Source organism: Papaver somniferum, chromosome 1 (assembly GCF_003573695.1).
Source record: "Papaver somniferum cultivar HN1 chromosome 1, ASM357369v1, whole genome shotgun sequence".
Lineage (NCBI taxonomy): Eukaryota > Viridiplantae > Streptophyta > Magnoliopsida > Ranunculales > Papaveraceae > Papaver > Papaver somniferum.
The window spans coordinates 211,466,029-211,538,117 of NC_039358.1; the positions used below are offsets into that span (position 1 = coordinate 211,466,029).

General features: G+C 35.7%; 1 protein-coding gene and 1 pseudogene across 1 annotated transcript; both read left to right on the forward strand.

Annotated features, from left to right (window-relative positions):
- Nucleotides 1-46,642: 46,642 nt before the first annotated feature.
- On the forward strand, nt 46,643-52,679 carry LOC113359591 (serine carboxypeptidase-like 20). Its single transcript, XM_026603202.1, has 14 exons — nt 46,643-46,770; nt 48,923-49,068; nt 49,653-49,729; nt 49,839-49,961; nt 50,141-50,243; nt 50,326-50,363; nt 50,454-50,555; nt 50,684-50,764; nt 50,922-51,161; nt 51,406-51,468; nt 51,574-51,689; nt 51,843-51,956; nt 52,135-52,180; nt 52,357-52,679. Exons 1-14 carry the CDS (start codon nt 46,643-46,645, stop codon nt 52,438-52,440), a joined length of 1,461 nt encoding a protein of 486 aa, XP_026458987.1. The 3' UTR covers nt 52,441-52,679.
- A 14,832-nt stretch (nt 52,680-67,511) lies between these two features.
- The window catches only part of LOC113359599, a 5,375-nt pseudogene continuing 797 nt past the window's right edge, over nt 67,512-72,089 (forward strand).

The window sequence follows — 72,089 nt, forward strand, 5'->3', positions numbered from 1 at the left end:
AAAATGCATTTAATTCATAAAAAATCACCAACAACATCATTGGAGATGAAATGTTTTTTCCCCCTAAATTTAAGGAAAAATTGGAATGAAGATGTCTTGTTTGGGTTGCTACCTAGGAAACACACACAACCACCATTGAAGAAGCTCTAATACCCCATAAATAATACAGATCAAATTCAATATGCAATAAATAAATGTGGATTATAGTATACCACATTTAGTGTATACTACAATGACATAAGGCACGATCGATGCACATTGGAAGATGGAGCTACTACCCGTATATAAACATAAACATTAACAATACAGCTCAAGGTCTACTGTATATGCAATAAGGAGTTTTGTTATGGTGCACATTAGTGCATCATAATACAATGAGTGTATGATTTTAAACCGTCAAAGTTGACGTCCCTGTATGTGCATCTCAATAACGTATTAAAGATGGATAATTGTTGTGTACTTGAAAACATGATAGTTGGTATATCAAAATTATTTCTCAATCACAGGATGCGTGATCCTAGCTCATAGATAAAGATCTACACATGTAAATGGTACAACTCAAACCCACGCAATTTGTGGATTTTAATGTACGAAAATCATATTATGGAGAACTATCATAAGAACTACTTCTTGACGACACGAAGTGTTATATATATATTTAGGCCATTGGTTTAACTGCAAAGACGATACTGGTGGAATAAGGCACAACCGCAAGGTAGGTATTATAAATCCTCTGCTCTTGTTTTTGTCTTCCCAAAAACCTAGGTGGATTAGTATTTGAAAACCTATATATTTTCAATCTGGCAATGTTAATAAAATTAGCTTGGAGAATTGTGACTGAACCTCAAGCTAAATGGGCTCAAGTATTAAAAGTTAGATACCTCTCAGATAAGGATTTACTGACGGATTTTCTTCCCGCGGTACTTGGATTTGGAGAAGCATTCTTAAAGGTTTAAAAATTGTCAAGCAAAATTACATATGGAATGTTGGAGATGGCACTCCTATTTCTCCATGGAGACATCATTGGTTATTTATCGAAAACATAAATCCTTCCTCTCATGTAGATTCATCCTAGCAGCTCACTTTATCTTAATCTATCTATCAGAATGCTTAATGGGGCATTACAAATTTCAGAAATGTTTCTCTGCCGATCAAATACAACAAATCAATATTATTAGATTGTTTCCTAATACTTCTGATTCACTACATTGGTTTTTAAGAAGGTCAGGGCCGGGACTTCACAGTGGGATCAACTTATAAATTTCTTATTTGGTGGTACCTTTAATATGTTCCAGTCTCAAAAGTTTTTTTCTGAAACATTTTAGCTCAAGATTTGGCATATGATGATTCCTTATAAACTGGGGCTTTTCTTATGGAAACTAGTCCATAACATTTTAAGTGTTGAAAAGACGAGGGTCCCCAAATGTACCACAATATTTTAATTTCAACCTATAAGTCTGATACCAAATGTGATCGTCTGTGGAAAATAGTCGAGACAATACGACAACTTGATATTCACTTGACAATAATTACAGTAATAAAACCATTTGACTATAAGTCAAGTGATTATGATTAACGCACAATAGTATTATTTACTTGATTATTGTTAGAGCACTGCTCGGTCGAACTCGTAAGCGTTGCTATCTCAAACTTGTTTGTCAAGTTTAGTTGATCAAAACTACATAATTGATTTCTAGTCTACTTATAGTTATGTCTCGGATTAGGATATAATGTGTTGTCGAGATTTAGAATTCACGGCAGAAGAAGAAGATCTACTGAGGAGCTTGGAGGAACTTCATTAACAAAAGGTATGTGGAGACTGAAACTTATCTATCACTCAAAAGTCTATTATATTCTATCTTCTAATGAGACTAAGTCGTATATCTATATAGACTTTTACATTATACACATTTGATATTTCGAGCCAAGTTTATCTCGCTTATATATTTCTCGAAATACGTGTTCGAAGCTTTTTGCTTTAGCTATGTTCATCATATTCTTGACAAGTTTAGTTGGAAACAATTTATTTGCTGGAAACTAAATATTAAGTCAAAAGATGATCATGTGAAAATTACCTTGAATATCTTATATGATTTGTGTGAGACAGTCATTTGATTTTAGCTTGGGAAGTTTCGTATTGGTTATTCGATCACTTGAAAATTACTTGAAGCTAATGGTATGTGTAAGATTACCATTAACCTATTCTAAGGATGTTTCAAAGATTGAAATGAGAGTTTAGAACAATTACCCATGTATGGATACAACACGGTATGTATACCCAGTATGCGAAATGTATTTTGATGATTCAGGTCCAGAACTCTTGTTTGCGTGCCTAGTATGCGAGTGAATTTACCTGAGAAGGTCTGAAACTCTTGTTTCCATACCTAGTATGTGAATGGGTTTACCTAAGTTTGCGAATAGCTTGACTAGGCCAAGGTCTAGGAGTTGTTGTTCGATCGTGTACCAAGTTTGCGAACACAGTGGTGAAGTTCTAAAATCGGTAATGTATGATTATCATACTTATGAACTAAAACATTTATAATTTAAGGAATGCAATCTTTGCAAACCGTGGCTTAATGTTCATAAATTGATTCTTCTATAAGCACTTTGTATGATTACGAATTAAACCAATTTTGTTTCAATTTGTTTATGAATATTTCTACGAGATAGTGAACAATTGAACAACTCTATTTGAAACACAATTAGATTCATTTGATTATCTTTCATGATTGATTGATCATCATATTCGATCTAGAAGTGTTAGATGAATACGTCTAAGACAAAAGTGTTCATATGGCTAACTTCGGTTAGCTGTTATTGAGCAAACTCAATATGGACGTTTAGGTACGGTTACTCATATCTAAATATAAGTAGATTTCATTTGTGTGTAACAAGATAAGACCGTATGACGGTGGAGATTAATTGCTTAATTTCTAATCAAACTTAGCTTGAGTCTTAAATCAGGAGTTCATCTAACGGTGAATATTGAATGCTTTTTCACTAAGCTATCTTAGCTTTGATTATAACCAACCCTGGTTTGAAAGACTATATAAGGGAGAACTCTAGCAATTGGAAAACCTAATCTCGACACTTTCCTGTGTCCTAGTTGTAAACTAAAGTCGATTATCCTTTAACCTAGGTTTTTCCAAAATCATTATTAGGTTAACGACTTGAATACTTCATTTGGGATTCGTGAAGCCAGATACAACTATTTTCTCTGTAGTTGCATATTCTGATCTTACTTGTTCTATCGTATTGAGTTTTATCTTCTCTAAGATTTACTCGAGATTTATCTCCGATAGGTAAGATATAAAAAGTAATCACAAAGTTCTTCGTCTCAGACTCTTATGATTCCACAATAACTTTTCATGTTAATCAGTTGGGTTATTGTGAGGTGACTAATATTTCTAGGCTACTCCTTGGGATTATAAGACCAGATTATTAGTTGGTACCTGTTCACCTTGATTTTCGTATAAAAAGACGGAACAAAAACAGAGGACATATCTGTGGGAGACATATTTGTTTATAAGTCTTCGACTTTGGGTCGTAGAAACTCTTAGTTATGGGTGAGATTAGCTAAGGGAATCAAGTGCGCAGAATCCGGTGTGGTTCTGGAGGCGTAAGGAACGCGACTGTACCTTAATCGGTGTGAGACTTGGTTAGAGCTCAACTACATTCCAGTCCAAAGTTAACTTGTAGTAGGCTAGAGTCTGTAGCGGCTTAATACAGTCTGGTGTTCATATTTGGACTAGGTTCCGAGGATTTTCTGCATTTTCGGTTTCCTTGTTAACGAAATTTCTAGTGTCTTGTTATTTCTTTTATGCATTATATTTGTTTATATAATTGAAATATCACAGGTTGTGCGTAGTTCAATCAGTTGATAAATCCTACCTTAATTGTTGGATAAAACTTGATTGACACTTGGGCATTGATCTTTGGTACCGTCCAAGTTATTTCTCATATCAATCAGGCTCGTGGATTTCTATTTGTTTGATTTGCTTATTGTATTGAGAAAGAGATAAAAAATCTTTGATATAATTCTTGATTGAATCTCGCTTTTAAGTTGGTTTTATCGGAATTAAATTGGAGTTTAGTCCATACAACAAATTATTGGGTGTGGTTGTTATACCCCTGCTTTTTCAATTATTATAACAATTCTAATGCGGAAGTAAAGTAAATAACACACACAAGATTTTGTTAACGAGGAAACCGCAAATTCAGAAAACCCTCAGGACCTAGTCCAGTTTTGAATACTTTCAGAATTAAGCTGCTGTACATAGAATAAAATCCAACTTCGTATAGTTGAGACCAAGTAAACTACCCCTAGTTACTTAATTCCCTCAGTATCCCTGTGTCTTCGACCTTTTGATCTCGCACGTGAATCTAAAGATAAAAATCACTATCTCAAGTTGCTTTGCTCCTTTTGATCGTATTCCAAAAAGTAAATGAATTAAATATGTTTAGTAACCACTATATTCAATCTTTGGTAAAAGATATGTTGAGTCGTTGACAAAGGCTCTTATGTTTAATTTTATAATTACTCCTTTGTCTGGTTAGATCAATCCAATTCTTAATTACCGAAATAATGAATTTCCGGATTTTGCAATCAAATAATATAGAACTCGAGAGTAACTATAAAATGATGTCGATCTTACACAACTAGATAATCACAAGTTTATCAAAGATAAACAAGATCTAGTTGGATCCCATCCGATCAAGATGTATGCAAAAAATTCACAAGATATGAAAACTAATTAGATAAATCTTCTTCATTTGATTATTCTTAAGAGCCTTATATTCTGATATAAGGGTCACTCAAAATAGATCAAAGTATTGATGGGATCTTTAAAACTATTGTTAGATTTAAAGACATCTTATGATAATCCATTGTTAGCAGACTATGTTTCGTGTGTGATTGATCGCAAGAGGATTCAAGTTTGTGTTTTGCAGGTTATTAAGAAGGAAATTGAAGATTTGAAGACGATTTTTTTTTATTAATTTTCATATCTCGTGATTCGTGCACACATCTTGATCGGCTAGGATCCAACTAGATCTTGTTGATCTTTGATAGACCCGTGATTATCTAGATGTGTAAGATCGACATCACTTTATAGTTACTCTTTGAGTTCTATAATGTTTGATTGCAAATCCAGAAATTGATTATTTCGGTAATTAAATTTTGGATTGATCTAACCCGAAAAAGGAGTTTATTAGATTAAACAGAAGAACCTTTATCAAACAACTCAAACATTTATTTTACCAAAGATTGATTAGAGTGGTTACCAAACAGTTTCATTCATTTGTTGTTTGGAATACGATCAAAAGGAGTAAACAACATGAGATAGTGATTTCTATCTTGAGATTCACATGCATGACCAAAAGGTTGAAGACACGGGGATACTGAGGGAACTAAGTAACTATGAGTAGTTTACTTGGTCTCAACTATATGGAGTTGGTTTTTGTTCTATGTATAGCGGCTTAATTCCGAGAGTACTCAAAACTAGACTAGGTCCCGAGCTTTTTCTGCATTTGCGGTTTCCTCGTTAAAAAAAATCTTGTGAGTGTTATTTACTTTACTTCCGCATTATAATAGCTATTATAATTAAGTAAATAATACTATTGTGCATTGAACCTAATCAGTTGACTTGATCTTATAGTCAATCGGTTTTATTACCGTAACTATTGTCAAGTGAATATCAAGTTGTCGTATTGTCTTGACTATTGTCCATAGACGATCACACTTGGTATCAGACTTATTGGTTTATTTTAAAAGATTGTGGTTTTCAATTGGTATCAGAGCAAGCAAACACGAAAATATCTAACAATCTGTGTTTGGTGTGATCCAGCCTATGAGAATGAATTCGAATTCATATGAATCGTGTTCAGTTAATGCACCAACAAGATTTGACGGAAAAAACTATCCATGGTGGAAATCTGCTATGAAATCTTTTCTTCAATCATGTGATTTTTTACTTGGTTATTAGACGTTGATGGATATAATCGTTTGAGAATAAAAGGATTGGAAACTGAGTTTCAAAGCTAGCTAATTATACAAGTGAAGAAAAGATCCTTGCAAAACAAAATTGTTATTATCGAAGCTAATGATCTTTCCTCCTTATCAACAAGTAATCTTATAGGGAAACTAAAGATTTTTGATCAGGAGTGTTTGTCAAAAATAGAAAAAGACACAAGCACGGCTTTGAAAGTCATTGCAAGTCCGACAACTTCTAGTCCGAAAAACTCCAAAGATCATGTATAGCTCTAGATGATGAAAAAGAGGCTGAATTAAATCATCATTTGTCTCTTATTACTCAGCAATTCAAGAAATTGTTGAGAAATTGAAAGAGAATCACTTTGTATGAATTGGAAATCACTCTTCTATTTCTAAGACAAAATATACATGGGATGATGATGATAATATTCCTCAATGCTACAAATATCAAAGCTTTGATCACATCTCTCCTGACTGTTCTACTAAGGATATATATTCGATACAAAAGAAATGCATATGTTGCAACTCTTGACTATTCACCTGATGAGAATGACTAAGACTATAAGACATATAGTATTGCAACAATTCCATAGATCTACAATTCCAGTTCACTTCCAATTCTAGATATACAAGAAGAGTTCACTCCTAAGGTCTTTTCACAATAATTTCTTTGTCAATATGAAAAAATTTAGTCATTGGAATTCGAAATCAAAGGAATAAAATCATATCTTTATCAAATCTGATTAAGCTATATAAGTGACAAAGAAAAGCTAAACAAAAGTCTAGTGAAAACTGAACTCTTGCTGGTTTCTAAAAAAAGAGTGAGTATTTAAACTTATCAATGACATCAATTGCTGTCATGATGTAATCAGAAAATTAAAAGTTGAAAACTCAAAATTGAGGAATATCTCTGTCTTCCCTTGTAAATCAACTCAAGACCGAAAAGAGATCATCAAAAAGAAGGTTGGATAAATACATTAAAACTAAGGGCTGTAATCGGAATACATCTGCACCTTGTTTCCGATGAAAAGAATGGGAACATTATGAGAAACAATGTTCCAACAATGCACAAAGAGACGGACAGTGTCCTTCAAACATGACAAGGTCAAAGTCCAAACAAAAACTAAGATAATACGTCGACAGGGATGTCTGGATAATCTGATTTCAGGATACCAAGATCTTGTATCAAATTTGAGAAAGGAACTTGACAGTTCGGGAATAAAAATTCTCAAATTGATTGAATCTACAAAAATGTTGGGATTTCTAGAGGGAGAAATTACAACAATCGAAAATTAGAATTAGACGAATCCTTATTATAATAGTAAGGATGTTTGTGTAAATATTTTCGAAAAACATATCTTGTAAAAATATTATTGAATAAATTTTCGGTTAATGAAATTTCTTTTTCATTAATAAAAATAATATTCTCCTTCAAAGACTGTGAGAAAATTCCTATTATTTATAAAAGAATGAGATTAACATTTCATTTCATAAAGATCTGACAAAATGTCTACTTCTAGTTGCAACTCTCACAAAGTTGAAAAAATCTGGACACTCTTGTTTCCAAATAAGAAACTCCGTCTCGAATCATCAGATGGCGATTCAGATTCTACTTTGGAGCTTAATCATGATGTTCCTAGTGAAGAACTTGCATCTCTTAATGATAATCTTCTCAAAAATCTGTCACTAAAATTAGATCTAATTTTATGTGAAGTTCGAAACATGGAAAGAGACATACGAAAGGAAGTGAAGGAGGTCAATAACAATCTTATGAGTCTTGAATCAATATTTGTTGTCAATGAAGATGATTGGAATCCCTTAGGATTTACTGATCCCACCTCAAAGCAAATTGAGAAACTCTGAAAGGGTTCAATGAAATATTAAAAATAGACTAATCAAATTGTTGATTTAGTTCAATTTGTTGTGTAAGGTCTATTCGAATAAACTATCAATTATTATGAATGAATAAAGTTTATTTTATAATTTTTGTTTCATTATTTGATAGTTCTGATTGCATAATTAAGCTTGCTTTGAATGGTTATATTTTTATGCTATTGCTTTCGGTTTATGAGATGTTAGTTTCGGTTTTTGTTAAAACCTAATTTTCGATCTCATAGTTTGTGTAGCTTTTTGATTTAGCGGGATTAAGTTCGAGTCTTTTTAGGTAGGCTTTATCAAAGGATCATAAGGATATATGATTAAAACTCAGGTGTGAAAGCCACAATGATGTTAATATCAATTTATGTTTATATAAGTTGTGTTTAGCATAACATATGAGTATTGGGTTTAAACTTTTTCTATTGACGGGCAATGGTTAAAACCGATTCAACCTTTCTCTGGTAAATGTTGCTCTTGTTGTTGTTCTTTTGTTCTTACGAGGGGATGACAATAAGAAGGGGAATATTTCTTATTGAAATGGTGCTTAAATGATATATCTTTCTGGGGAGAAGAGGATTCGAAAATCGAGGTAGCAATTCTTAGTATATTGTTAGTTAATCGTTTTTCATGTTTAAGAAAAGCTTGATTTTATTGCATATATTTTGCTTTTATGTAGTGCCCCCAAAGCTAGCAGCTGACTAATCCAAGATATTAACTAAATAAAGAGGCAGTAAGGATCTAAATCATATACTTAAACATTCAATTAAGAAATCTGCTATCAAACTTAACCCAAAAGCTAGCCCCGCTCTGAAATGTATATATACAAGAAATACTCTCAAATGATACATATACAATAGTCATTTGGTTTACAAATAGAATAAACAACATAATAAACTTAACCGAAGTTAAACAACTAACGAATTCAACTCCTCGAAGCTTTCGCTGCGCAACTCTGATATGTCTCTGAAACTGAAAGTGGGAATGGGTGAGTACATCATCCCTAAAAGGGGTGCCCAGTGGAAATAACATTTAACTTTCAAGTAATCATTGGAAATGATTTGAAAACAATTCATGTTTTCCCTAAACACTATAAAACAAGCAATTTCACAGAGGTAAACAATCATGTATATGGAACTAACTCCTTCCAAACAATATATAATATGGTGACTCGTCCCGCACCTAGCTATTGCATAAAGTAGGTATAAATGAAGGAGCAGTATCCTATATACCACAGATGGAAATTCTCAGTTTCCAAACAATAAAATGGAACTTTTTATTTCCCAAATAATTCATGAAGACAAAAAAAACATTGCAATTCCTTTCCAAACCATGGAAAGATTAACATAAATCAACAGTACTTTCAGAACTTAAAGTAAAACAATGCATACACAATCAGACAATGCATGAATTTGTTAAACATAAACTTTGGTAAAAGAAAACAACAATAATCACTAAAGAGTTAAATATAAATTCCCACCTCTTTTGATGACAAGCCACGCCTACCTCGAGATCCACGATCCACTGGTTTATCCTTTGAATAGATCATTGTTAATATAGACTAATTGTTAATCACACAAGAACTCTAAGAATCTAACCAAAATGACTCACACAAGAATCATATAAGTCTATCTAATGGTTCTAATCCCATTTAAGCCTTTACACCTTTTGATTCTCTACCTTTAGCATAACTAAGGTTTACTAATTCAATTAGGTTGGTTCTATAGTCCATTAGCTAAGTCTTGTGAATATGTACAACTTTGTAGAAGAATCCAAAGGCTAATCCAGACCACAAAGGTCCAAATATCAAACAAAGAAACTAACTCTAAGCCTAAGTCCACGAGCCCTGACCATTGATCTAAGGCCCAGTCCAATCGGGTCAACTAACGGTCAACGTCCGATCTAACATGGTCAACTAACAGTCAACATCAAAGTCCTGGTCAAATGGTCAACCAAGTCAAACTGATTCAACTCAGTTTATCAGGGTCAACTCGAATCAGTCAGATTATTAACTGAGTCAGCTAAACAAAATTGAATCAGTCAGACAGGCCAAGGGTCCTTTTAACACATCTGCAACTCTAAGTCTCTAACTCTCTAACTCTACAACTCTATTCAAGTTCAACTTCAATCTATTCATTGCAATAATTTATTCATTCAAATTATAACTTAGAATTGATTTACAAAAAAATAACACAGCCTACCTGCAACACCAGGAGTTGCAAGCTTTCACTGCAGGCACTAACTACAGTCCTACAACTCCCATCATCCACCCTTCCTTACCTGCAATTTTTTTTCCATACACAACATTCATACTAACCTACTCTTCTATACAGACAAAAGATTCATAACCACCAATGTAGCTTCACTCTACAACTCCATGATAGACACATTTTTGTGTCTAATTTGTCTCGATTCTATAATTGATAGTGCTCATTTTTGTACTTATTACGGTGTTTTATGTGTGTGTAGGTATTTTTGGCAAATAATCATTTTTGGAAAAATCGGCTCGAAAAGTTGGTAAAAGCGCCCGGAGGACACATGCTATTCGGACTCTCACTAGGGATAAGGGGTACCCAAATTACTAAGGGGCAGCCTCAGGACACCCTCAAGGCAGCTTCTATTCGCACCCCTGCTATGGATAGGGGGCGCCTCTTCTTCACAATTCAAATGAAGCTTTTTGGCGGGAAGCTATTGCAGCAGCGAAGCAGATCTGGAGGTCGAATTTTGAGCGATTTATAAGGAGCTTCAATGGCTTATTTTCGTTGGACTGGACCTGTGATAGCATAACAGGGTCGCTGTGATTGATTGGACCCAACCAATTGGGATAGATAGGCCGGGAGAAGCGAACAGAGGAGGTGAAGTTTATCAGAGATGTTATCGTCTTTTGGGTGAGATTATGTCGGAGTTTGACGTGAAGATGGATTGGGATTATCTTGATTCATCGAAACAAGGTTGGTAATCCCTTTAGATTCGAAAATAGAGGAGGAAATTATCGAGTTGGCTAAAACATGGAGTTCCATGTATTCTCGGATATTTTGGTTTATGTATGGAAGTACCAGAGGATTTTACGTTATGAATTGAGTCCTTATTCAGTCTACAGGGAGTACTTGAGAGTTTGGAGAACCAAGTTGACGCGTAGATAATCTTGGAAGGGAAAGAAATCCCGAGACTTGAGGTGGAGAAAAAGATAAGAATAACCAAGGATTTCTTGAGATTCAATCGACCTGTGGTCTATAAAAGGAGTTCGGATAGGTCATAGAAGGGTTACACATACTTTGGGGGTAGTTTAGAGAACCACAGGAGACAAAAATCGGAGTTACAGACATTCGTTTCTGCTGGTGTAGAAGGAAGAATACGAAGAACATCAACCCACAAAAACTGTTGCAGAAAACTATCGTTGTTCTACAAAACTTCCGTTCTATCGTTCATGTAACAGTCTGCAACAATTATTACTGTTAGTATTTCTCTGTAACACTTTTTTCTGTGACAGTGCGTTTTGTAACAATTACAACTATTACAAACACGCTGCTTCATACCTTCTCTTCTATTTAATCAACTTTTGTGCAACAAACATGTATATTGAGCAAGTGATTAATATGAGGAGCTAAACCCCATTGCTGAGGCGATAGAGGAAGCTATTTTTCCAACAAGAAGTGGTTTATTCTATTTCATCTATTTATTACAATTATGATTATGATTACTTTCCTTGAGCTATAATTGAATATGATTTTTACTTGAGTGATTGTGATCTATTTTGATGAAGTATGCTTAGTTTATAGACTTTAGATGCTTCATACTTGATATTTACAATTATTGTTTTTGAAAATCTACTTGTTGCAATGTTTTAGAATTAAATTGAATGAGAAAATTGCATAAATATAAAAATTGGATTAAATCACTTTGAACTTGAAAAAATACTGGAATCTTAGCCACAGTTGTCTTTTAATATTGATATCAACTTTGTCAGTGTTTGCTATAATTATTAGTGAGTTTTCTATTTTAGTTTTAGAATTTAAGTCTATATTTTATCCTTTGCAAGTCTGAGAATCGAACCACTTTTACCACTATCTATAAACCACACCAATATTTGGCGCCGCCGACGCGGATTTGCTTTTAGGGTTTTAGACTTATTTTTCTTTTATTTTTTAGGTTTTTATTATTTTTGTTCTTTTCTACGTTTTTGGGTATTTATCTTTGTCTACAGGTTTTGGATCATAAAGAGAATTGAGCCAAGGAGTTTGGTGATTTCGTAAAGATTGGATCTTAAAGCATAAAGACTTGGAGCGGAAGATTAAAGCGAAAAGAATGGAAAAGAAGACAATTTCTTTTTAGTTATTTTATTTTTTTTAGGGTTTTGTTTATTTTTCTTTATTATTAAAAAAAAAGAAAAAAAAAAGAGAGAACTGTATTAGGGTTTGTTATTTTTGTAATTTTTCTTTTCTTTTTGGACACTTGGACATTAAACTTTGGACATTATTATTTTTAAACCCTAAGGAAGGGTTGGTTTAAATATAAACTATGTGCAGAGAAGGACGGTGATTACGATATCGCCTCGGCCCCTCGGGTTCGTACATGACATAGAAGTCGTGGCCCGAGTCGACTTCAGCGGTTCTTCGCCCGTCTGGTACGGGAGGTAAGTTTTTCGAAACACCCGCGAATCCCCTGTCAGCGGGTTTACTGTATTCCTTCGTTTGCATATATGCTGAGGACTTGAAAACGGCTGCTTTAATTTCCTAGTAAAGGGCAAGGACTGGCCATACAAGATAAGGGTTCGGATTTCATCACCGTTCTCTTCTTGCCCGCCTTAGGAAAACGAAACCAAACGCGAACCTAAGCCTAAACTTTTGACTAGAACGAGACCTATAGGGTAACGAGCTTAATATGAAAGTCGTTCGAAAATTGATAACTCTTTTGAGCATACTTCGAAGTTCATGATAGTTTATGTGAGTTGAATGCGTGACTGCGCCGCCTTGTAACCGGTGAGGCCTTGGGTATCAAAGCTCCACTGAGCTTCCCTCGCCTCGATTCAACGTACTTTGACTCGGATTGATTCCAGAGGGGTTTGCTCAGATTGTAACGAGTTCATTTTCGAAAGAATAGAAGCTGGTCGAGAAACAATCTAAGTGGAGCTATCATGCTTTTTGTTTGCTAGAAATTTAGGTTTGATTTGGTTGAGTCATCCTTGTTTTGTGATTGCATAGAATTCCCTTCCTTATTCTGTTGCATGCCTGAACGTAAAAGAGACGCCCTAGGTAGATTTGTTAAAGAGAAACCTAGTAGTTCTAAGCATCTCGATTACCTCAATTTAGAAAGTCCGATTCTTGAAAATTCCGTTTTTGAACGTCCATTTGAGGAGAAAATCCCTGATAGTCCAATAGCGCCAGAAATGGCAACATTGAAAGCTTTGTTGAACCCTACTAGTACTACTCGTCGCTCGTGTATCAGGTTACCTGAAACTGAAACAAATTATGAACTTAAGCCTGGAACCTTACAGTTGCTCCCAATCGTTTTAGGGAAAGAAAATGAAAACCCCTATTTCCATGTTAGGGACTTTGAGGAAATTTGTAGTACCCTAAAAATTAGAAACCTTGATGATGATGCTTTGAAACTCAGGTTATTCCCCTTTTCCTTAAAAGATAAAGCCAAGTCGTGGATATATAGTTTGGCTTCTGAATCAATTGAAACATATGAACAACTTACATCTGCCTTTTTGAACAAGTTTTTCCCTAGGCACAAAACATCGTCTATTAGGATGCAAATCTGCACGTTTTCGCAACAAGAGGAAGAGTCTTTGTATAGGTATTTTGAAAGGTTCAATGATTTATTATCCCAATGCCCTCATCATGGTTTAGAAAAGGTTAGGTTAGTTCAGATCCTTTATGAGGGTTTAGATTATCCCACTACAACTACAGTAGAGTCGATGTGCACAGGTGGGTTTGAAAACCAAACAGTTGATGATGCGATGACATATTTGCATGAAATCGCCGAAAAGACCCAACAATGGGAAAGCAATGGGGTACCCCAGAAAACAATTCTTCTAGGCAAAGGAAACGTTAATAGGGTAGAAGGAAGCTTTGAATCATATGCCAAAATTGCTGCTATAGCGAAAAGGTTAGAAGCTTTAGAAGTGGGTCACATTAGTGGTAGATTGGAGCCTTTTTGGGAAGGCCAGAATAATGAAGAGCAAGCCAATGCTCTCTATAATAACACTAGGTATGATAACCGTCAGAAGTTTGACCCATATTCAGAAACCTATAATCCTGGTTGGAGAAACCATCCGAACCTTTTATGGTCTAAGGGCTAGAGTCAAGGTCAGTTTAGTAATTCTAATGCTCCCCCAGGTTTTGGTTACACGAAGAATTCATCAGGCCCAGAAAACAAAACGACTAGCTTAGAGGAATCTATTAAGATGTTAGCAAAAACTCAGGATATGTTAGCACAGAGCCAAATTAGTTTTCAACAGGAAACCAAGCAGAACTTTCAAACTAATGCTCAGAGCCTTGCTAAGCTAGAACTTCAAGTCGTCCAAATAGCTAAGACCTTAAGTGAGAGAGATAACGGAAGGCTCCCTAGTCAGACTACCCCCAACCCTATAGGAGTTCATGAAGTAGGTGCAAAACCATCGAATCAATTGAATGCTATTAGAACCCTTAGGAGTGGTAGAGTAGTAGACAATCAGGTAAGCATGCCCGATAGTGAACATACTGTAGTTCACCCCATAAGATCTCATCCCTCGGCACCACTAACTGAGGGAACTGATAAAATTTCCGATGATGCCAATTCGGTTCCTGAGAGGTCTGATTCTGTGCCTAGAGCCCCATTTCCCCAGCTATTAGCACCAACAAAGAAGGAATCGAACTTTAATGACATATTGGAGGTTTTTAAGCAAGTTACCATAAACCTTCCTTTATTAGATGCAATTAGGCAAATTCCTGCTTATGCCAAGTTCCTTAAGGATATGTGTACGCGAAAGCAAAAACTTAGCGTCCATAAGAAAGCCTTTTTAGCTAGTCATGTAAGTTCAATCATTCAGAACACTACCACTCCAAAGTACAAAGACCCAGGTTCCCCAACCATTGCTTGTACAATAGGTAAACACCGGGTAGAAAAAGCTTTACTTGACTTAGGAGCCAGTGTGAACTTACTGCCGTACCATGTGTACTTACAGCTAGGACTTGGTGAAATGAAACCTACTCAGATAACACTGCAGTTAGCTGATAGGTGTCAAAATTCCTCGAGGTGTTATCGAGGATGTTCTTATTGAGGTCGACAAGTTTATTTATCCAGTGGATTTCGTGGTCCTAGATACCCAACCTGTCCCTGACCCAGAGAACCAGATACCTGTGATTTTAGGTCGCCCATTCTTAGCTACGTCTAATGCGATCATAAACTGTCGAAATGGTGTGATGAATTTATCCTTTGGTAATATGACTATCGAAATGAACATTTTTAATGTCAGTAAGCTACCTTATGAGCTAGATGACACATGTGTTGAAGAGGTGAATATGATAGAATCCTTAGTTCAGGAGTCATTACCAAACATCTTGTCTGAAGACCCATTAGAGAGTTGTCTATCCCATTTTGGTTTAGATTTTGACGATGATAGTACCATTGAACAAGTGAATGCTCTATTAGATTCTACCCCTGTGTTAGACACTGATAGATGGAAAGCTAGGTTCGAACCATTACCAGCTTCTGAGACTACCTCAGTTCCTTCCTTAGAAGAGCCCCCTAAGTTGGACCTCAAACCACTACCAGATAACCTGAAGTATGTGTTCTTAGGCCCATCTGAGACTTTACCTGTGATTATTGCTGCCGACTTGGATAGTGATCAGGAAAGTAGGCTAGTAAAAGTACTTCAAGATAATAAGGAAGCTTTAGGGTGGTCTATAGCAGACATTAAGGGTATAGTCCTACCGTTTGTATGCATCAGATTCATTTAGAGGAAGACTCCAAACCTTCTAGGGAGATGCAACGTCGACTGAACCCTAACATGAAAGAAGTAGTTCGAAAAGAGGTGCTTAAGTTGTTAGATGCGGTATTATCTACCCAATTTCAGACAGTAAGTGGGTCAGCCCCGTTCAGGTTGTTCCCAAGAAATCAGGTATCACTGTAGTCCAGAATGAGGATAATGAGTTAATCCCAAACCGAGTGACCACGGGATGGCGTGTCTGTATCGACTATAGGAAATTGAACAAGGTAACAAGGAAGGATCACTTTCCCATTCCTTTTATCGACCAAATGCTAGAGAGATTAGATGGATATAGTTTCTATTGCTTTTTAGATGGCTTTTCCGGATATAATTAGATCGTTATTGCCCCAAAAGACCAAAGAAAAACCACTTTTACCTGTCCCTTTGGTACCTTCGCGTATAGACGCATGCCTTTCGGGATGTGTAATACCCCTGCGACTTTTCAGCGTTGTATGATGAGCATACTTTCTGATATGGTAGAACGGTTTTTAGAAGTCTTTATGGATGATTTTTCAGTGTTTGGTTCATCTTTTGATGAGTGCTTGCATCATTTGACATTAGTGTTGACTAGGTGTAAGGAAAAGAATTTAGTGCTTAATTGGGAAAAATGCCATTTCATGGTTAAATCAGGAATTGTTTTAGGGCACATCATTTCTTCAAAGGGTATAGAGGTACACAAAGCCAAAGTTGACCTTATTAAGACTTTATAGGTCCCAAAAACCGTAAAATACATTAGGTCATTCCTAGGCATGCACGTTTTTACCGTCGATTCATTAAGGATTTTAGCTTGATTTCTAGTCCTCTTTGCAATTTGCTTGCAAAAGATGTTAAGTTTTTCTTTGATGATGCTTGTTTAGAGGCTTTTGAGAAGCTTAAAAATTTAGTCACTACCGTTCCCATAGTCCAGGCACCCAACTGGAACCTACCCTTTGAGATTATGTGTGATGCTTCAGATTATGCTATAGGCGTTGTGTTAGGTCAACGAGTAGAAAAATTACTTCATGTGATTTACTATGCTAGCAGAACTCTGAATGATGCCCAACTATACAACTACCGAGAAGGAACTGTTATCCATCGTGTTTGCCTTGGATAAGTTTAGATCCTACCTGTTAGGTTCTAAGATCGTAATCTATATTGATCATGCTGCTTTGAAATACCTTTTATATAAGAAGGATACCAAACCTAGATTGATTAGGTGGATCCTATTGTTACAAGAATTTTCTCCAGACATTAGAGACAAAAAGGGTGCTAAAAATGTAGTAGCATACCACTTATCCAGGTTAGTTGTTAGTTCCCCTAGTGATTCCCTTCCTATAAGGGATAACTTTCCTGATGAACAATTGTTCTCTGTTTCCCAATCACCTTGGTATGCAAATATAGTGAATTATCTTGTTACTGGCCGAACCCCTCAACATTGGGGTAAACAAGATCGTTCTAGGTTTTTAGCCGAGGTTAAGCATTTCTTTTGGGACGATCCTTATTTGTTTAAGTATTGTCCAGACCAGATGATTAGGAGATGTGTACCTGAGAGTGACCAATCCAGTATTCTCTCCTTTTGTCATGAACATGCTTGTGGGGGTCATTTTAGTGCTAAGAAGACTGCTGCAAAAATATTGCAGTGTGGATTTTACTGGCCTTCACTGTTTAAAGACTCCCATAGTCATTGTGTTTCTTGTGATCGTTGCCAGAGGTTAGGAACCATTTCCAGTATAAATATGATGCCATTGAACCCTATTTTAGTGATTGAGGTCTTTGATGTGTGGGGCATTGATTTTATGGGTTCATTTCCTAATTCTTTGGGTTATCTTTACATACTTGTCGCTGTAGACTATGTGTCTAAGTGGGTTGAGGCGGTTCCGTGTAAAACAAATGACCATAGGGTTGTAGTTCAGTTTTTGAAAGAGAATATACTTACACGTTTTGGTACACCGCGAGCTATAATTAGTGATGGAGGTTCACACTTTTGTAATAGACCGTTTGCTCTTTTAATGAAACAATATGGTATTACCCACAAAGTAGCTACCCCATATCACCCACAGACTAGTGGTCAGGTAGAGGTATCCTGATAGACGCATTTATGTGTCTATTTTGTTCTCAATATTTTTTATTGTTAGACTCGATTAAGTACTTATTGTGTTATTTTGTGTTTTTGTAGATGTTTTTAGAGAAATAAGCCTTTGCGGCGAAATGAGCTCGAGAAGTAGTGTTTTACACCCCAGGATAATGTACCGGAGGCACCTCAGAAATGCACCGGAAGCGTCCCAGAAATGTACCGGAGGAACCCAGAAAAATTACTATTTCCACCCCAATTGCTAAAGGGACACCCGTACAGGATTAGGGCAGGACACTTTTCTTCTCATAATTCAAATTCTGTTTTTGGCGGGAAAGTTTCTTCACACTCTGGTAGATTTTCCAATCAATTTTTGAAGGTGTTATACAGAGATTAAATGGCTGAAACTTTGTGGAAAGTTGTGATATGTCATATCATAGCTGTCATGGGTGTTTTGATCGATCAAATTTGCCTGGAAAACGTGTTTTAATCCACGAGTTGAAAACAAGGTGAAACACGCGTCAACGGGATTTGGCGAAGATTTTTAGCGTGTACTGAACGTGCTTAGCTGACTCAATCGATTATATGGAGCGTGAAGAAGGTTTATAAGGAAATAAATACAGTTGCATGCGTGTGGAAGATCAAAAAAGGAAAATTTTGGCCGTGGAGAATATTTTTAATAAATGAAGATTATTTGGGAGATATGAACGAATTAAATGAGGATTAAGAGTATTAATAGATGGATATTGGTAAAAGGGAGGGGTGTCGAGAGTTTGGGGTCGAGAGGAGGTCCAGAGAAGCAGAAATCAAGAGTTGATGAAACTCTGTTTCTGCTGCTGATGATGATGAAGAACACCAAGAACACGAAGAACGGACTTGCAAGGACAGTGGTTTATCAACAGTGTCTAAGACGCACATCTTTGGGTCGCAGTGCAGTCTAAAGAGCAACATCACTGGTGTTTAATCGTTCATTCTGTGACGCTTTTTGTGCGTCGCAGATTACAGTTTTACACCATTTTCTCCTTTTCTCTTCATTGTAAACACCATTTGAGCAATAAATAAATATTTTGAGCGTGTTTTTATCATGATGATCTAAACCCAACACTGGGACGACGGAGGAGGGTGAATTTTATACACAAGTAAATTTATTTTATTCTTTTTTTATGACTTTTGCATTAATTTAAAATTAAAATATGATTTGAATTAATTGGTTGTTATTTAATTTGATGATGTATGCTTAGCTTATATGTTTTGATACATCATGCTTAGGACTTACAATCGATGTTTTGAGAATCTATCGTGGCAAAATCAGAGTCTGTGTTAATTTTATTGAGTTTTAATTGTCAAAGAATATATGAATGAACCCTGTGTAGTGAATTCGGCCAAATCCTTAGTCCCAGTACCTCTCGCCCATTGTTAATATTTTTGTATATATATTTTTATCAAATCTAAAAAATTATCCTTCACAAGTCCGAGAGTTTGAACCTCATTACTACAATCACAACCCACGAAAAATAATTAATCATTTTGGCGCCGCTGCCGGGGAATTGTGTTTAGGTAGAATTTTTTTTTTTAGATTTATTTTTCTTTGTTCTTTTTTACGTTCTATGGATATTTGTCTATGTGATACAGGTTTGGAGGCTTGGATCGAAAAGAAAAAAGAAGAAGAAGTTGTCAAAGATTTTTGGCCAAAGCTTAAAGAACGGAAAGAAGACGAAGGACTTTTTTTTTTTATTATTAATTTTTTTAGATATTTTTTTTATTATTAATTTTTTTTAGAGACTGTAATTAAGGTTTTTATTTTTGTAATCTTTTATTTTTGGACATTTTTTTTCTTCCGGACATTGAACGTTGGACATTATTTTTAAAACCCTACGGAAGGGTTATAAATTAAAAAAAAATAATTAAGTACAAACTGCTTGCAGGGAAGGACGACGATTACAATATCGTCTCGGCCCCTCGGGTTCGTACATGACATAGGAGTCGTGGCCCGAGTCGACTTCAACAGTTCATCCCCCGTCTGGTACGGGAGGTAAGTCTATCGAAACACTCGCGAATCTCCTATAAGTGAGTTACTGTATTCCTAGTAAAGGGCAAGGCCTGGCCAATACAAGATAAGGGTTCGGATTTCATCACCGCTCCCTTCTTGCCCGCCTTAGGAAAACGAAACCTAACGCGAACCCAAGATTAAAATTTGGAATAGAACGAGACCGATAGGGTAACGAGCTTAATAGGAAACTCGTTCGAAAAATATTGGTTGCTCTTTAAGCACACTTCAAAGTTTGTGATGGTTTCCGTGAGTTGATGCGTGACTGCGTCGCCTTCTAATGCAGTGAGGCCTTGGGTATCAAAGCTCTACTAAGCTTCCTTCGCCTCTATTCAACTTACTTTGACTCAGATTGATTCCAGAGGGGTTTGCTCAAATTGCAACGAATTCCCTTTCGAAAGATAGAAGCTGGTCTAGAAACAATCTAAGTGGAGCCATCATGCTTTTTGTTTGCTAGATTTTATAGATTTGATTTGGTCGAGTCAGCCTTGTTTGTGATTGTGTAGAATTCCTATGTAGTTTGTGTTTCTTCGGTGATGAATCCTTTTCAGGAGACGCCACCTGAAATGACGTTACGAGAATATATGAGTAGAAATTCTCGTTATCAAGTGACATCTTCGAAAATGACTCTTGGTGAATATATGCAAGGGAAACGACATTGGGATGTTCCAACGGTTAGCGATGAATCACCTCTAACGATCTACGAGAAGTATTATAAAAATAGACCGCTTAGTTTGGAACAAAGATTGAGAATTATTAGATGTCAAAAATTATATTATGATGATGAAGATAGTGCTGATGAAGAATCGGAAATGTGTGGGAATAGTGATCAGGAATTTGTTACCCCAGTTGAGCCTTATAATGATTATATTATTTCTGGTTCAGATCCTAATAATTTTAAAAATTATTCACCTATTCAAAAGGACGAGGATTTGACTAGAGATACCCCCGTTTCAGACGATGTAGTATGTCCTGTTTACGAAACCAAGAAAGGTTTAGAGGAACCGGTTTATCCTGAGAATAATGTTTTAGAGTCATACGATTTAGAAACAATAGTCTTAGATGAACTCGTAGAAATGAGTGAGGATGCACCGCAAGATTACAACTTAGAAGAATCAATTGCCCATTTTCAAGAATCTGATGACCTACAAATTAGGGAAGTTGTGACTAGTCTATCTAGAGACACTGAAAACTCTAAGTTTGGGGGTGAGTATCATCCTCCATGTGCTTTAACTCTTAGTAAGGTCCCTCACTTGGGACTTGACATCAATGCCTCAACCATCTTACAAGATTATCTTCATACTCGTTTTCCAGAACCTAATGATATCCAACAAGAGTCTCAACTGTTAGAAACCCATCCTCTGGTTGATGTGGTTAACCCAGGAAATAATACCAAGATTGATTTTTTTTTTCCACCAAATAGTTTTCTTCCAAATGTGGGAACATATAGATTTCAAATGTGTCGAATATTAAGTTGTGAGACTAAACCTAAATGCCTTAGGAAATTAGAATCGACACATTTGATTAAGAATGACAACTACTCTCACTGTGGTCAATTATGTAAGTCAAACCTGATTGACTTATAGGATCCTCAGTTATTTAGGTTATTATTATTTTGTGATTCTAAGTTCTTATTTGACTTTTTCCAAACTCTAGGACCTAATAATTTGGATCCAACCTATGAGGAAATGCATCCGAGGAAAATATTTTATTTAGACCCTTTCATAGAACCTGAACCTGAAACACAATTAGATATTAATATCTTAATCAGGAAACTAGATAAGGGCATGCTATCCTTGTTCACTTTCTTGGGTTATTGTAGTTTCCTTTGGTCAGCTCTATTTCGTTTTGAAGACCCACAGTTATTTCGACTGTTACTTTATGGTTCGAGTTGACTAATCCTTTCCTAAGTCTGGCTGAAGACTTTAAACTTAGCACTTCTTGGGAAGTATCCCATGCTCATGCGACACGGTAATATCTTTCCTTAACTCTTTCGCTTCAAATGGTAACATTTTCTCCTTGTTCATGCTTTTAGTTTCATCTTTAAAACATTGAGGACAATGTTAGATTTAAGTTTGGGGGTATGGGAGAAACTTTTTAGTTGCACTTTTGAAACTTCTAGCGTCACATGGTATCCGGTTAGCTAAGTTTACATACTGTTTCTCACGGAAAAGATAGAAATTGGAATGATAGGGATAACAACTTATTGAGACATTAGAGATCTTTGAAATTCAGGAGAGAACTTGTTCCTTTTAGAGGGTAACCGTGATGGACGTAACCATCCATGATGGAAAGGCAAGTAGGTCAGGAAATGCCAGAAAGACAAAGCAACCGCACAATGTAATCATAGTTACTGGATTACGACTCTCTCTCAGTAGAAACTTATCATCATCAACAGACAGAGCGACATCAAAATCTATGAAGAAAGTTGAAGACGTTTAAGGTTTAGAAGCAACAATAGAAAAGAATAATTCAAAAATCAAAGTTGAAGACTTAGTTACAAGAAGTTATAAGAGCAAATGATATAAGTTGTTGGAATTCATGATACCAAGACATCACAAGTTGCGAAGATCCAAGTTCTAAAGTCCTTCTCTCATGGCCATGTAAATTTTTGTCTTGTAATATTTTTTTTGTTTTCAAAAAAAAAAATAAAAAAAAAATGAAAAAAAAGATGAAAAAAAGAAAGAAACATCATTACGTTCTTTTTGTTCAATAAGGTCATAGGGAAGAAGAAATTTATAAGTCAAGCAAGAAATCAAAGAGAATAGTTAATTGTCAAGGTTCTATGAGGTTCGAGAGTTTATCATCAACAGTTGAAGACCGAAGAAGGCGTTGTTTCTACTGAGCACTGCGAGAGAGTCGAAGAAAGATGCATTTTGGTTGCTTTGTTAGTATGCTTTCAATCTGGCACAAGATCTTTCTAGCACTGGTTTAACTCATCACACGTAATTAGTCCAGCTATGTAGCAAATGTCCCTCTCATTTTTATCTCTCTCCTAATCTTATCCAGCTGTAAAGCAGCGGATGCATCTTACAATGTTTATCTAGTTGTGTAGCGGATATATCTCTTTATCTAGCAGTCGTGTGGATGTGTCCCCCTTTTCTTCAGTTAGCTTTAGAGCTGACACCTTTAATTTCTCTGGCATTATAGTTACTTGGAGATAGGTTGAGAATATGTATGTACTCATAGCTCTTTGGATACTTGTGACCAATTAGGAGTAATGGTTTTGTGGGTACACCTCTGGTAAACCCTCCCGAGATTAACTCGGTTTTATTTTTTATTTTTGCTCGAGGACTAGCAAATAATAAGTTTGGGGGTATTTGATAGACGCATTTATGTGTCTATTTTGTTCTCAATATTCTGTATTGTTAGACTCGATTAAGTACTTATTGTGTTATTTTGTGTTTTTGTAGACGTTTTTAGAAAAATAAGCCTTTGCGGCGAAATGAGCTCGAAAAGTAGTGTTTTACACCCCAGGATAATGTACCGGAGGCACCTCAGAAATGCACCGGAAGCGTCCCAGAAATGTACCAGAGGAACCCAGAAAAATTACTATTTCCACCCCAATTGTTAAAGGGACACCCGTACAGGATTAGGGGGGGACACTTTTCTTCTCATAATTCAAATTCTGTTTTTGGCGGGAAAGTTTCTTCACACTCTGGTAGATTTTCCAATCAATTTTTGAAGGTGTTATACAGAGATTAAATGGCTGAAACTTTGTGGAAAGTTGTGATATGTCATATCATAGCTGTCATGGGTGTTTTGATTGATCAAATTTGGCTGGAAAACGTGTTTTAATCCACGAGTTGAAAATAAGGTGAAACACGCGTCAACGGGATTTGGAGATCAAAAAAGGAAAATTTTGGCCGTGGAAAATATTTTTATTAAATGAAGATTATTTGGGAGATATGAACGGATTAAATGAGGATGAAGAGTATAAATAGATGGATATTGGTACAAGGGAGGGGTGTCGAGATTTTGGGGTCGAGAGGAGGTCCAGAGAAGCAGAAATCAAGAATTGATGAAACTCTGTTTCTGCTGCTGTTGCTGATGAAGAACAGACTTGCAAGGACAGTGGTTTATCAACAGTGTCTATGACGCACATCCGTGGGTCGCAGTGCAGTCTAAAGAGCAGCAGCACTTGTGTTTTATCGTTCATTCTTGACGCTTTTTGTGCGTCGCAGATTACAGTTTTACACCATTTTCTCATTTTCTCTTCATTGTAAACACCATTTGAGCAATAAATAAATATTTTGAGCGTGTTTTTATCATGATGAGCTAAACCAAACACTGGGACGACGGAGGAGGGTGAATTTCATACACGAGTAAATTTATTTTATTCTTTTTTTTATGACTTTTGCATTAATTTAAAATTGAAATATGATTTGAATTAATTGGTTGTTATTTAATTTGATGATGTATGCTTAGCTTAGATGTTTTGATACATCATGCTTAGGACTTACAATCGATGTTTTGAGAATCTATCTTGGAAAAATCAGAGTCTGTGTTAATTTTATTGAGTTTTAATTGTCAAAGAATATATGAATGAACCCTGTGCAGTGAATTCGGCCAAATCCTTAGTCCCAGTACCTCTCGCCCTTTGTTAATATTTTTGTATATATATTTTTATCAAATCTAAAAAATTATCCTTCACAAGTCCGAGAGTTTGAACCTCATTACTACAATCACAACCCACGAAAAATCATTAATCATATCCAATAGGGAAATTAAGCGTATATTAGAGAAAAAAGTTAATTCCAATAGGAAAGACTGGTCGTCGAGGCTTACTGATGCCTTATGGGCTTACCGTACTGCGTTTAAGACACCCATTGGAATGTCCCCTTATCGTCTTTTATTTGGCAAGGCATGTCACCTGCCTGTTGAGTTAGAGCATAGAGCCTATTGGGCTCTTAAGAACTTAAACTTTTCACTTGACAAGGCAGGAGCTCACATAAAACTCCAGCTCAATGAGTTGGACGAGATTCGTAGAGATGCATACGATAGTGCTAAGGAGTATAAGAACAAAATGAAACTTGTGCATGATAAGAATATTTTACGCAAGTCATTTTATCCAGGTCAAAAAGTTCTTCTGTATGACATTCGTTTGCATCTATTCCCCGGGAAGTTGCGCTCTCGGTGGACCGGTCCTTTTGTGGTCCGTACTGTTTTTCCTCATGGCTCTATTGAGATTGAGACACCATACGGTAGTAGTTCTTGAAAGGTTAACGGTCCGCGATTGAAGCCCTTTTTAGAGCCTTTTCCTACATGTGATGGTGAGGAGGTCCCTCTGGAGGACCCTGTTTACCTTGATTGACCATCGAGGCGGTTTGTACGTTGTATACTATTTTTGTAGGTTTTTGGTTACACTTCACCCAGGTACTATCTATCTGACTCTTCTGTTTACAAATTCCTCATGTTATTTATACTTTGTTGTGCTTTCACTAGAAACATTGAGGACAATGTCAGATTTAGGTTTGGGGGTGGGGATGAAACATTTTGTTAATTTTTTCTTTTTAGTTGCAATAAATAAACTCCAGAGCCTAGAAATTTATGCCTATTGAGGATGGCACTAACCAATCTAAGTGGATGGGAACATTTTGGTTGTAGGAGTTGAGGAATCAATCTGATTAGATGGCAACATCTAGAAGAGTCTATTCATAAAAGCACAGAGCTCAGGTGTTAGAAATAACATGATAGTTTCACCATATCTCGTTGAGTCCTTTTCACTTCTATTTTTATTTATTTTGTTTTTAAACTATGTTACTCTAAGTGATTAGGTGGGGCTCACGATTCAAGTTGTTACCAATGCTAGGGTGAATTAGAGTGATTGAGATACCATGAAAAAAAAAAATTGAGACCAGACCATTTGACCAAAAGGAATAAATTCAATAAAGTCGACCACTGGTACCCTTGTATATGCCAGCTATGTTGACCTAGAGTTAGGATTATCAATCATTGGTTCCCTTCTATATGCCAGTTGTGTTGATATTAGTCAGACTAGTATCTCAGTCCATTAGGATAGGTTCATTTTTGGCGGAGGCCTTCAGACAGATATGAGGAACACCGTTCACTTAGTAAACATCAAAACCATCTACGTTTTTATATATCCATCTCTTAATCTATCCATGTGATTGGTTTGACTCCGAATATTGATGTCCATAGTGCAACTATCTGAGTAGAGCTCTGTCACTTTATATGAATTTTAGTATGCTTGAGCGCAAACTCGTGTACAACAATTGGAATTTCGCATCAGGGTATTTCTTCATGTAGTCAATAAGTATGCCAACCAAGGATATTCTTTTTAGTGCTTTCCAAGGTTCTGCGTAGATAGCTAGGGTCTGGAGTATAAAGGTTTTGTGGGTATACCTCTGGTAAGCCCTCCCGAGGCTATAACTCGGCCACTAGGGCCACCTAGGGGTTTAAAGGCTTATTGCATACGCTAAATGCAATCGACGATGCCTGCGTCAGTGAGTTAGGATTTTATTTTTCAATTTTATCTTTGCTCGAGGACTAGCAAATAATAAGTTTGGGGGTATTTGATAGAAACGTTTTTGTGTCTAATTTGTCTCGATTCTATAATTGATAGTGCTCATTTTTGTACTTATTACGGTGTTTTATGTGTGTGTAGGTATTTTTGGCCAATAATCATTTTTGGAAAAATCGGCTCGAAAAGTTGGTAAAAGCGCCCGGAGGACACATGCTATTCGGACTCTCACTATGGATAAGGGGTACCCAAATTACTAAGGGGCATCCTCAGGACACCCTCAAGGCAGCTTCTATTCGTACCCCTGCTCTGGATAGGGGGCGCCTCTTCTTCACAATTCAAATGAAGCTTTTTGGCGGGAAGTACCAGAGGATTTTACGTTATGAATTGAGTTGGCTAAAACAGGGAGTTCCGTGTATTCTCGGATATTTTGGTTTATGTATGGAAGTACCAGAGGATTTTACGTTATGGATTGAGTCCTTATTCAGTCTACAGGGAGTACTTGAGAGTTTGGAGAACCAAGTTGACGCGTAGATAAGCTTGGAAGGGAAAGAAATCCCGAGACTTGAGGTGGAGAAAAAGATAAGAATAACCGAAGATTTCTTGAGATTCAATTGACCTGTGGGCTATAAAAGGAGTTCGGATAGGTCATAGAAGGGTTACGCATACTTTGGGGGTAGTTTAGAGAACCACAGGAGACAAAAATCGGAGTTACAGACATTTGTATCTGCTGGTGTAGAAGGAAGAATACGAAGAACATCAACCCATAGACACTGTCGCAGAAAACTATCGTTGTTCTACAACACTTCCGTTCTATCGTTCATGTAACAGTCTGCAACAATTATTACTGTTAGTATTTCTCTGTAACACTGCTTTCTGTGATAGTGCGTTTTGTAACAATTACAACTGTTACAAACACGCTGCTTCATACCTTCTCTTCTATTTAATCAACTTTTGAGCAACAAACATGTATCTTGAGCAAGTGATTAATATGAGGAGCTAAACCCCATTGCTGAGGCGATAGAGGAAGCTATTTTTCCAACAAGAAGTGGTATATTCTATTTCATCTATTTATTGCAATTATAATTATTTGCCTTGAGCTATAATTGAATATGATTTTTACTTGAGTGATTGTGATCTATTTTGATGAAGTATGCTTAGTTTATAGACTTTTGATGCTTCATACTTGATATTTACAATTATTGCTTTTGAAAATCTACTTGCTGCAATGTTTTAGAATTAAATTGAATGAGAAAATTGCATAAATATAAAGATTTGATTAAATCACTTTGAACTTGAAAAAATAGTGGAATCTTATCCTCAGTTGTCTTTTAATATTGATATCAACTTTGTCAGTGTTTGCTATAATTATTAGTGAGTTTTCTATTTTAGTTTTAGAATTTAAGTCTATATTTTATCCTTCGCAAGTCTGAGAATCGAACCACTTTTACCACTATCTATAAACCACACCACTCCACCATCAACTACCAAATAAGTTCACATCCCAATCAACTCAAATATCTCAAATAGCTAGATAATACAATTACAGTTACAAAATCTATTTACCTTAATCGGAAATTGCAAGCGTTTGCTAAACCCTTTGCTATGACAGCATTACAACCAACTCGGCCTATACATCTTAGGAGCACAAACCAACTCCAAGAGTTCTACACACTTCACAGACTACTTCAACTGAGTTCAGCTCGACAATTCTTCCTGCAATTTACCAACATCTCTCAACACCAAAACCAGTTCAAACATACACAATCCAGTCCAACAGTACTACACTAACTTACCACCATTACCATTCTATTAAATCTTAGATCAACACAATCAATCCTAGAACCACTATGAGCTCTTCCCTGGATTGCACAATCAACCAAAATACAACAACATCATCACTACTTGTAACCCCCATTCATACATCATCCACTCAAACACCCAAACCATAACAACTCCAATTCTATCTTACTGAACTTCAATTCAACATACATACATCCCAATTCTCAACTCAACATACAAACACAAATATTCATACAATAAAACTGAACTGAGCTAAATCATCTCAGGAAATAATTACCTCAAATGTGTTACACAGGAAATTGGGTTCAATTTCTTCTTCACAATACTAACAACAATCCAATAATCTTCATCACCCGAACTGGTTCTTAGGAACAAACCCAACTTCCTGGTTCTTAATCAATTCAACCAACCTCTTCATCTGAGTTAACCTCAAAGCTCAAACCAACACCCATAATATCTTCATCACCTTCTCATAAATACAATCAAACCCTAACTATCAAATTCAGATTGTTTTTCAACTTAAAACTCTAATTAAATTCAAACCCATCTCATAAAAACATCTTAGAACATCAATTCCATCTTCTAATCATTCTCTGAGTTCTTCTTCCAAACCCTAATTCTTCAACTCATCACCGATTTGACTTCAAAACTTCAATCAAACCTCGACCCATGACTCTTCATCTAAACGTAACTCTAATTTCCTCCCTTAAATCTTCAGAACCTAAATCATCTCCATAAACCCTAATTTCACAATTTATTATCAAGACGACTTCAGAACTTCGATTCAACAACAACCCCTTCTTTCCTTCATCAATCATCAACACATCAAGCTTATCCGACTCCAAACAACTCAAAATCAGATGAACCCTAACTTCTGATTCAACACAAAAACCCTAGCTCTTCAGTCCTTCACTAAAATTCATAAATCAACAGCTAATTCTTCTCCCTTGTTTTAAATAAACAAAACCCATCATTAAATAAACGATTCTATCACCAACCTCACTTAATCTCCAAAGAACAACAAACCCTAATCTCGTTCTTCTCAAGTTATCTCGAAACTAAATCAATCTTCAATTGATCTTCTCCATAAATTACAATCACACCATCTTCATCATCTACTAGATAGCTTCAACAAATAATTCTCTCAAACAATCGCAGAAGAAGAGGAACAAGGGAATAAGAACAGAGAAGAGAAAAGAGGAGAAACAAAGAAGAAGAGGAAAGAAGAAGAAAAGAGAAAGTGAGTCTTCTCTCGACACGTTTTGGTGATAAGGCCAACGACCCATGATAAAGGCACCCAACCAAACGCTAAGGGCAGCCAGGTCGGTTAACTGCAAAATAACTGCTTTGCTCTTTAAACAAAACTGATAATATCTTCTTCGTCCGATATCCGAATGACACGTTCGAGTAGTCCATTCCGCATAACTTTTCGAGACCTATTCAATAGTACTAGTTTCGTATCTAAATCGGTTTTAGGTTAAATTCTATTAATTAATGTTCGTGTTAAACTAATCGAGTTAATATCGGCTAATCGTCTCTTGATCATCTCTAGATCGACTCTTGGCCGGTCTAATAGCGTTGACGAGCTTGAGGGTCTTTACATCCTCCCCACCCTATGCGTTTTCGTCCTTGAAAATCGAACCACCCTTCTGGTCTTCAGAAATTTCCCACCTTAAGACAAATCATATCTCTAGTCTAAGCGCAAACAACATATGACAAAGCACAAACCTATATGGGTTTCTACAGCTAAAATTTGTGGCTCTAGCTTCAATAGACTAATTTTTATTTCAATAAGATAATAGTTCTAATTATGAGAGAAGATACTCTATAATAAAGTTTCTACATAAAATTTGGGATCCAACAGTTCACTAATAGAAGCAAGTCTCCTTTCAATGCCTAGTGATACAAGAATGCAGTTGCCCCGTCTAGATTCGCGACGCCTGACAATGCCTACCTACGTAACAAGTATCACCCGAACACATCAGAATTACCAACCTCACTATTGAGCACCGAGGATTAACTAAGTATTAATTTATTAAGATTAGTTAGTTCTTAAATTTTATCGTAATTGGTGTAAGTCTTATAAATTTACTTCGTAAAATATATAAGGGATAATTGGTGTTTGGTACTCATATTTTGACCAACACTGAGCTTTGGTCTAACATTTGTCCAACGTTAGGGCTTGGTACCTGGACTGGATGTTGACTACAATTGACAAGGTAAAATGTTAAATTAACGTTTAGAAATTATTTAAAAGATAAAAAACATATACATAATTAAAATAAAATGAAATTAAAAGACAAAGTTACTGTTATAACCTTATACCTAAGTTTTACTTCATAATTTCATCTTCGAATCCTCTTCACACCACGACCACCACCATCACTTTCTCTGTATCTCTTTCCCGCATCATACATGCAACCACCATCACAACCAAAGTCTCATCCTTCCCTGTCTCTTTCTTCCGATAGTTAATTTATTGATGAACTAAAATATGTATCCGGATCTTTCAATCTTTAATCCTTTTCTTCTTTAGAATCGCCATACTCACTGATATCACCACAAACAAAACAACAACAATTTGGGATTTGGTTTAGTGAAATTTGGGTTTCGATTTAGCGATATTGGGGTTGATTTGATTTGAAAAATTCGGGGTTTGATTTGATTTGAAAAATTAGGGTTTAATTTGATTCTGAAATTAGGGATTCCATCTAGTGAAATTGGGAGTTTATTTGATTCAGAAATTGGGTGTCCATATAGCGAAATTGGGGGTTTGATTTAATCGGTAAATTTGGGTTTTTTATTTTATTCGGATATTCAGGTTTTGTTTGATTCACTAGGGTGTTTGTTGTTAAGAATTATTCGAGTAATCAGATTCCCTGTTAGCTTTGTTCAAGAAGAAGAAGGGGAAGCCTATATCTAGAAATTGAATGCTTGCTTGCTTGCTTGCTTACTTCTCTGGTTGTCAAGAAATGGGTTAGTATTGCGAATGGAATTTGAGCACGAACAAGGAAGAAAGTTGAGCTGCTGCTGAAGATGGGAGCTATTCCGATAACTTTTAAAGATCAAAGTGAAGAGACGTGTGAGGCTGTCTAGTCTAGTTTTACAATAATGGGATTATTTAGATTGATTGTCTTGCAGAGAAGTAGATTTGGAAAGCTTAAAAATCGTACATCTGCATCTCCACCGTCAAAACCTCATGCATCAAGTGTTTGTGAAGACCAGTTTTACATTTTCTCCGGTTCATGTATATAAGAGAGAAGAAAATGGAGAATCAGACATTGGAATTCCCTTGTATGCAAGCCCAATACTTTCCATACCAAGGAAGCTGGTAGCATCATTGATTCCATTGCTAACTTTAAGAAGCTCAGTGTCAGTGAGTCCCATGAATTGATCATCTACGACTTTTAGAGGCAGTTTTGGTTTTGCCTTTTTTTCTCCAATGAGTTACAAACTCAGTCAAAGTTGAAAATAAAACAACTGATGGCTTTGAGGGATAATGATTTCCTCTGTTTTTGCTCTAATGGGATTGACATATTCGGTAACTTCAGCTCAGGTATACCACCACGAAGCTTTTAGATTTTTGTAAATATTAACAAAACTGAAAGGTATTATAGTAATCTGTTTAATAATTAATTTTTATATTAATTTTTACTAAACATAAGTTAGGACTTAACCTACTCAACGCGGGTCAACGTCTGGTCCAAGTACCAAAGCATAACATTGGACAAATGTTACATCAAAGCCTAGTATTGGTCTAAACCTGAGTACCAAACTCCAATTATCCCAATATATAAATAGTTCATAACATTTTAAACAATTTAATGATCCAAATTTATTTTATTTTATTTCTATTTATCATTATTATTATTCAGTTATTTTATCAATATAAGTAATCCTTAAGTTGTATTGTTAATAAAAACTACATTTTGCTATTACTATCCTATAAAGTAATTAGTATTATACAATATCATTATTGCTTATCTTATCAAAAATTATTGTCTTGATTTTATTATCATTTTCATTATTCTTAAGTTAATTAATTCAATTGATACACTAAGCCTTATCTTCTAAATATAACTTTTCATTTACGTAAAGATTCATATAATAGATTCTATTTATTCAGATTGAATATGTATATCTTGTTAAATATTGGCGTTTGTAATTTTATATCTGAGCCTGCATCAAATTTAGCCACATGTCTTAGATTCGGTATTAATAATAAGTATCTTATTCTAGGCAAATTTATTGTCCTTTAATCTAATATTGTTCTGAGCATTCAAGTACATAAATATCACTTTTGTGTATAATTTAGTGTTTTAGTGAATCATTACTGACTAAAGATAATCAGAGTATGAAATCGTTAACAATTTTAGTCTTTATTTATGCATTATATGACCTCAGGTTTTTAATCCTGCCTAATATGTCTTATATTAACTATTTGGCTTAAACAAAAACTACAATTCTAATTGTTATTAGTTAACCTTGCAAAATTTAACCGTAGATAACACTATAATTTCCATAGCTATCTAATCCTAATCATTATTTTATCGTTATATATTGGTTAATGAGATTTAATTTAAGTTATGCTCAACATAAATCTAATTTAAATTCTAACAGTTTAGTTCGTCATACTAATTTTCCATTTCAAAAGATGACTGAATCTAATTACGAAGAAGGATCCTATTAATATATAAATTTATTTTCTTTTAATTCTTTTTGTTTATATTACACTAAACATCCGAATACTATTATTACTACTTCACGTATATTTGTTTCATTTTAAAGATTTACTGGATTATTTGTTTGCCCAAAGATAATTCTGGTACAAAATTTCTAACAAGTGTCTTTTTATCTTAATATTATATCCTCGCTTCCTTAAGTCTAATGCCTAATATGTATTATATCAACTATCTAATTTAGATGCAAAATATATATCTCTAATTTGTAATTAGTTTAATTTATTAAACTTAATCGTATATAAGCGCTATCAAATTCCCATAACTATTTACTCATAATTATCATCTTTTTATCGTTATATCTCTTCAATGAGATTTTAGTTAAGTTAAGTTCAATATAATACTAATTGATAAAAATGCTATTCATTACTTTATTAAAATTATTATTATTATCATCATCTATAATACTATTTTGATATTCTTATTATGACATTGATGGTTTAACTATTATTTTAACTACTCTTACAAATATTATTAAATCCCAAAAATATTATTAATATTTATATAACATTAAATTGTTGACTCTACGTATAAGACAATGTGCTCAATAAATTTCTATGTGACTTTCAAGATCTATAAATAATACTAATCTCATTGTTTTTAGTATTGAACTGTCTATGTGTTCATACTTTTTAGATTATTTATTCTCAAATCTTTATAAGCTAAAGTTATTGGTGTAACCTACAATTTTTACTTCATTACATAAACAAACAATCAATCAATCAAACAATTTTTTTTAATTATTGATAGCTTTTAGTGTAATTAAGATTTATCTTACAAACCCAACTCAGTTCTAAACTAATCTAGTTCTGTAACTAGCACTGGCCATTTCTATCTTTTCCCATAAAAGATCTAATTGTGAGCTCTAATACCAACACTGTAGCGCCCCCAAAGCTAGCAGCTGACTAATCCAAGATATTAACTAAATAAAGAGGCACAAAGGATCTAAATCATATACTTAAGCATTCAATTAAGAACTCTGCTACAAAACTTAACCCAAAAGCTAGCCCCGCTCTGAAATGTATATATACAAGAAATACTCTCAAATGATACATATACAATAGTCATTTGGTTTACAAATAGAATAAAAATCATGATAAATATAGCCAAAGTTAACCAACTAACGAACTCACCTCCTCGAAGCTTCCGCTGCGCAACTCTGATCTGTCTCTGAAACTGAAAGTGGGTATGGGTGAGCACATCTCCCTAAAAGGGGTGCCCAGTGGAAATAATATTTAACTTTCAAGTAATCATTGAAATGATTTGAAAACAATTCAAGTTTTCCCTAAACACTATAACACAAGCAATTTCACAGAGGTAAACAATCATGTATATGGAACTAACTCCTTCCAAATAATATGGTGACTCGTCCCGCACCTAGATAATAATATGGTGACTCGTCCCGCACCTAGCTATTGCATAAAATAGGTATAAATGAAGGAGAAGTATCTTATATACCACAGATGGAAATTCTCAGTTTCCAAACAATCAAATGGAAATTTTTATTTCCCAAACAATTCATGAAGACAAACAAAGCATTGCAATCCTTTCCAAACCATGGAAAGATTAACAGAAATCACAAATACTTTCGGAACTTAAAATAAAACAATGCATGGAATACACAATCAGACAATGCATGAATTTGTTAAACATAAACTTTGGTAAAATAAAACAACAATAATCACTAAAGAGTTAAATATAAATTCTCACCTCTTTTGATGACAAGCCACGCCTACCTCGAGATCCACGATCCACTGGTTCATCCTTTGAATCAATCATTGTTAATATAGACTAACTGTTAATCACACAAGAATTCTAAGAATCTAACCAAAATGACTCACACAAGAATCATATAAGTCTATCTAATGGTTCAAAGCCCATTTATGCCTTTACACCTTTTGATTCTCTATTTTTAGCATAACTAAGGTTTACTAATTCAATTAGGTTGGTTCTATAGTCCATTAGCTAAGTCTTATGAATATCTACAACTTTGTAGAAGAAGCCAAAGGCTAATTCAGACCACAAAGGTCCAAATATCAAACAAAGAAACTAACTCTAAGCCTAAGTCCACGAGCCCGGCCCATTGATCTAAGGCCCAGTCCAATCGGGTCAACTAACGGTCAACGTCTGATCTAACATGGTTAACTAACAATCAACGTCAAAGTCCTGGTCAAATGGTCAACTGAGTCAAATTGATTCAACTCAGTTTAACAGGGTCAACTCGACTCAGTCAGATTAACTGAGTCAGCTAAACAAAGTTGAATCAGACTGAATAAGCTCAGTCAGACAGGCCAAGGGTCCTTCTAACACATCTGCAACTCTAACTCTCTAACTCTACAACTCTATTCAAGTTCAACTTCAATCTATTCATTGCAATAATTTATTCATTCAAATTATAACTTAAAATTGATTTACAAAAAAATAACACAGCCTACCTGCAACACCAGGAGTTGCAAGCTTTCACTGCAAGCACTAACTACAGTCCTACAACTCTCATCATCCACCCTTCCTTACCTGCAATTTTTGTTCCATACACAACATTCATACTAACTAACCTACTCTGCTATACAGACAAAAGATTCATAACCACCAATGTAGCTTCACTCTACATCTCCACCATCAACTACCAAATCAGTTCACATCCCAATCAACTCAAATATCTCAAATAACTAGATAATACAATTACAGTTACAAAATCTATTTACCTTAATCGGCAATTGCAAGCTTTTTCTAAACCCTTTGCTATGACAGCATTACAACCAACTCGGCCTATACATCTTAAGAGCACACACCAACTCCAAGAGTTCTACACACTTCACATACTACTTCAACTGAGTTCAGCTCGACAATTCTTCCTGCAATTTACCAACATCTCTCAACACCAATACCAGTTCAAACATAGACAATCCAGTCCAACAATACTACACTAACTTACCACCATTACCATTCTTTTAAATCTTAGCTCAACACAATCAATCCTAGAACCACTATGAGATCTTCCCTGGATTGCACAATCAACCAAAATACAACAACACCATCACTACTTGTAACCCCCATTCATACATCATCTACTCAAACACCCAAACCATAACAACTACAATTCTATCTTACTGAACTTCAATTAAACATACATACATCCCAATTCTCAACTCAACATACAAACACAAATATTCATACAATAAAACTGAACTGAGCTAAATCATCTCAGGAAATAATTACCTCAAATGTGTTACTCAGACAATTGGGTTCAACTTCTTCTTCACTTGACTCTGTTCATCCACCCGTCTCAAGACTAACAACAATCCAATAATCTTCATCGCCCGAACTGGTTCTTAGGAACAAACCCAATTCCCTGGTTCTTAATGAATTCAACCTACCTCTTCATATGAGTTAACCTCAAAGCTCAAATCAACACCCATAACAACTTCATCACCATCTCATAAATACAATCAAACCCTAACTATCAAATTCAAATTGTTTTTCAACTTAAAACTATAATTCAATTCAAACCCATCTCATAACAACATCTTAGAACATCAATTCCATCTTCTAATCATTCTCTGAGTTCTTCTTCCAAACCCTAATTCTTCAACTCATCACCGATTTGACTTCAAAACTTCAATCAAACCTCGACCCATGACTCTTCATCTAAACGTAACTCTAATTTCCTCCCTTAAATCTTCAGAACCTAAATCATCTCCATAAACCCTAATTTCACAATTTATTATCAAGACGACTTCAGAACTTCGATTCAACAACAACCCCTTCTTTCCTTCATCAATCATCAACACATCAAGCTTATGCGACTCCAAACAACTCAAAATCAGATGAACCCTAACTTCTGATTCAACACAAAAACCCTAGCTCTTCAGTCCTTCACTAAAATTCATAAATCAACAGCTAATTCTTCTCCCTTGTTTTAAACAAACAAAACCCATCATTAAATAAACGATTCTATCATCAAACTCACTTAATCTCCAAATAACGACAAACCATAATCTCGTTCTTCTCAGGTTATCTCGAAACTAAATCAATCTTCAATTGATCTTCTCCATAGATTACAATCACACCATCTTCATCATCTACTAGATAGCTTCAACAAATGATTCTCTCAAACAATCGCAGAAGAAGAAGAACAGAGAAGAGAAAAGAGGAGAAACAGAGAAGAAGAGGAAAGAAGAAGAAAAGATAAAGTGAGTCTTCTCTCGACCCTAGTTAGCAATTCGCCGAATAATTCGTGAATTATTCGTAAACGTACCGAACGCCGTTTTATTCGCGTATGACTGCATTCCCGACCCTAATACGCGGATTTTCTGGGCTTTCCGAAATATTCGCGTATTATTCGGATTCGCGAATAATCCGGTTTATTAGTTCGGTTGGCTTAGTGTATATTAAGCTCGACCAGGACCTACTTAAGTCGCCGATTTACCTAGTTTGGGTGAGTTCACAGAAATGTTAGGAAAAAATGAACGCTAAGAGTTTCGAATCTGTGACTTGTCCATGACCTGAGCTGCCTAGTGAACCACTAAGCCACATTGTTGTTGCTGTTAACCCTTAACATATTATAAATATAGTACATTTTTAATGCAAATTGCAATAGTCAAACATAATCTGTACTAAAAATGTCTTAACGTACTAATTAATGTATGCCGAATTTTGTGCAACCAATTCATATCTCTAAAACGATTTATACACGTACGTATGACGTTCCGAACTATCGCCGAATCGCGAACCGTTGACCGAATAGTGAACCGAATTTACAATCCGTAAAAACGAATAATACACATATGTATGCAGTCCCGAACGTTTCCCGTAACCCGAATTGCTAACTAGGCTCTCGACACGTTTTAGTGATAAGGCCAACGACCCATGATAAAGGCACCCACCCAAACGCTAAGGGAAGCCAGGTCGGTTAACTGCAAAATAACTGCTTTGCTCTTTAAACAAAACTGGTAATATCTTCTTCGTCCGATATCCGAATGACACGTTCGAGTAGTCCATTCCGCATAACTTTTTGAGGCCTATTCAATGGTACTAGTTTCGTATCTAAATCGTTTTTAGGTTAATTTCTATTAATTAACGATCGTGTTAAACTAATCGAGTTAATATCGGCTAATCGTCTCTTGATCATCTCTAGATCGACTTTTGACCGGTCTAATAGCGTTGACGAGCTTGAGGGTCTTTACATTTTGCTTAGAAAATTTCGGTACAATTGATATTTTCCATTATGTTGTATGGATTGATTATTGTGATTCAATTGTTTCCGGTTTAAAAAAACTATGTCAGTTCTATTGACTTATTGATTTGGTATCTTATTTATTATTTGGTATCAATTGTTTTTTCTTAACTAAATTCGGTCCAATTGTTGTGTTTCCATTAGATTATCTTTGTTTCAATTCCTTCTGGTTGAGAATAACTATGACAACTCAACGATTTGATTTATATATATTGTTTTTGCTTAACAAAAATACGGATCATTTGTTTAGCCCATTTTGATTCTGGATGAGAAAAACTAAGTTAATTCTGATCTTAATTAGTTTAGGCTTATCAAATTTAGGATTCGGTTATTCAAGTCCAATCAAAGTTCTTGACAAGAAAAACTAGTTAACTAACGTAGTGTTGTCTTGTCTAAAGGAAGGCTTAATTTATTTTATGAATAATTAGAGCCTGATAGGATAAATTGAGTTAACTCTGATCTCTATTTATGTCTTATAGAAATATAAGCAATTGTATATACATAATTGGTTCAGTTAAAAACCAAGTTATCTTAGTTGATTTATCGGACTAAGTGAAAATTGCTTCGGGAAATTGTTTCCTTGATAACATACTAAAACAAGATTACTTTTGTAGTTTCGGTTTTAGTAATGGTTATCTAAAATGGTATGTGAAACCTTCATGCTTAAATCTCATAGGTTTTACAAGTCTTATGGATTTGTAAGATCCTTTCAGTTTTCTTTTTTGTTTTTTCGTTTCATTGTCGTTTTTGTGACAAAAGGGGGAGAAGTATATAGAGTAAACAAGTGATTTATAATCACTAGGAAATGATATAAGTGCTTAAAACGTTATATATAACGAAAGAGTAAATCATAGACTTAGGAGGAGAAACATATCATCTTGTTGTGTAGTATTTCATACTACAAAAGGGGAATAACAGAAATGTTCGGATTGAATATTTACCTAGATTTCTTTTAAGGGGAGTAAAGCTTTTTTTACTCAAATGTCAACAAGGATACTTATTTTTTGAATATATGCAGAATATTGTGATATTGAAACTTGGAATCAAGCGTATGAAGAATGAGTTATTTTGTTATTTGTTTATGTCTATATGTAATAGAGTTCTGTCACTAAAATTGACAAAGGAGAAGATTGTTAAAGCGTAGCTCAGTTGAACCCACTAACTGTTGGTATGTCAAGTTTAATTATCATATTTTAATATCAAAACTCATTTAGAATCATTTGATTAATTACCAGAGTCAACTTCGTATATGTTACATTAAAAACTCTGTAATGAGATAGATTACACTAGAAACTCTGTAATGAGATATGAAATTAAGTGAAAAAATACTTCTTATTTGGAATAAAATTTTTCACAATCTCCATGGACGTAGTAATACATGGTAGAGCAAAATCACCATCTACATTTACATGAGCTTTCTTTAAATCTACTTGACCAAATTCAAAGTCCAGCAGGTGTAGATTGTTTGTTCTTCTTCTATAAATCTAGGATGCTGTTGCGATAAGAGCATCTCCAATGCAAGGGGTAGAGGTCTTAAATTAATATGACACATAGGATTTAATATCTTTTTCACCAAAGTTTCATCTCCAATGCAAAGGTGAGGGTGATAGAAAAGATGACATGGCTAAAATTGGGGTAAAGGAGAAAGTCTAAATAAGACTTTCTTCATGACCTTGGGTCATGAGTCCACATCATCTTTTGTGTCTAAATTTAAATAGAAAGTACTCCCTCCGTTACTTTTCAATAGACCAGTTTCTTTTTTTGAGAAAATTAAGGAAATTAAGAGAACTAATTATTTAAAGTGGTCCTCTAGACACTTGTCAATAAAAGAAGTGAAATGGTCCCCATGACACTTCTCAGCCAAAGAAATAAGTGAAATGGTCCACATAACACTTGTCATCAAAAGAAGTTAAAAGAAAAGTGGTCCCAAAAAATTAAAGTAACATTTGTGTTGGCGGAGAAGAGAATATTGAGGATATGCTATGGTTATACGCTTTCCTTTTGTGTTAAGAGTGTGCACCCTGTCATATATTGTTGGTGATATTCTTGCTCTGAATACGTCTTTTGTTTATGGCAAGAATATATCCTCAAGCTCCTATTTAGTGCCGGAGATTCCATTGTATTTTGTATCACTGTAATACAATTGTCTCTCTTCTCCTGTGGATGTAAGATATGAGCTGAACCACGTAATTCCTGTGTTCTCCGCTGTGTGTTTATATTGTCATCTTCCGCCTTATGGCATCTGAGCAGGTTATTGCGATCTCTGGTCAGTGATTTCTGAAACTTGTTATTGCTGGATTCTTTTTTTTCTGTCATTGTTCTTCTATTTTGTTGATCTGAATCAATATATCCTGTTTGATAATGTCGGAGTATGATTCGAATACAAACATAAAGCTATCTCATGTCCCTCTTAATGGTACCAACTATGTAGCATGGGCAAGAGCTGTGACTTTATCTCTTGGTGGAAAATCAAAACTTGGTTACATTAACGGCAAAATTAGTCGGCCAAGTGATGATAAGAAATTAGAAGAATGGATTTATCAAGATCATCTTGTTATGACTTGGCTTCTCAATTCCATGGAACCAACTATTTCTAATGTTTTTAATTTCTCTGAGTCTTCAAAGGACATGTGGGATTCTATAGCCGAGTTATATGGTAATCAAAATAATGCCGCAAGGATATTCCCGCTGCAACATGAAATTGCAGCAGCAACTCAAGGAGATAAACCCTTTATTGAGCATTATGGGAACTTGAAACGAATGTGGGATGAACTAGCTATTTATCGACCACATACTATAGATCCAAAAGTACTTCTTAAGCGCTGAAGAAGATAAAATTTTCTCATTACTTCACAGCTTAAAGCCTGAATATGAAGCTCTTAAGAGTCATTTATTGATGAACTCGACCGTTCCTTCACTTTATAGCATTTGTGCAACTATTCAGCGTGAAGAAACTCGAAAAGAAGTCATGGACTCCAAAATTGCTCCTGTCAGAGAGGAATCCAGTGCTCTTGCTGTTGAAAGAGGGAAGTCATATGGTAATCGCAATAAGGGTCAAGGGAAACGAGAAATCTACCGCTTTGATCATTGCAATAAAACTGGGCATACAAAGGATCGTTGTTGGCAACTTCACCCGCACTTAAAACCCATGTTTGACAGCAATAAAAAGAAAGAACAAAAGGAGCAAGCCGCTGTAGCTGATACTTCTATCACTTTAATTCAGTTAAACCACATTCTTCAACAATATAGTAAGTCAACAAAGAAGTCATCTGAAGACCCTTCTACTAATGCTTCAGGTATTCTCCAAGCCTATCTTACTTCGAATCATAAAATGAATAGCTGGATTGTTGATTATGGAGCCACTGATCATATGGCAAACAATCCAGATTCATTCCAATCTTTTAATTCTAATTGTGAAAAGAAAACGGTTTCTGTTGCTGATGGAAAATCTGTACCGATTTTAGGAAGTGGTAAAATTAATATTTTCCCAAACTCTTCAAGTGATGATGCTTTAGTTGTTCCATCATTCCCTGTTCAACTGTTATCGGTTGGGATAATTACAAATTCATTGAATTGTAATGTTTTATTTACTCCTACGTCCGTCATATTTCAGGATCGAACGACGAAGAAATTGATTGGTGAAGGAATATATTCGCATGGGCTCTATCTATTTAATCCCTGCAATTTTGTTAACAAAGCTTTGCATAATACCAGCTCATTGGACAATCAGATTCTACATTATCGTTTGAGGCATCCGTCTTCTCGTATTTTGTCGAGTCTTTTTCCATCTTTGTCAGGTGTATCAACTGTTTGTGATGCTTGTCAATATGCTAAACAAGCTCGCTTACCATTTCCTAAATCAACATCTGTTTCTAGTGAGCCATTTGCTTTAGTTCATTCGGATTTATGGGGTGCTGCACCTATTGATTCCTATGATGGATACAAGTATTTCTTAGTATTAATTGATGATTTTTCTCGAGCAACTTGGTTATACTTATTTAAATCAAAAACTGAAGTGTATTCTGCTTTTATGGAGTTTCATGCTATGGTGGTTACTCAATTTTGTGCTAAAGTTAAGGTGTTTAGATCGGATAACGGTACAGAATTTGTCGAAGGTTCACTTCCTATTTTTCTTAAAAATCAAGGGATTATCCATCAGTCTAGTTGTGTGGGAACGCCCCAACAAAATGGGGTAGCCGAAAGGAAACTTAGACACATTCTTGAAACAGCCAGGGCCATTATGCTTCATATGAATGTACCAAAAAAATAATGGTCTCATGGGGTTTTAACGGCTACCTATCTAATTAATCGACTACCTAGTCGTATTATTGAATTCAAGTCTCCACTAGAAGACTTAAAGGGTCACAAGCCTGTTACATCTCATCTGCGGGTCTTTGGTTGTGTTTGTTACGTGCATCTCCAAGCAATTCACCGTGATAAGCTAGACCCCCGAGCAACGCGTTGTGTATTTTTTGGTTATTCATCAACCAATAAAGGATATATATGCTACAATGTTACTTCTCGAAAGTTGGTTGTCTCTCGTGATGTTAGGTTTGTTGAAACAGAATCATTCTTCCGTCCAATACTTGATTCCGAGAATCGCTCTCAGGGGGAGTATTTAGGTGATTTAACACCTGTTAGTGTTTTACCACTTTCAACTGGTTGTGCTCCGCAAACAAGTGAACCAACCGTATCTTCAAATAATGAGGATACATTTCCAGTTGGTAGTAACATAATCTCTCCCTTAGTATCTGAACCCGAAGAGGTGTATAATGGTGACACAATTCTTTCTGAGATATCATCTACAGAACCATCGGCGCCAGTTCCTCCTGTTTTACGACGTTCAGGAAGAGACAGTCACCCACCAGAAAAGCTAAAAGATTATCTCACATATCACACAGTTTCCTACCCTATAGAAGATTATATGACATATGATAATGTCACTCAACCTCATCTTTCATTCTTGAGTTCATTATCAAATGAACATGAACCCACAAATTTCAGAGAGGCTAACTCAAAACCAATTTGGAGGAAATCCATGAAAGAACAATTACAAGCTCTTGATGACAATGATACGTATGATATTGTCAAATTGCCGGTAGGATAGAAAACAGTTGGATGTCGTTGGATATACAAGATCAAGTATAAGAGCGACGGAACCATTGAACGGTACAAATCTAGATTGGTGGATAAGGGATTTACTCAGACCTATGGAGTTGACTACACGGAAACGTTTGCACCTGTAGCAAAAATGAATATATTTCGAGTACTTCTATCTTTGGCAGTCAATCAAGGATGGAATTTTTTTCAAATGGATGTAAAAGATGTGTTTTTACATGGAGATTTAGAGGAAGAAGTGTATATGAGTATACCCCCTGGTCACCCTCAAGAGACTCGGTATGGATATGCTTGTAAACTTAAAAAGGCAATCTACGGTCTTAAACAGTCGCCACGAGCTTGGTATGCGAAGTTGAGTGGTGTTCTCAAGACTAGTGGGTTTAAAACAAGTACTGCAGACCCATCCCTCTTTACTAAAAAAGGAATGGCAGGTACCATTATTGTGTTGGTTTATGTTGACGACATTGTTATTACTGGATATGATCAACAAGGAGTCCTGAAGTTAAAGGCATTCTTACATAAAAAGTTTGCCATTAAAGACTTGGGTATATTGAAGTATTTTCTTGGCATAGAGGTGGCTTATTCAAATAAGGGTATATTTCTTAACCAAAGGAAATATGTTATAGACATGCTACAGGAGAGTGGAAAGATGGGAATAAAACCATCTGACACACCTATTGATAGTGGCAGCAAACTTTGTGATGATGGAGAGCTAGTGTCAGATATTGGTTTGTTTCAGAGACTGGTAGCTAAGCTAATCTATTTGACCATCACCCGCCCAGATATCTCGTATGTAGTGAGTTTGGTCAGCCGATACATGCATGCTCCTAAATTCAGTCATATGCATGCAGTCGATCGAATTATCCAATATCTGAAAGGTTCTCCAGGGAGAGGTATTTGGATGCGAAAAAATGGCCACAGTTTTGTAACGGCTAGTTGCATAACTGCGTATACTGATGCTGATTATGCTGGTTGTCCAGTAGAAAGGAAATCTACAACAGGCTTTTGTACCTTTGTTGGAGGAAAACTAGTTACATGGAAGAGCAAGAAACAGAATGTTGTCTCCAGATCAAGTGCCGAGGCAGAATATCGAGCAATGGCATCAACTACTTGTGAGATTATTTGGCTCCATTCCCTTTTAAGAGATTTAGGATTTGGTTCTTCTCAACCAGCAAAATTGTTTTGCGATAATCAAGCGGCAATTCATATAGCATCAAATCCGTTATTCCATGAAAGGACCAAGCACATTGCAGTATATTGTCATTTTATACGTGAGAAATTGAGCGCCAAAATCATTTGCACTCCCTTTGTTCGCAGTGAGCAACAGTTAGCTGACATCTTCACGAAAGGATTACCAACTGCGAAGTTTCGTGAAATATTGGGCAAGTAGGGTTCAATTGATATTTTCGCACCAACTTGAGGGGGAGTGTTGGCGGAGAAGAGAATATTGAGGATATGCTATGGTTATACGCTTTCCTTTTGTGTTAAGAGTGTGCACTCTGTCATATACTGTTGGTGATATTCTTGCTCTGAATACGTCTTTTGTTTATGGCAAGAATATATCCTCAAGCTCCTATTTAGTTCCGGAGCTTCCATTGTATTTTGTATCACTGTAATACAATTGTCTCTCTTCTCATGTGGATGTAAGCTATGAGCTGAACCACGTAATTCCTGTGTTCTCCGCTGTGTGTTTATATTGTCATCTTCCGCCTTAATTTGACTTTCCCAATTAGGAAACTGACCTATTTTTTTGAAATATTTATTTATAGAAACTGGTCTATTAAAAAGTAACGGAGGGAATATTAAATAAGACCTTGGGCATTGGAGATGAAATTTAGGCATAAAGTGTTACCTTTGTTTATTCTTGTCATATAGTAAGTGACCCACAACCCAAAGATATAAATAAGACATCCACATAAAATGACCTTGACCTCTAGTATTGGAGATGCTCTAATGGTCGACCATCCACCATAATCACGCAGACGTGACTGAAGAGTGGAGTCCAAATATAAACCTAGGTAGGCCCACCGCAATGTCCGCCACCACGCGACATCAGTACCGGCAAAAATCTATGTGGTTTTCTTTTCACACCAACATTTGGGACAGTAGGTGCGCCTCAATTTATCCTGTTCGCGCATCAAAACTAAACAACATATTAATAATGACATCATCGAATGTTGCAATGCTGCTGATGCTATCATCCACTCAACTGATCGCCAAATACCACTATTAACATCAATGCCCACTGATCCGCTCTTGTCCCTAATCGGCTCCAAGAAAAACAGAGTCCTGCAGGCTCTATAATTAACATGAGTAAATGTGTAGCATTTGCATGCTTTATCCAAATTAAACTAATAAACTTAAAAAATATTTAAGAAACATAATGAGTTTGTTAGCGACACACTACGAGTCAGTTTCCTGTTTATTTCCGTTATTGGAAACGACTAGAGGAAGATTAATTTGATTAGCCATACATTTGGCGTATATCTAAACTCCTAGGTATAAAAATAACACAAAATTGGTTAAAAGGACCAAAATCAATAATTCCTGGGTGAAAAGAACATTTAGATTTTGATACTGTTTAAATGGACAAAAATGTAAAAATAGCAAGGATGTAAACAGTTTCATCCTACCCATTTTCAAATTTTTTTAAATTTTTTTAATTTTCATCAGGATGCATCGAGTTTCATCCTTGCTATTTTTTAAGTTTAAGTCAGGATGAATCCAATTTCATCCTTACTATCTTTTTGGTGTCCATTTCACCCATAATAATTTTTACTCGTCCATTTGAATCATATTTTAAAAATATTTGGACAAATGACTTATTTTCCGTAAAAATAAAGAACCATTTTAGAATGGCGAGCTCCACAAGGAAGTAACATGTAAATGCCATTTAGTAAAACTGGCTCCATTAGTGATCTCGAATAAATAAAATACAAAAAAGAAAAAGAATTTTGTCGGTGGTTGCGGCAGGGTGAGTGGCACTGTGTGGACGGTTCGATTATTAAGACACTCAAGTCTCCATAATAGTCAAAAGTCTTTCGCTCAACAAAAACCTTAATATGTTCCTAGTTCTTTCGTAGGTTGTTTACGAAAATCTAATCAGTTTTTAATTGCACCCCAATAATTCCTTAGTGGCGTTCCTAGTTTCTTCGTAGGTTGTTTACGGAAAAGCTAATTTATTTTTAATTGCACCAAATCTTCTTTTTTTTTGAGTAAAGCGCATGCTTGATTACTTTCCAGTGTATATAAATAAGTATATCAAATTAGTGATAGTTACGAGAGTCTTATACAGCAGTGTCTTCTTAACATTCTAGTGGTTAGCAATGGAGAAGGTCTTGATCTTTATTGTGTTATTGAGTTTGTTGACATTCATAGATGGAGCTCCTAAACATGCTTTGATCACAAAACTTCCGGGTTTTGATGGAAGTTTTCCATCTAAACACTACTCTGGGTAAGTCATAAGTGAATAATCTTTCGATCAAGGGAGATCTATAATTATATTATTTGATTAATTATTTTGCCAGCAATAGGTTTAGTATTATGTATGACATTTTAGAAGTTTAAAAGCATATTTTTAGAGGTTTTAAGTCGAGGAATGATTTAGGTTCGGTAAAGCACCGACGGACCTATATGGCTAAACTCAGCTTTAATCCGGGTTAGTCCCTATGTCCACAGGCTTATTTTTCAACTTACTCCACATAAATGGGTTTGATTTAAAATCTTAGCCCAGATAAGGATTTTGTATTTAGCTCATATAAAGAGCTTTATATTTGCTTAAAGGCGAATTTTGAATAATATTTCATCTGTTTCAAAATAATAGGTTGGTTTCATGTGTAAAATCAGCCTATTATTTTGAAACGGAGGCAGTAGTATGTATTAATCATTGATATAAAGTTATGCTTCAAAAACAAAATCATTTATATATAGTAGGTGCATTAGCAGGGATTCAACAAGATCTCGATAACTTATGTCTTTAAATTTTAGATTATCTCGTTGAAGATTAACTAATTTCTATTATCTTATGATGTTCGTATTTATTTATTTATAATCGATAATAATTAGCGAGGAGTTTTGGATTCTGGTTATTGGTATTATCATCCAATGTCTTTTTTAATGTACACTGGTCTTTTGTTTTTTGTTTCTAACTTAGACAGGTTACTCGTTTAGTTTATGTCCCGCTGAATTTTTATGATGATGGGAGATTTATGGAAAACAACATATATGTATTTAGTTAATTACTTTAAAATTATACTTCATTCTTTCCTAAAAAAATCGGTCTTTTCGGTCGTTACACAGTTTCTTAAGCAAATAAAGAGAGAAAGAATTTTTTTAAGTATTTGTTCCAAATATATTGATATTAGATAATAACAAAATAGTAAAGTTTAGAAAAAACGTATCTCTCATACTATGACATGTATGCTTGTAAACTTTATATTGTTGGAAATCATTTTGAAGCACCTGTGCAACGAGTATCAACATAGGTATCAAACTGTACAAATTCCTAGACTAGGATTTAATAACACTAATAATCAAAAGATTAATTTAGAAACGTATCCTTGTTTGATGTTAAGTATCATTTTAAAGGAAAACATCCATTTTGGGGGGCTAGTAGAAAAATAAATGCTTTTTGGATTTATTTTACGACGTCACTGCAGCACACTGGTAAAGTCTTTGAGTTCACTGATTTGAGTTCAAAACTTGTCAGCAACAATTTCTTTACCAATAAAAAAAAAGAAGTATATGTAGCTGCTTAAAGATATTTTACGACGTCACTGTAGTACAATGGTAAATATTCTTAGGTTATATTACTAGTGAACCGAGTTTAAAACTTGTCACCACCAACTTTTTTACCAATCAAAAAGAAAAGTAAGGATAGTTATCTAAAGATATTAGATAGTTTAGCTAGATATTAGGATTTTGGCTCTTTTCACTACTGAGTATGTTAGTTCACCACATACGGACTTTGTCGACAAGCCCGAGTGTATCAAAAATTCAAGAAAATTTTAAGATTTATTTGGGAGTTATAACTTATATGTTTTATATAAACGGCTCTTTAACAATTTTGAAAAATCTAATTCATATTTATGCCACGTAGGATTTTAGAACCGTGGATAAATTTTATCTTTAATAATATGTTCCTATAAATAAATGACATGGCAAATAGTCATAGACCTCACTGTCAACGATGGGCCTTCGTCAGAGTTGTAATTCTTATAAACAAAGGTCTAAATAGGACCGATACATAGGATTTGTAGCGCACACTACGGATGCTGTTCTAAATAGCTCCCAGGAGACTTATTTTGATTTTATCGATTCTTTATTTATATCCATAACTGGTTTATACTGATGTTTAAATACTAGTTTCTTATTTATAGTCGGGTATTCCTAAGGAATCATAATATATCCTTTTTAGATTTTAGGATATCTCATTAAAGATTAACTAATGTCTATAACCTTATGTTTTTGTTTTTATCAATTTTATCAATTACTTGATCGATTAATATTCCTTTGTTGTTTTACAATTTTGTAAACGCTTTCGCGCTACATCCTGTCTTCTTTATTTTTGAAACTCTGTAATCTTTACCGTAATTTTGGTGTTTCAGATATGTGAATATAGATGAGAAAAGCGGGAAGAATCTATTCTATTATTTTGTAGTTTCAGAACGAAAACCATCCGAAGATCCGATTGTTCTTTGGCTTAATGGTGGACCTGGTTGTTCTAGTTTTGACGGATTTATTTACGAGCATGGTATTGAGTTTGTTTACGTTAATTATTCATTCAATATGGGTTCTGCTGTTAATGTTAATTTTTAATTTAATTTGTAAATTCTAGTAAGTATATATATGCTACATGTGCTGGTTGCATTTTGTATTGGTTTAACAAAACAAATTTTGAAAGAAAAAAGAGTTATTTTGCTTAATTAACGATGAAAGTTTAATATTTCAAACTGCGAATATTAAAGTTTACGAAAATTCGATTTGTATCGAAAGATGTTAATATTTTAAGTTTTTCGGTAATTTTTTTTTTTAATGAAATGATGACGTTTTAATCAATGTACAAAGACTTGGTACCTTTTTACCCTTGAAAACGTAGTGTGAGTCTATGATGTTGGAGGTTGTTAGGTAATTTCAGGAATTACAATAAATTTCGTGACCACCCACAGATCCCCCTTCTGTTTACCAGAGCTAGATGTACACGCATTAACCTAAGTCCTTGTATAGCCATGTTTTCTGAAAACCTTATATACATCTAGCTTTTATGAGGGAGAATTGGTCAATATTAGACGAATCACATCGCACCAACTCATCTGAATTTCTACTGCATTATTGCAGGTCCATTCAATTATCAAACGGCAAAGACTCATGGAGGTCTCCCAAAACTACAACTTAATCCATACAGTTGGTCTAAGGTATTAGAATCTGTGGAACTTCAATAGTCAACACTACCGAAATTATCAAATTATGTTGGAAAAGTTAGTTTTGTAGTCAGTTCATATTTTGGGACGTTTTGCATATCAGGTTTCAAATATACTCTATTTGGATGCTCCATCCGGTGTTGGAATGTCCTACTCTGACAACAAGAGCGACTACAAAACTGGCGACAGAAAGACTGCTACTGATTCACACGCATTTCTGCTCAAGGTATACTTCGTTAATTAATCTGGCAAGAACATCTGCATATCTTGGACATATGGTTCACTTCTTTGTCTTTTATATTTTTCCCGGAAAAGAACATATGAAGTTAATGTAGCCATAATGCTCAGGTGCTCAGGTAACACAGTTTAATTGTTTTTCGTGATTTGCTTTTGTACAAATAAAAGTGGTTCGAGCTATATCCGGAATTCCTCTTGAACCCATTTTACATCAGTGGGGAGTCCTATGCTGGGGTGTATCTCCCTACTCTTGCTTACGAAATTGTCAAAGGTTATTATTTCTTTCTTTCCTCACTGAGTTTGCGAATACTAAAATAAGATATTATGGCGACTAAAGGTATGAATTTTCACAGGACTTGATGCTGGTACAAAGCCTGTCCTTAACTTCAAGGTTTGAATTTCTTAAAGGCTGTGGAAAACTCAATTTCTGGAACTTGTAATTTTTATCTAAATTGAAATTAGAAAATCTCATTTGCTGCAGGGTTACATGGTGGGAAATGGTGTTACTGACGAAGTATTTGATGGAAATGCTCTTGTGCCTTTTGCCCATGGAATGGCTCTTATCTCGGATAATCTATTTGAGGTGAGACGGAGCACTGACATTTATCCTGCAATAATTCACAAAATAGTCATAATAAGTCTCTTTTCTTATATGAGTTTGATTTTTTAGTGAGGCGTTCATAAATAAAATAACTGCTTCACATATTGCAGGATGTTACTACTGCCTGTAATGGAAGTTTCTGGAATTCAACAAACAACAAATGTTCAGAATTGCTTGGTAAAGTTTATCAAGTAAGTTTGTTTTCTAATCAAGTTTTCAACTTCGAATTTTAGTTCAGAATGGTTGCCAAAAATGTCAGATAAAAGTAACCACTAACCAGAACCCAATGTTGCTCAATTTAGTTATTTCAAGGTTACTAATTTCTATGGTTTGGTGGTTTACATTCAGGATGTTGCTGATCTAAACATATACGACATTCTGGAGCCATGCTTTCACAGTACAAAAGCAAGAGAAACTGATACAAGCCACCCGACGCCACCATCAAGTTTCAAGAATTTAGGTGCAACGAAAAGACCTCTTGCTGTAAGGAAAAGGATATTCGGTCGTGCTTGGCCTTATAGAGCTCCTGTTAAAGAAGGACTTGTTCCAACTTGGCCACAAATCCTCCACGGAAGTGTTGGATGCTTTGTAAGTTCTCAGAAATGAATGATTTTGCCTACCTATTTTTCGTATTTACAGCTTTCGTTTGATGTTTATGGAAGAAAAAGGCTTCGCTAAACAGAGAACTAATAGCAAAAACCTCACTCACTTGACAAGAAATCACTTTCATTTGATGAACTACTGGAACTGCCATTAAGATAGGTTTAGATTTTCATTTTACGGTTTTGCTTACTATGCCAGACTCTGTTGTTCATATGTTTGAATTTTTTAGGATGATGAAGTCGCACCTTTATGGTTAAACAACAAAGCAGTAAAGAAAGCAATTCATGCCAAGGTGCAACGGAACTCATTCATCTCAAACCGTACTAAAGTTGCATTTCTTTATTTTACTGAAAATTCGATATTCATTTTAATCTAACGTTTCTAATGCTAATACTAGGAAAACCTTAATTGGGAGTTATGCACTGACAATATCGAGTATTATCACGACTTAGGAAGCATGATCCCGTATCACAAATACCTTACTGCCCGTGGATACCGTGCACTTATATCCAGGTACTTTCGCCCAACTGTCAAAAAGGTTCATTCTTGAGCTAAAATGATCTTATCTGCGTTCATACATGAGTACTAAATTAGAGGGCACGCTTCATCACTTGCCCTCATGGTTCATAACTTTTAAAGAATATTTCCATGAATTTCGAAATGCAGCGGTGATCATGATATGTGCGTCCCATTCACCGGGAGTGAAGCATGGACTAGGTCACTTGGATATAAAATCATCGATGAGTGGAGGCCTTGGATTTTCGACGATCAAGTTGCTGGGTATGTTAATATCAGTTCCAGTTCTAGCTTCTATTACCTAGCAATCGTACTTCTTGAAGTTTAATTTAATAAACAAGCAATAAATGAATAAAATTTCAGAACTCAAATTGATTATTTGACATGCAAAATGAACTCTTCTTTCTCACAAGGTCTGACCGTTTTCATTTTCCTGTTTCAGGTACACTCAAGGCTACGACCACAATCTCACCTTTCTCACTGTGAAGGTAAGAGAATAAGAAACTCTATTTGCTGTGGTTCTTCCTATTGTGAAGACCAAGAATTATATATAGCCGAAGATATTAAGAACAGAACACGCAGAACTGAGATAATCCCAACTCATTTTAAAAGAATATTTTTTGTTGGTTTTAGGTTCTGTAAAAATTTCTGTTCTTGTGTGCAGGGATCTGGACATACTATCCCTGAATACAAACCCAAAGAGGCGCTGGCATTTTTCACAAGATGGTTGGACGGAGAAAAAATTTGAGAGGAACATTAACGGATTGTTGCCGGATCTACAGCCATGTAGATGTATCCAGACTTTTCTATCTAGCCTATGTAAAAGAACTGTGCACTCGCACAAGAAAATGTTAAGTTATTTTGTTATTTTAGACAATTGCATTTTAATTTCCTAAGGCAGGTTTGGATGCCAAAACTTCTTCCTATATGTAAGACTTACACCCCATCCTCTGGTGATGGTGGCACTGATATACCAGTGCTCAAATATAATATGCTAATCGCAGACACTGGTATTAAATCTTTCACACCGAGTAGCTAGTTTCTTTAATTAAAACTTTGTTTCAAGAAAAAAACATCAATATCCCCCTGCGCATTTATGGGAATTCAGACAATAGGCAAAATGGTTGTTTTTTTTCCTACTTTATCGCTAACACACTGCCTTTTCACTTTCTGACTATTTCAAGTAACGAAAAATCATATCCAAAATCAAGGTCAAATTTTTGAACGCAATCTCTAAACACATTTGTTAACAACGGGGTCTAACAACCACCCCCAATATTTCGTTTCGGTAATCTGTATGGACTAACTCCAATATAATCCAAGAGAATCAACTAGTCAGTCAGACTTAATTAAAGAAAATATATCCAACAGTTATATCTCAATTTCTCAAATCAATCTGCAAACGAACAGATAGAAATCTGTGAGCCGGATTAACAAGAGAAATAACTTGGATGGTACCAAAGACCAACATCCAAGTGTCAATCAATTTATATCAACAACCAAAGATTGGATTATCTAGTTGATTGAACTACGCACAACCTGTGATATTTCAATTATATAGAAAATATAATGCGGAAAAGAAATAACACAGACACCAGAAATTTTGTTAACGAGGAAACCGCAAATGCAGAAAAACCCCGGGACCTAGTCCAGATTTGAACACCACACTGTATTAAGCCGCTACAGACTCTAGCCTACTACAAGTTAACTTCGGACTGGAATGTAGTTGAGCCCTAACCAATCTCACACTGATTAAGGTACAGTCGCGTTCCTTATGCCTCTGAATCCCAGCGGGACTCTAGGCACTTGATTCCCTTAGCTGATCTCGCCCACAACTAAGAGGTGTTACGACCCAAAGTCGAAGACTTGATAAACAAATTTGTCACACACAGAAAAGTCTATTGAATAGATAAATCTATCTCCCACAGATATACCTACATGTTTTTGTTCCGTCTTTTGATAAATCAAGGTGAACAAGAACCAATTGATAACCGAACTTATATTCCCGAAGAACAGCCTAGTAATATCAATCACCTCACAATAATCTTAATCGTATGGTAGCGAAACAAGATATCGTGGAATCACAAAGAATGAGATGAAGATGTTTGTGACTACTGATGTAGTTTTTAAGTGGTAGTAAAGTTCGTTCAACTCGGATTATGTAGACTCGATTTTAGACTCCAATTAAAATAGAAAACTTAAAAAGAAATTGTATTCAAGTTTATAAAAAGCACTGAGACTTTGGATTCCACCAATCTCCAATTTTTATGTGATTCAATCTAGTTAATATTTATGCAACTCTTTACGTTTAAAGTGATTCTAATATTTTCTCCTAGACAAGTAGATTCTCAAAATAATAGTTGTAAATCGAAATCATGGACCATCAAAATATTTAACCTAAGCATGACCCATCAATTGAGAACACAACCACTTAATCAGAATCATATATTCGATTTCAGTTCAGTAAAAATAATCATAATAGAATTACGAAAATTAAATTAAATAGAATTTGCCACATAATAATTGGAAAAATGGCTTCCTCCGTCGCCTCAGCAATGGGGTTTAGCTCCTCATATTAATCACTTGATACAAATATTTGTTTATGGTTCAAAAGTTGATTAAAAGATGAAAAACTATAACTCTGAATGTTTGCAACGGTGTATTGGAGTCGCAAAACGAATGACTGACTGTTACAAAGAAGTTATTGTAACAGAGTTACAAATTTGAGACGATGTTCTTATTTGCAACGGATGTTCTTCAGCAGCAGCAGCAGCAGAAATACGGGTTTCCTGCAACTTGATCAATTCGCCTATGTAGTGTTACAAACTCCTCTGCGACTGCTCCAATAACTTCTTTTTTTTCCCTGGGACTTATACACACCTTTTATACTAATCAGAAACCTAAAAATAGCGATTAATTCTCTCTTTTTCTTTTCGTGCAAGTCACGGAAATAATCTTCTCTGCCGACTTGTTTACGCGTTTCTGAGCTTTCCAAATCATCCCAAACTCTCTATTAGGTAAGTAGCTATCTCCGGAAAGATTATCTCCGGGTTAATCTCCCTGAAACTTCAAAAATCAGGCCAACAGAGACCCGTGTGTAACTTCACCTATGTTTTGCTCCAACTCGAGTTCTAGCCCAATTCAATCCATTCCAGCGGTCATACCAAGCCTGTTATGCTAAATCACGTCCATCCCAACAAATTCTCGCGATTGAATCTCCCTAAAACAGCCTAGAAATCCAAACCTAACTCTGGTATGCAAACTGGTTTTTTTCCCGGCAATTTTTTCTTTTGAATTTTGAGAAGAAAGTGGTCTCCCCCTATCCAGAGTGGGGGTGCGAATAGTAGATGCCCTGCAGGTATGCCCCTTAGTAATTAGGTTGCCCCTTATCCATGGTGAGAGTCCGAATAGCAAATGTCCTCCGGGGGTGCCCCACACAACTTTTCGAGCCGATTTTTCCAAAAATGTTTGTTGGCCAAAAATACCTACACACACATAAAACACCATAATAAGTACAAAAATGAGCACTATCAATATATAAAATCGAGACAAATTAGACACAAAAATGTGTCTATCAAATACCCCCAAACCTATTATTTGCTAGTCCTCGAGAAAATCAAATAGAAAATAAAATCCTAACTCACTGTCGCAGGCATCGTCGATTGCGTTTAGCGTATGCAATAAGCCTTTAAACCCCTAGGTGGCCCTAGTGGCTGAGTTATAGTCTCGGGAGGGCTTACAAGAGATATACCCACAAAACCTGTACTCCAGACCCTAACTATCTACGCAGAACCTTGGAAGGCACTAAAGAATCTCCTTGGTTGGCATACTTATTGACTACAGGAGGAAGTACCCTGATGCGAAATTCCAATTGTTGTACACGAGTTTGCACTCAAGCATACTAAAATTCATATAAAGTGACAGAGCTCTACTCAGATAGTTGCACTATGGACATCAATATCCGGAGTCAAAAACTAATCACATGGATAGATCAAGAAGATGGATATAGAAAAACATAGATGGTTTTGATGTTTACTAAGTGAACGACGTTTCCCATATCTGTCTGAAGGCCTCCGCCAAAATGAACCTATCCTAATGGATTGAGATACTAGTCTGACTAATATCAACACACTGGCGTATACAAGGGAACCAGTGATCGATAAATCTAATTCTAGTTCAACACAACTGGCATATACAAGGGTACCAGTGGTCGACTTTATTCACTGAACATTTTTTTTTTCCAGCTTTTTCATTTCATTCATTTTTTTTTCTTTGTAACTCAATCATTCTAATTCACCCTAGCATTGGTAACAACTTGAATCGTGGGCCCCACCTATCACTTAGAGAAACATGGTTTAAAAACAAAATAAAATAAAATAAAAATAGAAGTGAAAAGGACTCAACGAGATATGGTGAAACTATCATGTTATTTCTAACACCTGAGCTCTGTGCTTTGATGAATAGACTCTTCTAGATGTTTCCATCTAATCAGATTGGTTCCTCAACTCCTATGATCAAAATGCTTCCATCCACTTAGATTAGTTAGTGCAATCCTCAATAGGCATAAATTTCTAAGCTCTGGAGTTTATTTATTCATACTGCAACTAAAAAGTTTCTCCCATACCCCCAAACTTAATCTAACATTGTCCTCAATGTTCTAAAGATGAAATTAAAAGCATGAACAAGGAGAAACTGTTACCATTTGAAGCAAAAGAGATAAGGAAAGATATTACCATGTTGCATGAGATTGGGTTACCTCCCAAAAAGTGCTAAATTTAAAGTCTTCATCCAGACGTCAAATACCACAAAATGGCTAATTACCTTTCAAATCATATATCAATAGTCGAAACAACCGTGGGTCAACAAAAGCAAATAAAATTTCCACAATTATCATACAACTGTACCAAATCAGAAAAATGAACAGACATAGCACATCCTCATCCAAGGTTTCCTGCAAGACAACTGGGTTTTTCTGTTGTGCCCATTTGGGCTTCATATGAGTGTCTTGAAAAATTGACTCATTTGAACAACAAGTCTTTAGAATTTCCTCCTGGACAATATCAGGAGGATCCGGTTGCGGAGTCGGAAGTGACTCAAGTAATACCTCAGGTACACTAGGCTCGAATCCCAAGTTAGGGACTTCTAATGGAGATAATTGACCATTACTACCCCCAAACTTAGGGTAGTCAGTATTCTCGGACAAATCTCTAACTATTGCTTGAATTTATGGATCCTCAGAGTCTTTAAAATACTCAAGAGCTTCTTCTAGTTCATTACCCCCAAACTTAGGGTCAACACTACTCTCCGTAAGGCCTAGCACTATGGCTAGAATATCAGGGTCCGTAGAGTCTTTAAAGTACTCAAGAGCTTCTTCTAGTTCAAAAGTTTGGTCACCTAACTGACTTAAGAGAATTTCCTCATCAAGTTCATCTAAGGAATCACCAAATAAAGTGTCGTCCCAATTATCCTGAGTTAGATCCTGAACTAAAGTGCTAATCATATTCACTTCTTCTAAATCATCGGAAGGTTGTCTATTAACATTAAAGACAATTAGTTCAGTGGTCATATTACCAAAGGATATGTTCATAAGTCCGGTCCTACAGTTGATGAGAGCGTTAGATGTGGCTAAAAATGGGCGACCTAAAATCACCGGTATTTGAGCACTAGGATCCTGAACAGGCTGAGTATCTAGAACAACGAAATCCACTGGATAAATAAATTTATCAACCTCAATCAGAACATCCTCTATGACACCACGAGGTATTTTGACAGACCTATCAGCTAATTGCAATGTCATTTTAGTCGGTTTCAACTTACCAAGACCTAGCTGGTTGTATACATGATAAGGGAGTAAGTTCACACTAGCTCCTAAGTCAAGCAATGCCTTATCTACTGAATAATTACCGATCACACAGATATGGTGGGGCATCCAGGGTTTATACTTAGGGGTTGTTTGGTTCAGAAGGATTGAACTTACCTGACACTAAAAAGGTTTCTTATGGACATTAAGCTTACGCTTTCGTGTACAAAGGTCCTTAAGGAACTTGGCATAACAGGCATTTGCCTAATTGCTTCTAATAAAGGGATGTTAATGTTTACCTGCTTAAATATCTCTAGTATTTCGTTGAAAGTCGACTCTCTCTTTGTTGGAGCTAACAACTGTGGATATGGGGCTTTGGGTACAAAATGAGACCTGTCGGGAACCACATTGGCATCACTAGAAATTTTATCGGTTTCTTCAGTTAGTGGCTCCTTCTGGGGCTCATCTTGGGAACTAGAAGGTGGATCTACAGTATGTCCACTATTAGGCATGGCTACCTTATTGTCTACCGTTTACCACTCCTAAGGGTTGTGACAGAATTCACTTGATTAAATGGTTTTGCACCTACTTCATTAACTCCTCTAGGGTTGGGTATCGGTTGACTAGGGAACTTACCTTTTTCTCTTAGAGACTCATTGATCAGACTAACCTGGTCTTTCAATTCAGAAATGGCCTGACTATGTTCTTGTCCTATCCTATTACTAGCTTCTATGCTTTGTGAAAGCAATTGACGCATATTTTCAGTATTTTGAATAAATGAGGTGAGAGTTTCCTCTAGACTTAAGATTTTCTTATCAGACTGATTCTGAAACTGAGTTGATCCTGAAGTATTCTTAGTATAGCCAAAACCTGGGGGAACATTAGAATTACTAAACTGACCTTGGTCCTTAGACCATGAAAGGTTCAGATGGTTTCTCCAACCAGGATTATAGGTTTCTGAATATGGGTCAAACTTCTGACGGTTATCAAACCTAGTGTTATTATAGAGAGCATTGGCTTGCTCTTTATTATTATGGCATTCCCAAAAAGGCTCTACTCTACCACTAGTGTGATCCAATTCTAAAGCTTCTAACCTTTTTTCTATAGCAGCAATTTTGTCATCTGATTCATAGCCTCCTTCTATCCTATTAACGTTTCCTCTACATAGAAGAATTGTTCTCTTGGGTTCCCTACAATATTCCCATTGTTGGGTCTTTTCGGCGATTTCATTCAAAAATTCCATCGCCGCATCAACAGTTTGGTTTTCAAAACCACCAGTGCATAGAGACTCAACCATGGTTGTTGTCGAATAATCTAAACCCTCATAAAGGATTTGAACTAGCCTAACCTTTTCTAAACCATGATGAGGACATTGGGCTAATAAGTCATTGAACCTTTCCAAATACCTATATAACGATTCTCCCTCCTGTTGAGAAAATGTGCAGATTTGCGTCCTAATAGACGATGTTTTGTGCCTAGGGAAAAACTTGTTCAAAAAGGTAGATGTAAGTTGTTCATATGTTTCTATTGGACCGGAAGCCAAACTATATAGCCACGATTTGGCTTTATCTTTCAGGGAAAAAGGAAATAACCTAAGTTTCAAAGCATCATCATCAAGGTCTCTAATCTTTAGGGTACTACAAATTTCCTCAAAATCCCTAACATGGAAGTGTGGGTTTTCATTTTCTTTCCCTAAAAAGATTGGGAGCATCTGTAGGGTCCCAGGCCTAAGTTCATAATTTGCTTCAGTTTCGGCTAACCTGATACAAGAAGGACGAGTAGTCCTAATTGGGTTCAACAAAGCTTTCAAAGTTGCCATTGCTGGCACTATCGGGATATTTGGGATTCTATGCAATCACAAAACAAGGCTGACTCAACCAAATCAAACCTAATTTTCTAGCAAACAAAAAGCATGATGGTTCCACTTAGATTGTTTCCAGACTAGCTTCTATTCTTTCGAAAAGGAACTCATTACAATCTGAGCAAACCCCTATGGAATCAATCCGAGTCAAAGTAAGTTGAATCGAGGCGAGGGAAGCTCAGTGGAGCTTTGATACCCAAGGCCTCACCGGTTACAAGGCGGCGCAGTCACGCATTCAACTCACAGAAACCATCATGAATTTCGAAGTATGCTCAAAAGAGTAACCAATATTTTTCGAACGACTTTCCTATTAAGCTCGTTACCTTATAGGTCTCGTTCTAGTCAAAATTTTAGGCTTAGGTTCGCGTTTGGTTTTGTTTTCCTAAGGCGGGCAAGAAGAGAACGGTGATGAAATCCGAACCCTTATCTTGTATGGCCAGTCCTTTCCCTTTACTAGGAAATTAAAGCAGCCGTTTTCAAGTCCTCAGCATATATGCAAAGGAAGGAATCCAGTAAAACCGCTGACAGGGGATTCACGGGTGTTTCGAAAAACTTACCTCTCGTACCAGACGGGCGAAGAACCGCTGAAGTCGACTCGGGCCACGACTCCTATGTCATGTACGAACCCGAGGGGCCGAGGCGATATCGTAATCACCGTCCTTCTCTGCAAACAGTTTTTATTTAAACCAACCCTTTTGTAGTGTTTAAAAATAATAATGTCCCGGTCCAAAAATAAAGTCCAAAAAGTGTCAAAAAATAAAAAGAAAAATTACAAAAAATAAAACCCTATTTACAGTTTCTAAAAATAAACCAAAATAACTATATTCAAAATCTTCTTCTTCACTCCTTTCAGATTCCTCTTTTCTTTCCTTCTTTGGCGATGCTTTCCTTTTATAGCACTTTTTCTTTCCTTGTAGCTTCGCTCGAAATCTGAAAAGAATCAAAAAATACCAAAGGCGTAAAAGAGAACAAAACTTCTAAAAGAAATAAAATAAATCTAAAACCTAAAACCTAATACAAATCCGCGTCGGCGGCGCCAAAAATTGATGTAGTTTTTAAGTGGTAGTGAAGTTCGTTCAACTCGGATTATGTAGACTCGATTTTAGACTCAAATTAAAATAGAAAACTTACAAAGAAATTGTATTCAAGTTTATAAAAAGCACTGAGACTTTGGATTCCACCAATCTCCAATTTTTATGTGATTTAATCTAGTCAATATTTATGCAACTCTTTACGTTTAAAGTGATTCTAATATTTTCGCCTAGAAAAGTAGATTCTCAAAACAATAGTTGTAAATCGAAAGCATGGACCATCAAAAGATTTAACCTAAGCATGACCCATCAATTGAGAACAAAACCATTTAATCAGAATCATATATTCGATTTCAGTTCAGTGCAAATAATCATAAAAGAATTACGAAAATTAAATTAAATATAATTTACCACATAATAATTGGAAAAATGGCTTCCTCCGTCGCCTCAGCAATGGAGTTTAGCTCCTCATATTAATCACTTGCTAAAAATATTTGTTTATGGTTCAAAAGTTGATTAAAAGATGAAAAACTATAACTCTGAATGTTTGCAACGGTGTATTGGAGTCGCAAAACGAATGACTGACTGTTACAAAGAAGTTACTGTAGCAGAGTTACAAATTTGAGACGTTGTTCTTATTTGCAACGGATGTTCTTCAGCAGCAGCAGCAGAAATACGGGTTTCCTGCAACTTGATCAATTCGCCTATGTAGTGTTACAAACTCCTCTGCGACTGCTCCAATAACTTCGTATTCTTCCCTGGGACTCAAACACACCTTTTATACTACTCAGAAACCTAAAAATAGCGATTAATTCTCTCTTTTTCTTTTCGTGCAAGTCACGGAAATAATCTTCTCTTCCGACTTGTTTACGCGTTTCTGAGCTTTCCAAATCATCCCAAACTCTCTATTAGGTAAGTAGCTATCTCCGGAAAGATTATCTCCGGGTTAATCTCCCTGAAACTTCAAAAATCAGGCCAGCAGAGGCCCGTGTGTAACTTCACCTCTGTTTTGCTCCAACTAGAGTTCTAGCCCAATTCAATCCATTCCAGCGCTCATACCAAGCCTGTTATGCTAAATCACGTCCAACCCAACAAATTCTCGCGATTGAATCTCCCTAAAACAGCCTAGAAATCCAACCCTAACTCTGGTATGCAAACTGATTTTTTTCCCGCCAATTTTTTCTTTTGAATTTTGAGAAGAAAGTGGTATCCCCCTATCCAGAGTGGCGGTGCGAATAGTAGATGCCATGCAGGTATTCCCCTTAATAATTAGGTTTCCCCTTATCCATGATGAGAGTCCGAATAGCAAATGTCCTCCGGGGGTGCCCCGCACAACTTTTCGAGCCGATTTTTCCAAAAATGTTTGTTGGCCAAAAATACCTACACACACATAAAACACCATAATAAGTACAAAAATGAGCACTATCAATATATAGAATCGAGACAAATTAGACACAAAAATGTGTCTATCAACTACTTTTTATCTTATGTATCGGAGATTAAATCTCGAGCAAATCTTAGAGAAGATGATACTCAATACGATAGAACAAAGTAGGATCAGAACACGTAACTACAGAGAAAATAGTGGGTCTGGCTTCAGAATCCCAATGAAGTCTTTAAGTCGTTAACCTATAATGGTTATAGGAAAAACCTAGGTTAAAGGAGATTCGACTCTAGTCGCAAGTTGTGTTTGAAAAACGGGTCACACGTCGGGTCACGGCCGCAGGGCGTGACCGTTGTAACGTGTTTTGACGGATGAGAGCACATTTCGGGAAAAAAACACGTTGTTTAGGGAAAAAGCGCATTTTTTGGCGATTTTTTGAAATAACGGGTGTGATAACGGTTAAATAGAAAAAATAAATAAATATTAATTTGAATTTTCTATCTAACGGTTTTACATGTGTGAAAACGATTATATCGGGTCTAAATAACGTTATTACTTCGCTTTTCTATTTTGGTCGTTTATTCATTTATTTTGATTTTTTTAATTTTAATTTTTAATCTTTTATTTTAGAAATTAAACATTGGTAAAAAAAAATATTTTTATATTTCTTTTTTCTAAAAAAACGGATATAACAGGTGTGGAAACGGAAAAATGGTCTCAAAAACTCATGTTGAAATGTTATTCAGAAGAAAACAACGTAAAAATCAAGTTTATAAAAACGGTTATCACATGCGTGAAAACGGATATAACGGGTCTAAATAATGTCGTTTTTCCTATTTATCGGTGTTATTTAGACACGCATACCGGTGACCCTCATGGGCACACTACATAGGCGTGACCGTTTTCAAACCTTGGTCGCAACTAGTATCACACAGGAGGTGTGGAGATTAGGTTTCCCAGTTGCCGGAGTTCTCCCTTATATAATCTTCAAATCAGGGTTTACAATCAACGCTACCTTGGTAACAAAGCATTCAATATTCACTATTTGATGAAAACCTGATTAGAGTCAAGCTAATATTTTTCAACCGTTAGATCAAACTTAGCTTGTCATACACAAATGAAATGCGACTTGATTTAGATATGGGTAACCGTACCTTTACGTGTACACTTAGTTGGGTCAAAAATAGTTAACCTAAGTTAGCCATATGAACACTTTCATATCAACCTTGTTCATCTTAATCACAACTAGTTATAGAGTTGTTCAATTGTTTATATTCTCAAAGAAGTATACAAGACACAATTGAAGCAAAATCGATTTTGATTCACCCGAATCAATTCATGAACATTATAGCCACGGTTTGCAAAAGATGTCATTCCTTATTATATAAATGTATTTGTTCATGAACAAACCGATTTTAGAACTTAACCCACTCAAGTATGTAAACGGGTATGCATACTTAAGTAGCCGGACTTGGTATGGGTTCGCCAGTATGCGAAAAGGTACCATACTGTCGTACATGACCAACCTCAGTTGAATTCCCGGACTTGAACTTTTAAGCTGGTACGCATACGGGTATGCGTAAAAAGTTCCCGGACTTCAACTATCAAACTAGTACGCATACGGATATGCATACTATGGTTCCTGGACTTGGAATAACTTGCAGCAGTTAGCATACAAGTACGCATACTGTGTTATATCCAATCAAAGGTTAATCGTTCTAAGCTCCATGTTAATCATTGAAACATTCTTGGAAGACAAGAATAGCTGTCTCACACAAACTATTAGCTTCAAAGCAATTTTCAAGTGATTAATAGATCAATACGAAATATTCCGAGTCTACATCAAATGACTGTCTCAGACAAATCATGTAAGATGTTACCAGGCGATTTCACATGATCATCTTTTGACTTTCGTCAAGAATAAAGATGAACTTGGTTAAAGAAAAAGCTTACCAACACATATTTCGAGGAATATGTAAGCGAGTTAAACTCAGCTCGAAATATCAAATGTGTATAATATAAAGTCTATATAGCTATACGACTTTTGTCTCAATAAGAGATAGAATAGAAATAGACTTCTGAGTGATAGATGAGTTCAAGTCTCCACATACCTTTTGTTGACGAAGTTCCACGAGCTCCCCTTAGTAGTTCTTCGTCTTCAGTCGATGAACGCCGTGAAGTTTAAAGCTCAACTACACATTCTATCCTAATCCGAGACATAGATATAAGTAGACTAGAAATCAAGACTTATAGTTTTGGCAACTAAACTTGACAAACAAGCTTGAGATAGCAACGCTTGCGAGTTCGACCGATCAGTGCTCTAAAAACATTATGTTCCATCTCAATAAATGAATCCGTCACTTATACAAACCTAGATTTTTATGATGTAAATATTTGAAGTAAACTATTAAAGTCTTGAAGTAATTCCACCTGTCACCGCTAGGATCTCTCTTATAATGGAAGAAGCATTATCTATACACGAATTTTAATAAATAGAATTTAAATTATGGGTTTCTCCCATAACGTATGTACATGGGTTAACAATAATATTCATCTCCTTTCTTAGAATTTTAATTCCTAAGATCACATCAGCCTCTTCTAAGTCTTTCATATCAAAGTTAGAACTAAGAGCTTTTTTTTCTTCTACAGGAGATATGTCAGATCCAAAAATAAGCATATCATCATCATACAAGCAGAGAATTACTGTGCCAGACCGAAAAATTACTCCTAGCGCGCCTGAGAGCGGAGGGTATAACTTCCCTGATGCGCCACTCTGATGCTACTAACCGGGACTTAAAACCTAGGCAAATGCATGTTTATTTTCCCTTGCAAGAATGCTCGTGGAGCATGATGCGGCTGACTTAAGCTTTTATACCGTTCCAGCTTACCCTTGTTCATCAAAGGGTTTAAATCCATTGAGGCTAGTGCCGATGTATTATTTTATGAATCACTGGCTTTCAAGTCCATTCAAGGCATAAAACATGCTTTGAGCTTACGCATAGGCCATTTTATTAGGCCTAATTCCATCTGTTTACTTAACTTAGGCATTGCTGAAAGCATGGACTTGTCTGGATCGTACCAAGGGTGCATCAATCAGGCTCATGCCATACTTTCCTCGGCTTATGCAAGCTCCTCTAACTTGCATATTTATGCAAACTACTTTCCAGACCATGCCTAATGCATCATTGGTACATGCATACGTCGAACGCTTTGATAGGAAGTATGAGCATCCAAGGAATGGAATACAACTTACCTCATCAAGTTTGGCCACAATCATCTCTTTGATCGCAATACCGAGCCAGATGATATGAGAGGTCAATATGCCGCAATCATTTCTTAATTACAGGGGTGTATTGGATCAAGATTTGTATGGATAAAAATAGATATTAGTTTGTCTGAATCTAATGGATTTACAATATTTCTTTAAAGAATCTTATAGATTCTTATAGATATATAATTTTTAGATTATAATAGATAAATTAGGATTAGTTTAGATTTATATTAAATTGCATCTTGCTTCCCATTAAAAAAAATCCATAATTTGAGGTGGTGGGTGATGGTGTGTGAAGGTGGCAGTGATGGTGGTTGTTGGTGGTGGTGGGTGGTGTATGTGGTGGTCATGGTGGTTGGTGGTGACTATGGTGGTTGTTTTCGGTGGTGGTAGTTGGTGGTCGATGGTGGTGGTCAATGATGGTTGTCATTGGTGGTGGTGGTTGTGGTGCTGGTCGGTAGTGGTGGTGGTGGCGGTGGCGGTGGAAAAACATAGCATGACGTAATAAAAAAAAATTGTTCATAAGAATCCATAAAACTCTTGTGGTATGAGTTGAGATTGATATGAGATAATAACCCACATATTTTTCCTACAAATATCCATAAGAATCCATATATATCTTGGCCCTTAACTATCCTAAGAAATCTTAAATGAATTGAATACCTAGGAAATTTGTGGAATCTAAAACTATCCAAATTGAATACCATGGATATATAATGATTCATTATAAATTCTAATTGAATACCAATGAGTTTTTAGAATTGTTATTTATCCTTTTAAATCTTAATCCAATACACCCCTGTTAGATGATATGATCGATAAAGTGATGGACTGGAAATGCTGCAACTCATTGTGGCTTCCTACATACCCTTCCCTACTCTAAAAGGATCAAGCAAAAACCGTAATTCATCCTCGAAGGGACAACAACTTAAGCCAAATCGTTTCAAGGTCGTGGCCACGTAATAATAGTAATGGCCTAGTCCGTGAAGACCGTTCCGTCAAAATGCACAAAGGCTGCGCATTACTGAGTCTGCGCATGGCATAATAATGTCCATGCTTAATATGTGCCATTGGCAAGGCTATGCAGCTATAAGTGAGGCCTAAACATTATTGACGCTCTTTCGACTAGGCTATGAAGTTTACTTGGTGCATGGTCTGCATATGCACCTTCAACCAACTACCCATCCATATATATGTTTTATTGACATTTTTATAACCGAAAGTTGGGGAGGAAAATGACATTCACCAAGTACCACTTTTGAGGTGCTTGCTTCACTATTCATGGCCGTTGCCATGAATTTTTTAATAACCGTCCATGATGGTTGTACATTCAGTTCTGACCCATAAGCCAATTCCAATGTCCGGCCATGATGGATGAACATTTCATAATCCATCCTTCTCTCTCTGGATGCAACACAATGACGCAATATTGTCCCTAGGCCAATGACATGGTAATGTGCTATGTTAGATCTAACTTTGCTCAAAGCTATATACCCAACTGGCCTAACGCACCATTTGATGCGAGATTGAGCTTTGACCATTATAGCCCTACCCTAATACTCCATGATTGGCTATAGGCCAACGTAGCTTGTAGGTTGCACCTTATTGGTGTCATATTAACCTTGACCAATATGCCCAACATATTAATGAGAGTTCAAAGGTGCCTTTGCCAACTACTTTGATGTGCAGTTGTTTGGAGAAGTAACTATGTTACCTTCTCCAGTGACTGGTTCATATGTTTTTTAAATATTTCTATCATTAAATATATATATATATGAATGGTTGAGACACTGTTGTACCACCATCCACTACTATTATCAGCAACAACATTGATGGCTTGCATAACAATTATAAATTTTTCATCGACCATATTTCGTCTCATTTTTCTTTTGTTTCTCTGTTTTACAATAGTCACAAACATAATGGGGGGCTTTCTTACAGAAATAACATTCTAATATGCTTATTCTTCTTGTTGGCATTTTTTTTTCTTAAACTGAGTATCATTCTTAGGTTTTAAGAAATTTTGTGTCTTAGATTCTTCCACATTATTAACCTTTGAATAATTTGCAGTTTGCTGACCGTGATTAATTTTTCGTTTACGAGAGTCCCCTTCAATACAAAGACGATGATATAAAGCTTTTGAGTCATAATCAGTTTCTGCATGCTCAACTTTCTTCTTTTAATCTTTCCAAGAAGTGGGAAGACGAGAAATAGTAATCCTAACAACGAATAGAGATACAGATCAATACCAGCATCCTTAAGATGATTAACAATGAGTAAAATTTTAATGAACGTGGATATAATTGACTTCTTACGGTCCACCATTTTAAAGTCCATGAAGTTGCAAATCAGGAATTTCTTGTTGCTTGCTTCAAAAATCTTGTATTTGTTATCAAGGGTAATCCATAATTCCTTTGCAGATGAAACACTTTGATAGGCATTGTAAATACTAGTTGGCAAGGAATTCAGAATATGACCACGGTGCATGAAATCATCATCCTGGCTCTTCTTTCATCTGGCTTTCAAGTCATCAGTGTCTTTGACTGTTTCAGAAGGAATTTCCTCCAAACCATGTTCAAGGATATACCACAACTAGATGGTAATCATGAAAAATTTCACGGTCTCTTGCCAACCAGTAAATTTCTCACCATTAAAATGTTCCAAGAGATCCATAGTTTGGTTCATGACTTGCAAAAGATACGTTTGAAGTTTTACCCTCAATTATCGAAAGCTATACTGAAAACCGTTGAAAATTTGGGTAATATAGGCTGAAAAACTAGAGAACAGAAAACAATGTTGTAACACTGACTTTAAGGCAATATTGCTTTCTGGATATAATGAATCCCTAACAACGTTATTGGATTCAAGAGTTGTACTCCCTTGACCCAACTAAGAACACTCAGTTATGAGATTCTGAAGATGCTAAGAGAGAGAATAAATCAGAGATTTTGATGTGAGTCTTATTCAGATTATTTCAAAGGAAACAATTGCCACTATTTATAGGGTATTTGCATCTGTTCGAGATGCATGTTCACAGCTAACAAATACTTCCAATCAGTTTTAATGGTGGCTTTTGGGAGAGAACACCTTTATTCGAATTCAAACTGTTTTGAACTCATATCAGGTCCTGCCATTTTATAAAAGAAACTATATGGTAAAAAATGTCCGGTCATTTTACAAAAAAAAAAAAGAAAAAGTTAGATAAAAAGAAAAATTCCCGCCATTTTATATAAAATACAACTGGGTAACTTTGTGATATTATTCAAATATCCAACAAATCCTAATTTCCCACGATAAACACATCATAGTACATGGTCGAGTTGGAGCTTGTATCTTAGTTTTAGTCATTTTATAAATATGTCAAACAGTTTTTTGGATAAATAAATTTTGCAAATATACCTTGAGAAAAAATAAAAACTAGTATAAGATTCTACTTTTTCTTAACATCGACATTTTCTTAAGTAAACTAAGTTGATGATATTGGAGGTTATATTTATAATGTGAGAGTTACACCAAGTTTTGCATGGTTGCTGATTGAGGTACCAACAATAGGGAGGGAACTTATCTGAGTTTTGGACTCTCACAATAAAATGGTACTCCACTAGCAGTGTTGAAGTTCCGTAAAGAACCGAAAATCTCCCTTCTCTTTGTGGTAGTTAGATGTGCACTTATCGATCTATTTGATTTTTTGTTTTTATGAGACGTATTGGTTGTTATTAGATGAATCCTTCTAATTTATCTGAATCTTAGCTATGTAATTGTAGGTCCATTTAGTTATCAAGCCGCAAAGACTCGGGGAGGACTCCCACAAATACAACTCAATCCATACAGTTGGTCCAAGGTATAAAATCTTGTGGAACTTTAATAGTCAATACTATCTGAGTTAGAAAAAAATGATTTGTAGTCTGGTATTGGAATTTCAGATTTCAAATATTCTTTATTAGGATTCTCCATCCGGTGTTGGAATGTCTTACTCCGGTAATGAGAGCGACTATAAAACCGGTGACAAAAAAGCTGCTATTGATTCACACGCATTTCTGCTAAAGGTACATGTTATTCTGTATGAATATTTTATACATCTAGTGTTAGAAACAGTACCAAGTAGGCTCAGTGGCAGAGCCATAAAATATAATGAAGGGTGGCTAAAAATAATAATTTTGTAAAAATACAGGGACTTAAATGGACTAAAAACTAGGTAACTAGTGGACTAAATGCTAAATACAAAGAAAAATAAAGGGTGGATATGTGGTTTATGAAGATTTTGTAGGGGCTAGATCCAAGGCTAGTCAACCCTTGGCTCCAACACTGGCTAGGCTAAATCCTCATGATTTGTGAAATTTATAAGCCTTAAACAAACCTATCCTTGTAAGTTATTTCGAGGTTAAGGCCATGAAATTCTGACATGGTATTATATTAGAGCGTGGATTTGGGTCTATTATTAGAGCGTGGCGTGTACTTGGGCTCCATGTTTATGAGCATGAGAAGCAAACCGCTTGCAACCCATCTTGAGTTTTAGGCGGTGTGACCTTTGTGCACCCCAATCTATTTTTTTTTCTGCGCGATAAAAACTTGGTGTATATGGAGATTCGATTATTCATGTAACCTTGCGATTACATAAAGCATCACAAACCTGTTTCTTTGTGCTTTAGCCAACTGAAAACTCTGTGTGCAAGGAGATTCGATCCTGTAGCTTTTTCTTTAATCAAGCATCACAAACCTTTTTCTTAGTGTTTTTAAGCAAATTAATTTTTTTTTTATATGCGAAAGCCGAACCCAAGCCCCTATCCCAACTCAGCCAGTTGGACCCCACTGCCAGACCCAACACCACCAAATTCAATGTACAACTAATCTATTACAAACCTTTACGGGGGATTAAACTCCTGATTTTCTCTTTACTGGAGTTGATAGGATATCACTGAGCTATGCTCTTGGTACCTTTTAGTACTTGGGTCATGAGTTGGCTGATCAACAATTAAATAGTTTAATAATGGGTCATTTAACATAAATTTAACGGTGGTTCTCTGAGAACCGCTTGAAAAAACCAGGTAAAAATCGCCCTCTCATACGAGAATGGGTCCCACACCCGTTGGGAGATTAGGAGGGGCCACTTTTAGGCCCCACCATAAAAAAACTGTGAGACAACGGTTTTTACCAGGTTTTTTCTAGGCGGTTCATTTACATAAATGATACACGTACCGAAGCACACCACCGTGATGTGCACCGTGATCAGATCCAAGGGCAATTAGCGCAGCCCTTGGGGAGATTTGCAGGGGGTGGGACTAATGGTGGGATCCATCACTTTTTTTCTCTCACACAAACATCACGGTGCACATCACGGGACAAGGCCGCGGTACACCAAACATTTGTGGTTCATTTAGGGTTTCTCATAATTTAAATCTATTTGTTTTGTTTTTGTAAAATAAAAAGTGGTTCGAGTTGTACCCGGAATATCTCTTGAACCCCTTTTACATCAGCGGGGAGTCCTATGCCGGGGTGTGCCAACTCTTGCTTCCGAAGTTGTGAAAGGTGGTACTCCCTCCGTCCCACTATTAAGTGACCTAGTTGAAGTTTACACAATTTTTAAGGCAAGCAAGGGAAAAGAGATTTTTAAGTATTTTTTACAATTATACCCTTATGGATAATAATTAATGAAATTTTGAAATAATTTATCTCTTAAACTACACCACGGATGTTCGCAAATTTTATATCATTGAAAAGCATTTTAAAACACCTACGTAACGAATATAAACATGCCTATCAAATCATGCGTATTTCTTATATTTCTTATAATCAATTAAAAGGATTATTCTAGAAATATTTACTTCTTTAGTGATATAGGTCATTTAATAGTGGGACAAAATCCAAAAATAAATAGATCACTTAATAGTAGGACGGAGGAAGTATTTCTTTACTTTTCCCCTCGGGTTTAGGAAATGTTAAAATAAAGATATGATATGGTGACTGAAGGTATGAAATTTCACAGGACTTAGATACCGGTTCAAAGCCTGTTCTAAATTTTAAGGTTTGGATCTCTTAAAAGATGTACAGAAAACTCAGTTTTCGGGAACTTTTAAGGCATGAATTGTACTTAAAAACTCATTTTCTGCAGGGATACATGGTGGGAAATGGTATTACCGACGAAGTGTTTGATGGAAAATGCTCTTGTTCCGTTTGCACATGGAATGGCTCTTATCTCGGATAATTTATTTGAGGTGAGAGACCTGTTTTCTGCGAGTCGGAGGGAGTATGAGTTTGACGTTTTAGTATGGCGTTAATTTATAAAATAATTGGTTGACATATTGCAGGATGTTACTATTACTACTGCTTGTAATGGAAGTTTCTGGAATTCAACAAACGGCATATGTTCAGAATTGATTGATAAAGTCTATCAAGTAAGTTTATATTCTAATCGAGTCTTCGACTTCAAATGTTAGTTCATGTTTTCTCTTCAGAATGGTTGCCAAAAAATGTATGCTTTCTGATAAACAAGGTTTTAAAGATATTATAAGGCCTCTCTTGGGATCCAAATGTTGCTCAATTTCGTTACTTTTAAGGTTTCTAATTTCTAAGGTTTGGTGGTTTACATTCAGGATGTTGCTGATAACATATACGACATTCTTGAGACCTGCTTTCACAGTACGGAAGCAAGAGAAACTAATACAAGTCACCCAAGGCTACCATCTAGTTTCAAGAATTTAGATGCAACGGAAAGACCTCTTGCTGTGAGGAAAAGGATGTTCGGTCGTGCTTGGCCTTATAGAGCTCTTGTTAGAGAAGGACTTGTACCAACTTGGCCACAAATCCTCCATGGTGGAAGTGTTGGATGCTTTGTAAGTTTTTTTTCTCAGGAATGGATTACTATTGCTAGCTATATTTACTATGTCAGACATTTTTGTTAATATGTTTGGAATTTTAGGATGATGAAGTCGCTAGTTCATGGTTAAACAACAAAGATGTAAAGAAAGCAATTCATGCCAAGGTGCAACGGAACTCATTCATCTCGAACCGTACTAAAGTTGCATTTCTTTATTTTACTGAAAATTCGATATT

Bases quoted from the DNA above. Each gene is read 5' to 3' on its own strand.
- LOC113359591 (XM_026603202.1), top strand. From the start codon at position 46,643: ATGGAGAAGGTCTTGATCTTTATTGTGTTATTGAGTTTGTTGACATTC. The intron at 49,069-49,652 runs GTATTGAGTTTG...GCATTATTGCAG, and splicing joins CGGATTTATTTACGAGCATG to GTCCATTCAATTATCAAACG. The intron at 49,962-50,140 runs GTATACTTCGTT...TACAAATAAAAG, and splicing joins CACACGCATTTCTGCTCAAG to TGGTTCGAGCTATATCCGGA.